The sequence below is a fragment of the Lactuca virosa genome, chromosome 6 (genome assembly GCF_052849685.1).
Source record: "Lactuca virosa cultivar CGN04683 chromosome 6, Lactuca_virosa_CGN04683_v6, whole genome shotgun sequence".
In the NCBI taxonomy this organism is placed as follows: Eukaryota; Viridiplantae; Streptophyta; class Magnoliopsida; order Asterales; family Asteraceae; genus Lactuca; species Lactuca virosa.
The window spans coordinates 199,226,862-199,298,950 of NC_136431.1; the positions used below are offsets into that span (position 1 = coordinate 199,226,862).

At 37.1% G+C, this 72,089-nt stretch overlaps 1 protein-coding gene across 1 annotated transcript; it reads left to right on the forward strand.

The window, feature by feature from the left end:
- The first annotated feature begins 14,052 nt into the window (after positions 1 to 14,052).
- Positions 14,053 to 40,140, forward strand: LOC145120688 (cation/H(+) antiporter 17-like). Its single transcript, XM_079056490.1, has 5 exons — positions 14,053 to 14,168; positions 35,630 to 35,882; positions 36,242 to 37,243; positions 37,889 to 38,466; positions 39,469 to 40,140. Exons 2-5 carry the CDS (start codon positions 35,685 to 35,687, stop codon positions 40,106 to 40,108), a joined length of 2,418 nt encoding a protein of 805 aa, XP_078912616.1. The 5' UTR covers positions 14,053 to 14,168; positions 35,630 to 35,684; the 3' UTR covers positions 40,109 to 40,140.
- The last annotated feature ends 31,949 nt before the right edge of the window (positions 40,141 to 72,089 follow it).

Sequence of the window (72,089 nt, forward strand, 5' to 3'; positions counted from 1 at the left end):
AGGGTCATATCTCTAATGGAGTAGCAAAAAGCAAGGTAGATAGGACTCTCTGGACCTCTTAAGGTCCAGATCTAAGAAGAACTCCACCTTGGGATTTGAATCCAAGCCAAAGAAGGCATAAGAAAACCCTAGATTCAAGTAGATCACCAAATACACGAGATTGAGCACAGATTAGTACCTCTAGCAGTCTCTTCTGATCAAATGGGTGATAGATCTGAGCTCCTCAATCTTCCTTGTTTGTCCTCCTTCCTTCTTTCTTTCAAAATCACACTTAGAATGATGAATTAGCCCTCCTCTTGCACTACAAGCTTCCTCTCTGTTCTCTAGGGTTTCTCAGGGGTGCATTGGCCGCAAATGGAGGCCATAAAGGCCTTTAAATAGGGCACAGGCCCCGAGAATTAGGGTTTCACTTAACATCGCGGACTCGTCGAGTCCACGCATCGACTCGTCGAGTCCTTCATTAAATCAGACAAGAAAAGCGCGCTCCTACTCGGCGAGTCTGAGCGTCTACTCGCCGAGTCCCTCCATAAAACTCAAGATAAATGAACTTTAGCATACCTGGAAATCCGGATGTTACAATTCTCCCCCACTTAAATTAGATTTCGCCCTCGAAATCGCTCCTCAACCACATAGATAGAAACCAAACACTCAAAAAGCACCACTGAGAGGTCCTCACACCAAAACGATATCTTTCTTCATGAATACCTGCATCCGACCAGGAACTCCAAATTTGGAACAGAACCGGCCCCTCTGTCGCTAAAATACCCCTTTCTGACCTTCCCAGAATCGGGAAACTCTAGTGGCCTGGCCTGCCGCCATACCCTCCACTCACGCTATCATCATGATATTCGCTCTTCGAACATCAAACCCTGATAACTCACTATTCCTCTGATTCTCACAAAACAAAATCCAACAATCGGCTAGCGATCGCTCATACCAACGTACCAAAACAGTCCGAATCATACCCCAAGGAACGAAAGGGTTTACATCCCACCAGGGCTCATCCACTGAACTACTAACAGAATCCATCCGAACAATAAACTTTCAACATCTTGTTCTCTGACACAAGAGAATCATGATCGCTCAGAAGTCCTCAGACATCTAAAATCATAAGCCTCGGCTGCATCCCTCGTTTTCCTTTTTAACACTGAGTACCAGATCTGATCTCGACCCAACAATTGAACCTCTAGGGTCATCCGTTGCATTATCCCAACCGTCTCCATGGTTTCCTTCTTACTACAACCACATCGGCCCATGGTGACACACGAATAACGAAGTTCGCTTAACCCTAAGCGAATGCTACCTCCCCAACTGGAGATCGACTCAACCCCGACCTCTGTCATCTGTTACTCATCGATCCATGCAACTTGCGGTACCTCCCGTACCCGAGTACTGACCCACACAGGTCTAAGACATCAGATGACAAGCAATACCCCTCAACATGGAACCCACCTCAGAGTCCAAAATCTCATCTCACCTATTCAACGCACCACCAGAGCCAACTCAACTCGAGGGTTTGGTCCGTCTCAGAGTTGGAACCACTCGTCCCAACGAAGCACTTAACTCAGAACTCATTTCCTGCAACTCATGCGTACCTCACTTATCCTATTCTTTCGGATTGCAATGACCACACCTTACTCAGAACATAATGATCCCCTAACATTGAGGAGACCCCAATCTCGCCCCTGGTCCGACCACCAGGTTTCAAAAAAAAAAATTCACCAATCAGGGCCGCCCCATGCCTAAAAATCTCTGCGCCATGCTCTGATCAAAAAGTACTTTACCATAGCAACTTCTCGTTAACTAGTTTGTACTACGTCTTCCCGTAGCACCACCTTGACCTCTCACTGACCGGTGAGTACTACGGCTTCCCGCAGTATCACCACAACCTCTAACTGACTGGTGAGTACTACGGCTTCCTGCAGTATCACCACAACCTCTGACTATTGAGTACTACGGCTTCCCGTAGCATCACAACAACCTCTGACTAGTGAGTACTACGGCTTCCCGTAGCATCACAACAACCTCCGACTAGTGAGTACTACGGCTTACCGTAGCATCAGAACAACCTCTGACTAGTGAGTACTACGGCTTCCCGTAGCATCACAACAACCTCTAAATAGTGAGTACTACGGCTTCCCGTAGCATCACAACAACCTCTGACTAGTGAGTACTACGGCTTCCCGTAGCATCACAACAACCTCTAACTAGTGAGTACTACGGCTTCCCGTAGCATCACAACAACCTCTGACTAGTGAGTACTACGGCTTCCCGTAGCATCACAACAACCTCTGACTAGTGAGTACTACGGCTTCCCGTAGCATCACAACAACCTCTGACTAGTGAGTACTACGGGTTCCCGTAGCATCACAACAACCTCTGACTAGTGAGTACTACGGCTTCCCGTAGCATCACAACAACCTCTGACTAGTGAGTACTACGGCTTCCCGTAGCATTACAACAACCTCTGGCTAGCTCACAATCTGCGGGTCAAACATAGATAGGTGCATACACTTACCCAAATTATGCATCACTATGTCTGGCGGCAATCGTCATAACAAAACACCCTACGAGCCAACCATCTCGAATTCACCATTATGACCTTGAAGAATTCCCGTTCGCCCCAAGGTCTCCGATCAACGGCCACTTGCCGTGGAGGCACTCATCCTTTTCAAACATAACACATGCATCATCTCACTCTGCACCTCGTCTCAATCGCCAACAACCCTAGGCTTATGAGTTCGCACTGCCGATCTCTCCGTATCCAGATGTCTAACCGTTCTCGATCGAATCTCTAATCCCTTCAATAAAATACCCGGTTCTCCCCCACTTAGGGTTCGAACCAACCCCAATCGGTGCACCAGCAATCTACCCCACAGACTGTTTCCACCGTTAACATCGCACCGACTCCTGGAAGGTGCTACACAACGCTCGATGATCTCCTGACAGAGATCGAGCAACTCCAATGCCCCGAAACTCAGATGAAATCCTCAGAACTTCCTACCATGACTGCCTTTAGTCATTCAGAATCTCACACCATTCCATCACCGGACCTCCCCAACCGTCTGGTATTAACCCTGACTCTTAGTCTGGAAGTAATGATCTACCGTACTCCTTATCATCGACTCCTCAACCAACGTTCCATCGCGTCACTTATCATAAGAGCAGAACCCATATTTCCACTCTTAATACCTATCAAAGACAATAAGGGCCACCGCCCTGATATACTCTTCTTGATCGTCCGACGCTGCAGCTAACACATGCCCTACTATACTCAATTAGGGTGTATCCTGGTCCTTGACCATCTCAGTCCCCACTGGCGACCTGTTCAAGCTATACCTTTACCTCGCGGCAGACCTACTGCCATATACTCTGGTTGGAGATCACCATCCGTGCAATCCCACAGAGCTCACCCGCAAACTCAAAAACCGAAATCTCATCACCTCTTACGTCTCCCACAGGAAACGGAAATAGCACCACTCGATTCACAGAAAGTGACCTCTCCACTATCGGCCGGTCGCCCAACCCAGACCGTATTCTCCCATAATGCACCATCCCTACTCATCCCTGAGTCTTGCGACTCCAACTGGCATATCACCCACAATCCCTCGGAGCTCACTCGATTTCCCTTTTCAAGGGATGCTCCACTAAAACTTGTTCATCAAGGCCTTCTGGCCCCATACTCATTCACCACTGATCTCAGTCTAGACAATCCCCACTGAATAACCGGTAAAAACCCGAAATACTAACCGCCACATGTCATGGTACTCAAACCGCGTGGCCACCTCTCGATCTGCTATGAATCATGGTACCTGCACCATGTTATCTCCTCTTAATCTTCTATGAATCATGGTACTCGAACCATGTTCCCTCTTCTCATTCCACCTCACATCATGGCACTCGAACCATGACATCACCTCTCGACTTGCTACAACTCATGGTACTCGAACCATGATGCCACTTCTCAATCCGTTACTTATCATGGTACTCGAACCATGACATCACTTCTCAATCCGCTACTTATCATGGTACTCGAACCATGACATCACTTCTCAATCCGCTACTTATCATGGTACTCGAACCATGTCATCACTTCTCAATCTGCTACTTATCATGGTACTCGAACCATGACATCACTTCTCAATCCGCTACTTGTCATCCTCCGGATTAGCCTTCCCGATCGCCGTGGTCATCTCGTCATGAATCATACGGAGAATCTCATCATCGCTAACACCGCTGCTCTCCGGTGTGTGTGGTGTACCAACCATGATGTCTCTGAAACACAACACAAAGATACCAGAGACTCGATCGAGTATCTTCGCACTCGATCACCCAACCCTACTTTTTCCTTGGTACCCTAAGGATTTTTACTTGGACTGCTCACTGATCCGGTGTTTTCAGTAGTACGGGCCCAAATACTACCTTCCACACCACATCAGCATTCATTCCAAGTCCTCCTCCTAGGATCCCAGATCACAAGTACTCTACATCTCGCTAAGCATAGGCTACCCTTCGGTAGACTTCTCATAAGCTCCTCACTGCTACCTAGTCCCTCTCGAAGCATCTCAAAGCAGCAGTAATCTCCTAGGCGCAGGCATCACAAATCATGCCACTCTAGTCCTAATATGAATATCTATCCTACTCTAGCATGCATAACATATCATATCATATCTCGTAACACATAATGTAAGAGTATTTTGGGAAATCACCGTTCGGGCGCTGGCTGATCGTACACACTGCTTCCTTCTGCCTTTCTCAAAATCTTTTACTTTCTTAGAAAAATTGTTTATCTTATGAAAAACTTTCTCAAATCCTCAGTTTGAGTTCAGATTCATCCGAAGATGCACCTGAATCCCTCAAACCAAGGCTCTGATACCAACTTGTAACAACGTAAATTTCCAAAACAATTTTTCATTTTTAAAACATACTTTTATTCATCAAAGCAATATCAAGCAAACTGTATCCACTGTCATAATAACAAACTAAACCCAGAATCTCAAAACATAATCTCTATGAGTGTGTACGGATCATGCCAGCGCCTTCCCGCGATCCTCGCTAGTACCTGAAACACATAACACAACAACTGTAAGCATAAATGCTTAGTGAGTTCCCCAAAATACCACATACCACACATACGTCTTTCCAGGCCATACTCTGTAGGATCTTCCGATCCATGTGTCTCAGGGGACTTCCGTCCTGAATCCCGGTAGACCTTCCGGTCCTACCCGTATCGACCTTCCGGTCCATAACCTCTTGACCTTTCGGTCCATGTCATCTTGACCTTCCGGTCCATATCATCTTGACCTTCCGGTCCATACCATACATAACATACATAGCACATACATACCACATAACCGCATATAGCACATACATCTCATAGCATACAAGACCTTCCGGTCACACATAGGTACCCTTCCAGGTACAGTAGTGAGAAGACTCACCTCAATGAAGTCGGATAACTCTCGTGCTCAACGTCCCGACCTAGCCTCCTCCTATTATTCAAATAACATTCCCGATAAATATTCTCTCATAGCCTCATCTCTACAGATTGGGTAGAAGGCCATTCTACCCCTCTCTGAACTCTCTTGAATCAGTCTTGACCAGAACCCTAAAGTCAACGAAAGTCAACGGTCAAACTTTGACCCGACTCGTCGAGTGCACAAGGGCGACTCGGTGAGTCCATGCGGGTTCTCTGAATACTTCTAGCCTCTCTTGGCTCGTCGAGTCATCGTCCCACTCGACGGGTTACACCTGTCACGAATCGCGGGGCAACCCCGACTCGACTTGTCGAGTCCCATTATGGACTCGGCAAGTTGCATCCATGGCAACACTGAAATGACCTTCTGAGGTCAAATCTACTTCTCTAACCTATAGATCTGGCCTTCCCAACCACTATAATCACGTAAAGGTCCGACCTTTACACTCATGCAATATCCAATAAGCTCCTTTGGGTGAAATAACCTCTAGAATGGCAACCTAGGGTCATATCTCTAATGGAGTAGCAAAAAGCAAGGTAGATAGGACTCTCTGGACCTCTTAAGGTCCAGATCTAAGAAGAACTCCACCTTGGGACCTCACATACTTTGAATCCAAGCCAAAGAAGGCATAAGAAAACCCTAGATTCAAGTAGATCACCAAATACACGAGATTGAGCACAGATTAGTACCTCTAGCAGTCTCTTCTGATCAAATGGGTGATAGATCTGAGCTCCTCAATCTTCCTTGTTTGTCCTCCTTCCTTCTTTCTTTCAAAATCACACTTAGAATGATGAATTAGCCCTCCTCTTGCACTACAAGCTTCCTCTCTTCTCTCTAGGGTTTCTCAGGGGTGCATTGGCCGCAAATGGAGGCCATAAAGGCCTTTAAATAGGGCACGAGCCCCGAGAATTAGGGTTTCACTTAACAGCGCGGACTCCCCGAGTCCACGCATCGACTCGTCGAGTCCTTCATTAAATCAGACAAGAAAAGCGCGCTCCTACTCGGCGAGTCTGAGCGTCTACTCGCTGAGTCCCTCCATAAAACTCAAGATAAATGAACTTTAGCATACCTGGAAATCCGGATGTTACATTGTTAAAAGATCCTTATGTGTTAATGACAATTATTTTTTGTTAATTATTAAGTATATCGAGTTGTATGACCATTTGCTTGATTGCTTGCCTCTTATGATTTTGATGACCATGAAGATTATATGCCTAGGAATAGCGAACGTGAAACTAGGGTTAACTAGGAAATAAGTAAGTTAATGTGTGAGCCTTGTGTGACGAACCATCAACAAGAGGTTAATTGAATTAGTAATTTGATTAACTATTATTACAAGTCTTGCTTGATACGAACTGAACATTAGGAAACATGTTAGTTTAATCAACTGATCACTGCTTGATTTGACTTGTTTGCTAAAGGATTAGTAATAGCGAACGTGAATATAATCATTTTAGAAATCGGTGAACATGAATAAATAAATCTGTGGGTGCAATTGTCTATGATTTTAAGGTGTAATTTGTCTAAACCAAAGTACCTAAAGAGATTTGTCTTCCTGTCAGTCTATCGAGATTTGCTATTTAGTTATTCGTTTGAGATTTAATAATACATTTCTTTAATCCTTTCGTGTGCTTTATAACCTATAATCAAATATTTTAAATTAATTCACTACCGTTTCCCTTGTGTTCGACACCCTTGCTTATCAAAGTTATACTATACTCGATCGGGTCCACTGCCTGTAAGGTGTGGTTTAGATGTGATAAATTAGGAATTATAAATAAAAAAACTAGTGCATTAAATATTCACATCAAGTTTTTGGCGCCGTTGCCGGGGAACGGTTCAAATAGTTAATTTTATTTGCTAATTGTTATCGATTTTATTTTATTGATTAATTTTTTATAGTTTAATTTTTATTTTTATTTATTATGTACTTTCCAAATCTCGATGCTCTTGATGCTTTTCTTGAGAAAGTAGTATAATAAATTGAGAAAAAAGATGAGGAGTATGACTCAGATGATGATTTGAAGAAATTTGGAAAATGGTTAGAAAACATCTTGTCTAACGAACAAGAACAATCTGGGTTACAAGAGCTAGAGTTAAAAGATGAAGAATTTAATCCAGAAAGAGATTTGGAGGAGCTGGAAAGGTTACTGGCAGAAGGGTCAGACGAAGAAGAAGAACAAGCTGAATTGCAGGAACCAAGCTGTGGTTTGACCATTACCACGACATGGTCCCCTGTATTTCCGGTTTGTGTCTCGAAGAATGGGGTGACGATTCCAACTTTGTAGAAAGTTCTGAAGCACGATCCATTTCTGATTAGTACCCGACCGGTTCCAACCCTTGTCAAGATTCTTGGGTTACATGAATTAAAGCTCGTTTGGCCAATTTTTGAAGCAAAGAGCCAAATTTTACAAATTGGTCCAAAGAAAATATTCAATGCAACGGATGGATTGACATTGAGTTTCTTGGAAGTTTATTAAGTTGAGAGTCCAACTTAAGACTCGCACAAAAAGAAGCGCTTGCGGGAGGCAACCCGTCATTAGAGTTTGCTATTCTTTTTTCTTTTTAAACTTCTAGCTTATTAGGGTAATGTAGGATTTTAATTTAATTATTGTTTTCCTTTTTATTATTTGGTTTTTGTTTTTGATCTTTGCAGAAGTGAGGCTTAGGATTACATGTGAGGGTATAGAGTCAAGGCTTAGGATTGCATGTGAGGGTATAGAGTCAAGGCTTAGGATTGCAAGAGGAATTAATATGGAATATTAGAGTTGGATAGGAATAAGGAAACTAATGGTGGCTTAGGGATTAAGCAAATAAAAATAAGGTAGGTGGTGTTTGGGGAATAAGTAACTTGGAGGGAATTTCCGTCCAACTTTTATGCTTCATCTTCAAGGCCGATTTTGGATAAGATAAATCCCGAATTAGCAAAAAGGTCCTCTCACACAAGTCGTAGGAAATTTCGTCTAGTTTTCAGAACATTTTGAATCTCGTAAATTCGACTTATGAGTCATCAGATATACCCGAAACACTGAAGAGGGGTCAATATGTCAGCAATATCCTTTTTGCATCTTTTCAGCTCTATTCTCTTCCTTTTGTATTCCAGTTCCCATTTTAAATGTAATTGAATATTTCAAAACATATTAAGTATCTTTTAGTTCTAAATAACATAAAAACATAGTATAAAATAATAAGAAAACATCATAAATATATGCATAAAATAGACGTTATCAAACTACCCCACACTAGCCTTTTGTTTGCCCTCAAGCAAAACTAATTTTATTATCTCACCAATATCGCATAAAATAATTCATTTCAAACCCAACCATTATCCCAAAACCGCAATGCATGTATTTGTATATACAATTCCTAAGAACTTCCCACTCCTAAATACTCACAATCTTTATGAACCTTCACCCCTTAGCTTATACGACATTCATTTTTGCAACCCTCCGAATCAATCCTCAGAAATCTTTCTTAACCTCAAGGTATTTTTGGTTAAACTACCAAGCATACATAAACTCTAGAAAGAATTACACTTTGATACCACAATGAAGCTCTTGGAATTCATCTCTTCTTTGATATTTGCTTTGATTTCTTTGAATTCACCACCTTTTTGTTTGATTTTTGGTATCTTCAACTTTTTGATTCTTCAGAATTTTGATCTTTGGATTTCATACTTGACTGCTCCAAAATTCTTTCAACTTTTTGGTAATTTCTCTCTCTTTTTTTTAGTATCTCACTTTTTTCGCTCATATCCTACATGCTTAAGCAAGGAGCTTAACTTCAACCTTTATTAGTTAAGGTATTAGTCTAAGTGCAATGACTACATAAGCTCTCCTGGATAGATTTCAGGTTTAGGCTGCAGAGCATATTATGTCATATAAACTACCAGATTACTTTTCATACCTCATGACTTTTCACTAGGAAATGGGAAGCCACAAATACACTATAACATGTGTTGGCTCAAGTAAACATTTGGGCTCTCATCGGATCATCCCACACAATATTAGCAAATTTTTTTTTAATTATTACTAGATTTTCCTAAATTAAACTATTATTTCAAGTTTTCAAAATTTTAAATTTTCCTAATCTTGCAATTTTTAATTTTCCAATTTAAATTCCTTTTTCGACCCCTACCCCACACTTATTTCATACAATTCCCTCATTGTATGCATAAAACTAATTAAGCATATAAAAACAGTAAAAAATAGAGAAAAAGGAACAGACTCCCCTGGGGTAGTAGTGGCGAGATCGACTGGGCTGCTAAAAGTTGCTTCATAAATGTGCTGGAAGATAGAAAACTGGAACTGCTGCTTCTGAATGTGCCAGAAAATAAAATCAAGAACACCGAATTCTGAAATGTGGTGCAAAAGATTGCAAACTAATGCAATGTATAGTAACCATGACATGGGAAAGTGTCGACCACGTCGTGTCGTCGAGTGAGGAAAAATTCATATCGTGAATAATTGCATGGCCACCACGTGGTAAGTGTTGGCCACGTCGTGGTATCTAGAATGGCAGCTTCCTTCTTGCGATGAAAAACTCCCCCACGACATAGGAAAGTGTCAACCATGTCGTGACAGCCGGGACAATAATTTTGCTTCGTGTCAAAATAAAACTTCATGCCATGGGAACAGCTCATCCATGTCATAGAAATCAATGTATAGTTAGAAACGCCACTCTTTGAAAATAATAATCTCTCAAGAAATCGACGAGCACCCCACACTTATTGAAATTCATGGCTATCGATTGTCAACTTCAAACTTTCTCACGACTTTTCGCGTGACAAATCAACATTAGACCCCAATTGTTGAAATTTCTAAAAGCATCCGAAGGGCAAAAATTCTGCAAAGATCTGAAACATCAAGAGCATCAACATGGAAAACATAATTTAAACAAACTAAAAATAAAATAAAAAGTCACTAAAATAACTAAAAAAAAAGCAAACCAAATAACTAAAAAGTATATCACGATAACTCGTCTTTGACGAAACCAAACTACAATTGTTGATTAAATCTCTTCCATGCAAGAGATGGTTTGTGAAAACAAAAACTTTCTTGACCTATCAGACTATTTCCTTTGTTTTCTTTGCACCATTAACTAAAAAGTAGAACAAGAGTTGACCCAACTAGTCAAAAGTAGCAAGTGTTTGGTCTTCCACTTAACCCCCTCAATACGCCTTACTATACTACGCCTCGAAGATTGAGTTCGACAAATCACCAAAGTAGTAGACTAAACAAGTCAAGAATTCCCTAGCTAATCGCTTGCAATCTCGAAACCCATGCAAAAAGTAAAACCAAGCAATGCATATGATCACGAATTCCTGCACATAACAACAAAAACCTTCCCGACAAGTGACATGATATCAACGAAAATAAAATAGAAATAAATTAAAACTAAAAATAAAATAAAAACAAATAACGAATAATCAAATAAACTAAAGTAATTGAAAACCGTTCCCCAGCAACGGCGCCAAAAACTTGATGTGTGTGGAATGCACTAGTTTTAATCCTACTAACTTAGACACAGAAACAAACAAACGAAAGGCAGTGTACCTATCGATTAGCAGCTTAGTTCAGGTAAGTAGGGTATCGAACACAGGGAACGGTAAACAATTAAGATTATTACTAATATTATCTAAATAAAACAAGTAAAAATAAGAGTTTTATCTAGTTTTGCAAGACTAGAAACTTAAACAATTAAACAAGAATCAAACTAAGCAACTAACAGCTAAAACAATTAAACAATCAACTAAATTCAATAATGGAGAAGACTTCTGTTTATGTTCGATTCATTTACTCCTATAGTTGCTTTTATGACAAGTGCAATGGATTAATTAACATTGGCTACCGATTAGTGTGACTAGGTTCACGTTCGCTATTACTAATCCTTAGAAAATAAATCAATTTAAGCAGTGATCAAGTGATTAAACTAATAAATTTCCTAGTTTATTGATTCGGGTTAAGTAAGACTTGTAACTAGCTAATCAAATTAACCTCTTGTTGATGGTTCGTCACACAAGGCTCACACATTAACTTAACTAGTCTTGCGTGAAAAATATAAAGTATACATGACAAAGTATATGATAAGACTTTATATAATATATGATAAAAAAAATAAGGATAAATTGCTAATTAATAAACTTTTGAAAAGGTTATCCGTAGAAAACGTTTATAACAATAAGCTTTTGTCAAAATAATAAGTTTTTTAGAGTTTAATCTTTTATGAAATATGCTTTAAGAAGAATCTAAAAATAAAGATATTGTAGTTTTGTTAGAAGATAAAACATACAGTAGTATTCTTTTTCTGTTATAAAACAAAAGAATTTAGAAGATAATATATAGAATATGATGTTTATTATAATAAAATAAAAAGTTTAACATAACGTATTAACAGAAATCATATTTAAATTTAAAGCGGTATCTTAAAATTAAAGATGAATTATAACTTAAAATTTACTTTATATTATATTTGTAAAAAGTAAATGATCTGGAAATTTGTATGTACGAATATCGTTATAGAACTTGTGTCATTTACATGATGCATTTGCCTTTTCTTTTTAGAACTATTGTTAACTTGTGATGGCCATCTTTGTGTACTATATATAATGGCTATTCTTCACTTCAAAGCACCCATGACCCACTCACTACTACTTATGGTTTCTCTCATCATCTACAGACCATTGTCTCTCTCTCTCTCTAGCCCAATCTTCAAGACCCTCATGTTGGTTGATAATCGTCAATTAAGTCCTGCAGATTGGACCAAGTTCATGTTTTTAACTCTTTTTATGCAAATCTCTAATTTCATTTGCTGCAAGACATCTATGTATAAATTACGTCATTTCAGTGTAAAACAGAGAAAAAGAAAGAGAGCTTTCTTCAGTCCACTCATGGGTACCATAAGATATCAATTAGCTGCCGACTCATTCATCCAAATACTAAGTCAAAGAACCCGTTGTGGTACTTAGTAAATGAGTGAATGATGCGGGAGACAAATTGAATCTTAAGTTTCCTGTACTTGGACTGAAGGGAGCTCCCTTTTGGTCCAGCTCATTATCATGATCTGTGTTTAAATTAGTTTTTTTTTTCTTTACAAAAGCTAAAATAGGGTTTATCAGTTTCAAATCAGGAGTATGCTAATACTAAATAAGTAAAGCCCTTTTTAATCCTTTTATTTCAGTTTTATATCAAAATTTATGTTGAAAATATTAAAGGTTCTACTTTTAACTGGTGGACGAAACTAGGGTTTGCTAAGTTTACTTCAAGATTTAGTGTCTATGTTTCTATCTTTTTACTTGTATTTTCTTTTTGTTTTTAGGTCAAGATTTATGCCAAGGTTATCAAAGATTACGCATTTTTAAGAGTTACATAAACTTATCTTTCATTGTTTCGAATTTTAAATTAAATTACCATATCACATTTTCAAAGAGATACATATAAACAAGTATAGGTAGGGTTTGTGTACTTTGTCTTATAAGGGTCGAACACGATACCCACATTCTTGTACTATGTGTAGTGTTTATGATGCCTCGAATATGTGCAGTTTGTAGGGTTTTTGAAGTTTGTTTATTTAAAGTCACACGTCCATATGATCATCTACCAAGTATGCAACCAGCTTAATTCTTTTTGTTAAATAGCAGCAGTATTTGACATATTAATGTTGAGATGATCGATTCTTGATGAAACACACCAAAACCATGTATTTTAAGCTTCAATACCATGTATGAACTATATACATTAGGTTTCTCTTGAACCCAATGACAAAATCCGGGTGTTGTACGTGGTGCAGTATGTGTAGTACCTTGAATCATTTGAGTTATATTTAGATAGGGTTAGCATGCAGCAGATGGATATGACAATGCTCTGCTGTCTTGGATTTTGCCCTAGCTATACTGCAACAAGTTCCGAGACGCTCATGTCTTCCAGTTGGGTGCAATTACCAAAATATCCTCCTTTTGTACAGCAGTAAAATCCGACAGTTTCTGAAGGGTTTTAGTAGCAAAATCGTGGAGAATTGTAAAGCCAATCTGACCCCAGTCGATTTCAAGATTTTGTTAATTTTTTTTTTTTGGTGAATTTTTTTATTATTTTTACATTTTAAATATAGTAGGTTTTCACCTTTCTAGTTTTGATTCTGTAAAAGTTTAACCTGTTTCTTTTAATGTTTTTTGTGAACGAGCCGGTAGATAAATGTATCTTCTTTAAATCTCTTATGATTTGTGTTTTTTATTTTCTTTATTTTGCATATTAGTATTTTTAGATAAAAGGAACATTTCTCGGTCAATTTATTCAAGTTTTAATTCTATAATTTTTTAAAGTAATTTTTTAGTTACTCTTGTCAAAATTTGACATGATTTAAGTTTGTGATGTGATGAATCTGTGGATTTACTTGTATCTGTTGGAAAATAATCCACTTATATTATCTTGGATCATTTATTTAATGAAATAAGTTTATATCTTAAGGTTTGTCTAATTGTAATAACAAAAACATAAGGGACCTAATTTAGATTTTCCCAAAAGATTGAATTTTTACATGTTTGTATGGAACGATGATTGTTCTTCATTTTCTCCATAATCCAACACCCAAATCATTCTAACAGGATTTCCTAATATTCCTCATCATAAGAGTGCATCGTTTTGGCAAATCAATTGGTCATATGGCAATGGATTAACATGGTTCTCCAATCAATCGGTAAGTTGTTGTCTTGTTTATCATTTTATTTGATTAAAATAGTATTGAATTGAATGAGAAATCAATCTAATTAGGGTTAGGTATCCTTTGAAAACGAAACTGCATATTTCTGTTGTTTTGTTGGAAACGATTCACTACTTCATAATTATATTGATATATTATTTGTTCTTGTATTCAAATTTCGATTTTCAACAAAAAAATGATTTGGGTGTTGTGTTATGAAGGGATAACTCGTAAATTACAAACCAAAATAATGTTTGTGTTAGTAAACGGATTAGCAATTTCGATTCTTGGTTTTCAGGACTGTTTTTCTTCTTTTTAAGACTATAATAATGCTATGGTATGTTGATGCCTCTTCACGCTGCCACAATGTAGTTTTTGGTAAGAATTGGATTTCAATTTTCTGCATTTTTTGGTGACTTCTTTTTCTCCAGTTAAAATGTCAAACGAATTGTGCTTTAAAATCTTACTGAAAATGCACTTGCTTATTAAATAATATTGATTAATTAAAAGCCAATGTGTGTTGCAACCAGAGATGGCGAACCCAGTTTCTTCAGAAAGTTTTTAATAGAATAACCCTTGGTTATCAAGTCCCACTTAAGAGAGAAATGAAAGGAAGTTGGATGGAACCAAGAAAAGGAAAAGAACATATATATGTTTCGGTCTTTTAATGTAAAAATTTGAAAAGAAAAAGAAAGGACGATGAATGATAATACATCACTCTTACGTCTAATCTTTTTTCTAAACAAAACAGTAAAACTGATCCTTACGTCTAATCTTTTTTCTAAATCTTTTTTCTAAACAAAACAGTAAAAATGATCCTTATGAAACGTATTTTTTTCGGGTTTTGGTCCAAATCCTAATTTTGTTGGAATGGTGGTCATTCTGAACTAGTTTCGTTGCATATATTAAAATTTATGTTTTTTTAATTCTCTACAAATAGAATATAATATTAATATATTATTTATATATATTTAAAATTAAATAAAAATATGGTAATATATAATATGACACCCATAGTTTTATAAGGTGATGAAAAAATGATATGACATTATAAAATACATATTTATGTCTTACATCAATTGGCGTTATAATGATAAAGACATAAAAGACTTAATTTGTATTTTCCGAGAAGATAACACACCACATATATGCCGATCAAATTGTATGGAACGATAATCGTTCATTGGTTCTTCATTCTCTCCATAGTCCAACACCCAAATCATTCTAATGGATCAGCTAATAGTCCCCATCCTAAGAGTGCATCCTTTTCGCGAACAAAATTTAAAAATAAGAGTGTCATCAACCGGTTCAAATGTTCAATGTTATAAGATTTTAAACCGTTGAAAGAAACTCAAATTACAAAATTGATTTGGTTGAAAAATCGAAGAAACAAACCAATAACATACTATGTTTGCTAGAAATACAACTAATCTTATATGCAATTTGTTACAACTGATAATGTATAATTATGTAATACAGAGACTTATTAAAAGATGGTATATTTAATTTCTGTAATAAGTTGTAAATAACATATATACATTAAAAATCATATATACTGGAACGTGATAAAAATTAAATAACATGGTTATAAAAAAGAATAAAAAATAAATAGAATCTCTAAAAGATGGGAACCATTTAGATTTCCCACCACACGAATTTTTAATAAAAATAATTAGTAGTAGATTAACATGCATAATCCATTATGCTAAATTAGGGTAGCAGCTTTTTATTAATACAGAAACTTATTAACTTTATCTTTTCTTTCTTTTCTTTGATTTGATCTGTGAAGTGGATCAGTTTCCAAATCTTTTTACTAATATAGGGCGTATTGTCTGAAAGAAATAGTTGATTGGTATTATTTTCATACATTCTCCTCTCATTGGTATAATATATAACAAATAATAGGTTATAAACGCTTATATTGTATGGTTGACAAATTATTTATTGGTATTATTTTCATACATTCTCCTCTCATTGGTATAATATATAACAAATAATAGGTTATAAACGCTTATATTGTATGGTTGACAAATGTAGAAAATATATTATATTCTTAATTTATTGTTAAATTTTGAATTCAAGTTAATTTTTAGATTTTATTATTCCTTAATTGAAATTTAAAAATTTAAACTTCTTAAAATATGAGATTTATATCAAATGAAATAAAAAATACTAAGAAAATGACATGTGACATCATTATACTTGAAAAGATGAGATGTGACATATTTAAGTTTCATTTATTAGGATATATTAATAGATATGGATAAGACCAAACATAAATACATGGGTAATATTGTTGTAAAGAAATGTTAAACACAACAATAAAACAAATAAATTTAAAAAATAATCTCTAATTGTAACACAAAAAATTGCTTAAAACTATGTTACAATAATTCCTTGCTAAAAGCTATCATATTTGATATCTTAAACTTGATATATATAGATAACAATGTACTTAAAGTCCTACTCGATCTCTAATTACCATATATAAGTATCCTTGCTTGATCCTTGAGCAACAGCTATTAACTTGACCTTAACCAACCTTCTAAGGATTTCTTCTTGGACAAGGATCGATCCTCCTACCCATCATCGTGTAAGGAGGGGTATTATCGGAAATTAGCCAACACGAATAATACAAATACAATACATAATTAATATTCTAGTCTAATAGCCCCCTGCAGTTGAAACGGGAGGGAACTGTCGAACATTCAAACAAGATCTAAATTCTAAGAAAAGTGATGATGGAAGGCCTTTTGGTGAAGATATTTGCATACTAAAACAAGGAAGGACATGCTAAACGTGAATCTAACCGAGAGCCACTTTGTTACGAACAAAATGAATATCGATTTCAATATGTTTCGTGCATTGGTGCTGAACTAGATTGTTGGACAAATATACGGCATCAATATTGTCACAATAAACTGTAGTGACTCAAGTAATGAGACAATGTAGTTCCAGTAATATATAACAAATCCATGAAATTTCTACCGCAACATTAGTAACGCCTCTATATTCAACCTTAGCACTCAAATGAGAAATAGTGCCTTGATGTTTACATGACCATGACAAAATATTTTGCTCCAGAAAGACACAGTAACCATAGGTGGAATGTCTCGTCTTAGGGTAACCAGCCTTATCATCATCATCAGAATATACAATGAGACCACAAGAGAGCATGGACTATAGCTGCAAGCCGTGATCAACAGTGCCTCGAACATACATCAAAATTCGTTTTAGCGTTGTAAAATGAGTTTTATATGGATCATGCATATACATGCATACCTACTGAACATCGTATGTATGACCTGGGCGTGTAAATGTAAGATACTATAGAGCTCCCACAAGACTACGATATATGGAAGAATCAAAAATTGGTTAGTCTGAGTCGTCCAGTTTTGCTAATATGTTGGAAGGAGTCTTAGTTGGACTGCAGTTGAGTACGTTTGCTCAAGATAAAATGTTGATAGCATACTTACGTTGAGATAAGAACATGCCTTTTTAATTCCGACCACAGACACACCCAAAAAATAGTTGAGATTCCCAAGGTCCGTCATAACAAACTCAACACCCAAAGTAACAATGATCTATTGTAAGAGCTTTATAGTCAAGGCAGTAAGAATGATATCATCCACATACAAAAGTAAATAAGCAATTTGAGATCCCTAACGAAAAACTGAACAAACTGCTGAAACCAAACACGCATAGCATATTAAGACCACACAGAGAGCACTACAAAAGATAAAGGTGTTCAAGAAAACTTGGGTCACGAAATCCCAGAGGCTGATGCATGTTTTGTAAATGCCTGTGTAAAAATCCTTTTTTTTACATCAAGTTGATGCATAGGACAATGCTGAGACATGACTAAGCTGAGAACGGTGCGAATGGTGGTTGGTTTGACCATGGGGCTGAAAGTCTTGTCACAGTTGATTACGATCGATGATTGCGGCCATTTGCTACAAGAATTGCTTTATACTGAGATAAGGAACCATTAACATTTTCCTTCTTTTTATGTAACCAAATGCAATTAATAAAATTTGTGTCAGTAGGTTTGAGAACCAATACTTACATTTTATTATAAATATGCTTAGTAAATTCATCTTTCATGGCATTGAACCAATTTAGATCATTAAACTCCTGTAAATAAGTTCAAGGAACAGGGGAAATTGATTTAATATAAAGATTTAGCTTAGACAATGGGTTTGTGGATACCAACACGAGCACGAGTAACCATTGGATGATTAGAAGTAACGGAAGGAGTGACAGTATTGGAGGAAAATGGAGATGATGAATCGGTAGAATAGGAATTATCGAATAAAGACGGGGCAACAAAAGAAAGAGGAGTTGTGCGTTACCGGAGGAGGTAAGCTTGACAATATTGGATCAATATAGGATATCACATCGAAAGATATGGGCGAGGATAACAGTTAAGAAGCAATAGGAGTATGTGAGTCAAAAGAGTCAAGAAGGGTGTATGATGGAGTGAAGTTTGGAGTGAAGGATCCATAAGGAAAAATGCATTTATCGAAGGAAACATGTTAGGAAATGACAATTGTGTTTATATGATGTCTAAGGCACCAATATCCTTTGTGTTGGGAGGGATAGCCAAGGAAATGTGAGGATAATAGAGACAACCGAAAACCCAAAGATGATTATATAAAGGCTGTTTATTGAACATTTTTTGATATAAACAAATATTTTAGAGGGTGGTAGATGGTGTTATGTTGATAAGATAGGTTTCCATGAAGAGAGCTTCCATCCTATATGTAAGATGAAGACAAGCTTGAAAAAGAAGGGTATGAATGATGTTATTAATGGAGCGTATCATTTGTTAAGACTTCTCATTTTGTTGAGAAGTATAAGGACAAGAAAAATGCATTTGAATGCCATTAGAATTGAAAAGAGTGTGAAACTGAGTATTATACTCACCACCATTACCACACTAAAAATATATTTAAAATAAGTGGTAACATAATTTCTAATATGAAAAAAATTTGTCAAACACTTTAGATTTCGTTTTAAGATGATAAACCTGTTAGAACAAAGTTCTATTAGGATCGATAGATTCTATGCAGGCAAACAATTAAGAACGTAATTATGAACACAAGAATGGCTTTAAAGATGTCGTATGATTAAAACTTTAACACCTCAGAAGATCTCGATTAAGAACTTCGACTGTAGAGGTGTTTAGGGTTACAAAACAATAATAATGATAATCAAGATCGTATCTAATGCATACATGCATGCACTAGTTATAGTTTAACCCTACTAGATAATCACGGATGGACAGGCCCAATCCGGATATACAAAACAAGCCCATGACGCAACACAATAAGACCCAACAATCTCCCCCTTTGCGTCAATGGAGCCGAAAGCTCACTTCGGTTGAGCTGCAGAAGACTTCTTGACAGTCTTGAACACCTTCGGTATGATGGCCAAAAGAGTATGACGAAACGTGATGTACCACCGAAGCATGTCCGTGAAGTTCTTCTTATCTGCATCAGAATTCTGCTTGCACCGATGAATGATACTGATAATGTGCTCTAAGCAGTCTGTTGAGAACAAATGTTTTTCAACAAGAGCGAACAAAAAACGATTGGCATGGCCTCTTGTAAACATTACAGTAAGATGTGTAGAATCGATTTGGCCCATCCTCATTTTGTTCACATCTCCTGGCTTCGCTGTTGGCTTTACAGTCGGTTTCTTATTCATCACTTTTGCTATCTCCTGATCCATAGCAGCAACCTCATGGATGTAAGAAGCCAACATCCTCTTCAAATGATCCAGGATCGGCTCATATTCTTTTGGATTGGTGAGCAGAATGTTAAACAATAGGATCCAGTCATGAGGATTCAAATTTGGAAGATCTGGCAGGGAAATAACCGACACCGAGTTTGCTGATCCTCGGGTGATTTTGAAATTAACATTTATGAATTTCCCGGCAGGCGAAGGTTTTAGTACCTTAACAGTAACTATCTTCTGTGCACTCCATGTCAAGTACTAGGGTTGACCGAACTTTAAATAAAAATCAATTAGTTCGCGATCAACTTTCGGATGAGGGAAAGGAACTTCAACAGTCGAATCAAAACAATGAAATGTAAACGCCTTTCGTGTTATAGGCATATCGAACTGGGAGTCTTTTGAATTTTCACAATCAAAAGAAGCGACAAGTTCCAGCCAGTAGACGCTTGGAAACTCTATTGCCTCTTTGATGAGTATTTCCCTTGTCCAGAGAGGAAACAAGGCCTTTTTGCAGTCTAAGGCATCTTGTTCTTCCTTGTTCCTCCTTTCCCTTTCCTCAGCCTCCTTCGCAACCCTTAAGGTTTCATCCAATTCTCTATCCCTCTTCTTTCTTTTAAGGGCCTCAACAATAGTCTCTTCTTCTTCGTCATCACTGTCATCATCAATCCCCTTCTTCTTAGCTTGAGAACCAGAACCCGAAGCTTCATTACCCTTCGGTTCGGTTTTAACTGTGACATTCGGTTGAGAAGTTTTAGTTTCAGGTTTCATAGTTGCCTTCGGTTGAGCACCTTCCCCCCTTGTTTTGGAGTATGATTCTCTCTGAAACACCCTTCATCTCATGTAAGGGCAGGAAGAAGTTTTGTAGTCAGATGATTTCGTATAGTGAGAGTAAGGATAGGATCATGAGCACCAAGTAGGTTGGTAAGCATATCCTTGACATCGCCAGCACAACTTCTGAATACTGCACGCTTAGTTTTCAATAATGAGATCTCCTTTTCAGCCTGAGCCAACTGCACCTTCTGAACTTCAATTGTTGAGGCTTGGCGGGCAAGATCTTCCTTTAGAGCACTCTCCTTTGCTAAATCAGTTTGGAGAGATTCAAGCCGAGAATTCACAGAACTGATAAGTGAAGTGTTCTCTGCTTGCATTGAAGAACGAACAGCCTCAAACTTAGTTTGCTCCTCTTGAAGGGACTTGGATAAGGAATCCACGGAGGTGGTCACTTTGGCTGCATTGGAATCCGCATGCCCTTTGAGTGATTCGAGAAAGATCTGAGTACTGTGAACAATTTCTATAACATCAGCAGTAGCCTTCTTGCAAGAAGAAGTATAATCGTTAACAGCCTTCGTTGATTTGTCAATAGCCTCAGTATATTGCTCAAGAGCAGTATCCATAAAAGCTTTGAGCACAACATCATTGTATGACTTGTTGGTATCAAGCAATTTATCAAGTTTCTCATCAATGCTCTGCAGTTGTTGGCGTGTGACTGGAGCTTCATCATCATCATCAGGAGGAAGCCGATAGGGACTGTAGTAGGTTGAATCAAACTCATCATTAGCACCACCGAGAGTGGCACCGGAATCGGTTGAAGGTGAGGGTGAAAGAGGTTTAGAAGTAACTGGAGGTTCGGTTTTAGTAGTCGCCCCCGTATCAGATACGTTGACTCTTACTGTCGGTTCTGGGATAGTGGTGGAAGTTGATTGTGAAATAATAGGAGGTGGTAAAGGAGTTGTAGAAATAGGAATGGTACTAACTGGTGGTGGTGGTGGTGGTGTAATGGAAGTTGTTGTTTGAGATGTGATAGGTGGAGGAATAGGAGCAACCGAAATTGGAACAGTCTGTTTCGGTGATGGAGGTGGTGTTGGAATATTGTCATGAAGAGGTTCGTTTGGAGTAGGTGATCGAGGAGGTGTGTTACCTCTCGGTGATTCATGCTAAATTTCCTCTTCTTCATCCTCCTCATCGTTGTCTGAGCTCGAAGGGGAAGGACTCTTGGGTTTCTTCGCCATTTTCTTAATCTTCTTTGGCTTAGAAGATTCACCCTTTGCAGACTTTCGCTTCCTAGACTTGGTAGGCTTAGACAAATCATCTTCGATCATTCCTTTTTTGGTAGTAGCCCTCTTGCCTCGGTTTGCAGGCTTCTCCACAACCTCCAAAGCAGCTTGCTGTTCAGGAGATAGTACTCTCGGTTCCTTGGGAGGAAGCTTGCGATAATCAACCATCACCTTACTTTCGGCTGAGACACACCTGTACATCGTCTCAGGTATGGAGCCATTGTGAGGGAACTTTGTAGGATCAGAAATGATAATTTTCTTTGTGTGAAACGTAGCCACAGACGCGACTAGAGCATCCTTCATTACTGGAATCTGCAAAGTATCAATCACCCTTCGTGTAATGAGAGTCCAGAATCGACCACACGAAATTTCAGAGTGCCTCGTTGAAGTGTTGAGGCTTTGCACCACTTGTGACCAGATAATCGACCCATAGTCGAGATTTATACCATTGTAAAGACCGTATAGAAGGGTCAGAAAACCCTTGCTGGTACCATCAGACCCACCAATCCTCTCCGCCAAACTCTTGATGAGAAGAGTAAGCAACCCATTCCATTGGGGCGGTAAGCATGAATTCTTAACCTTCGTAACTGTGGTAAGCACATCAGTGTAGCCCATCTCGTAGAGCATTGAGAACAGTTGAGTAGTGGTGATGAAGTCCGGTGAGATCACAGACGAATCCACAGCAAGTTGTAACAGTGAACAAAATCTCCCTTTTGAAATCGAAGCCTTGTGAGAGAAGATTTGGAAGTAGATCCTCTCCTTGTTCTTATCATATGAAGCGGTAGTGTAGACTTGCGATAGGAGTGACATAGGGACGGATTCCACCTGTGTTAGGGCTAGGACTAGAGGAGAATACTTCAAGCATTCAACCACTTGTAACATGTATGAATCGTACAGAAAAGGGTTGAGATGAATGATCATGTTCTGGTTTGGCTTGATCGAGAGCAATGAGGACGAAGCAGTCTGATCTTGAGCAGAGGAAGAAGTCGCCATTGTTGAGTTAAGGAAGAAGATGAACAGTTGCAAATCGCCTTGTATATTGAGAGAGTTTTGTTGCTGGTAAAAGAGACAAACGTAATTAGAAACCCTTTATATACCGTTGCCAGGAGAGAGAAAAAATCATCATGATAATGACGCGGTCACTGAAACGTCACCTGAAAAAGCGCGATGTGACAGGTTGGTTTCTCCCAGGTATACGTCAGCACTCGTGGGTATCGGAACCGTTTAAATTCACGCGCCCAAAAGCTTATCCTCAATTCGTCGTTTGAAATTCAGCTTCGCTCCAAAAATTAGGATAAACCCCTGTTGCTCCAAAAGTTAAACGAACCAACAACAACCAGAATGTTGGAAAATCACAAAGAATTTTCGTGAAATGGTGTGACAAAAGATAAAGAAATAAAGCAAAATGTGTATAGGATGTGAGTGATGTCTATTAGAAGACATAAAGCAAATGATTCTGAGCAAGAATCGCTTCCTTCAAAGTCAAGAGAGACTTGAAGTGCTTGCTTGGTTTCCCGTGAAAATACGATCGAATGCTTGTTAAGAAACACCGAAAGGCTTCTTTTAATTAATAGGCTAAAGGTGGCTTATCTTCAACCGAACGTCGATTCTTAACATAAGACCGAACGTTGGAAGAAGTACTTGTGAGACCAATGTTGTCTGTTGAACAAGTAGGTTGGAGATGATTTGTTGTGACTAAAGATGGTATATAAATCTCAAAAACAAAAACAAAATGGATCTTTTTGGGAAGAAACGCCTTGGTGTTAGACAATTTCATAAATGACCACGCAAAAATAAAATGAGATTACATTAGGTAATAAGTAAGATCTTGAATACAATGATTCACCGTCAATTCTTTGTTGGTGTTGGATTGTGGGTTTCACTCAGCACGTGGTGTACGTATCTAAGATCACAAACACAAACATTATGCAACCATAAACCTCAGTGGTAAAGACCGAGAGTCTCAAGGGTTTCAGTGGTGAACCGAAAGTTGATGGAGAATGTAAGAAGGGTGGTTAAAGAACCGAAAGTACCTCTGCTATATAAACGTGACAAAGCAGAAAACTCTTAACTTATTTGAGAAGAGTGAGGTACCTCTTGACTTGAGTTGATTGGAACAGCCTGATTGGGAAGAGCCGATAGGTGTAGATCGAGTCATTAAGGCCTTTCTCTGAGTCGTAAAGGCTTTGGTCGACATGCAGCAGCATGCTTCTAGGGACGCTTAACTAGTTCATGTGATAAGAATCATACCTATCTTAGCTCCAAATTTAGTTGCCTTGATATACTTGAGACCTGATCAAAATAACAAGCAAACAAACACACCACAAAAGAAACAAAAACGTATATAAAAATATTTTTGGAGTTTTGAGAAGTTTTCTGAAAAATAATAAAAACAGAAAAAGAAAATATTTTTTGGATTTTTTTTTTGAAATTTTCTGAAAAATAATAAAAACAGAAAAATAAATTAACACAAAACACTCTTTAAAAAAAATAAAATAGAGTTAGAAAATAGACTTAAAAGAATAAACAAAATGTACAACTGAAACCAAATCATAAAAGAATGAAGCGAAATAAGCCGACCGTTCGGTTCATTTCGGTTCCTTAAAATTCCGGAGCCGAAATAGACCGAGCGTTCGGTTCATTTCGGTTCCCGAAAATTATGGAGCCGAAATAGACCGAGCGTTCGGTTCATTTCGGTTCCCGAAAAATCTGGAACCGAAATAGACCGAGCGTTCGCTCTATTTCACTTGTCTAATTTTTAGAGAGAGATTTGAGGATTCGGTACCGACTCTGCTTCCATCATTCCCAAGCCTTGTAAAATTTTATTGAAGCTTGCTTCAGGTAAGGCTTTAGTGAATATGTCAGCCAGTTGATCAGAGGACCGAACGAAATGTACTTCCACGTTCCCATCTTCAACATGGTCCTTGATGAAATGATATCTAAGTGCAATATGCTTTGTCTTTGAGTGTTGCACTGGATTGTGACATATTCTTATCGCACTTTCTGAGTCACAATAGAGAGGAATCTTCTTCATACTTAGCTCATAGTCTCTTAGTTGGCTTTGTATCCATATTACTTGAGAGGTACAGGATGCTGCAGCTGTGTACTCAGCTTCGGCTGTTGAAAGTGACACACAGGTTTGCTTCTTGGACTGCCAGCTAACAAGTTTACCATCAAGGAATTGGCATCCACCAGTAGTGCTCTTTCGGTCCAGACCACATCCTCCAAGATCAGCATCATAAAAAGCTTGAATAAAGAATCTAGATCTAGCAGGGTACCAGAGACCGAGAGACGAGGTTCGCTTCAGGTAACGGAAAATATTTTTCACTGCCACCATGTGAGGTTCTCTTGGATTAGCTTGAAACCTGGCACAATAACAAACAGAAAACATAATATTCGGTCTACTAGCTGTTAGATACATAAGGGACCTTATCATTTGACGATATAGTGTTATGTCAACAACAGGTTTTTCCAGAGATGGTGTTAACTTAGTGCCAAATGCCATATGAACCTTCACTTTCGAATCTCCCGTCATACCGAATTTTACCAGCAAGTTCTTTGTGTAGGCCTCCTGATTGATAAATATACCTTCTGGTCCCTGTCTAATATTCAAACCAAGGAAAAAATTAATCGGACCCATTGCGCTCATTTCAAATTTAGTCTCCATCAACTTCTTGAATTCAACTGTTAAGCTAGGATTCGTGGAGCCGAAGATGATATCATCGACATAAATCTGAACTATCATTAGATGTTCGCCTTCTTTCTTTCGGAAGAAGGTTGGGTCAACCGAACCTTGCTTAAATTTCGACATTTTCAGAAAGCGAGTTAAAGTTTCATACCAGGCCCTCGGTGCTTGCTTCAAACCATATACAGCTTTATCCAGCACATAGCAATGATCAGGGAATTTCTCGTTCACGAACCCAGGTGGTTGCTCAACATACACCGTTTCTTCTAGTTCTCCATTCAAGAAAGCGCATTTTACATCCATTTGGAAAACTTCGAAGTTTTTATGTGCAACATATGTCAGAAAAATTCTAACTGATTCCAACCTTGCTACAGGAGCGAGGTTTCCTCATAATCTATCCCTTCCTCTTGGCAATATCCTTTCACCACCAACCGAGCCTTGTTTCGAATAACGTTCCCCTCTTTGTCCAATTTATTCCTGAAGACCCATTTCAAGCCAACCACTGAAGCATCCTTTGGTGTGGGAATCAGCCTCGAAACTCGATTTCGGTCGAACTCATGGAGCTCATCTTGCATTGCTTGAACCCAATCAGAATGATCAAGAGTAGCATTAACTGTTTTCGGTTCGACTTTGGAGACAAACGAATTAAACATACAGAATTCAACATTAGAGAATAATGCAGTTTGTTTCGCTTTCAATTGAGAACGTGTTATAACTTTCTCAGATGATTCACCAATTATTTGTGTTTTTGGATGGTCCTTAGTCCATTTCGTTAAAGGAGGATAATTAGGATCATAAGCTGGATCCAACTCTGCGTTTACTTCTTCTTCAAGCTCTGATTGATCACCTTCGTCAGTTGTGTTCTCTTTCTCCCCCTCAAATGGCGAAGTGTATCCCTTGTCAGGTTCAGAGTTTTCCTCTTCTGTGGGAGTTGGATTCTCCCCCTCGATTGGACTATCATTGGGTGGTGTTGGAGTTGGATTCTCCCCCTCGGCTGGACCTTTACGAGTTGGGGATGGTGTTGGCTTCTCCCCCTCGAAAGACATTTCAGTTGTATTTGGTGCAGATGAACTCTCCCCCTTGAACATTGAGCTGTTGTTTGGAGAGTCGGTTGAGGGTTGACCACCAGTCGGTTTAGGAGGTTCATTTGCCATCTATTTTGCAGCTTCATCTATGATCTTTTTGAGATTGTCGATTTTGTTGTCTGCTGCTTTCGCCTCTGAGTGTGCAGCTTTCTCTGGTTCATCAAATATCCGAATGTACTCTTCAAACAAGTTGGATATAGGAACCGAGACTTGTCCTGATTCAGGAAATATTTCCCCCAAGGCACTTTCGCTCCTTTGAACTTTCTTCATGTAATTATCGTCAAAGGTTACATAATATGTTTCTTCAATTCGTTTGGAGCGTTTGTTCAAAACTCTGTATGCCTTTGAAGTGAGTGAATAACCAAGAAAAATTCCCTCATCTGCTTTAACGTCAAACTTGTTTCGGTTCTCTTTTGAATTAAAGAGGAAACACCTTGAACCGAACACGTGGAAAAATTTAACGTTGGGCTTTCGATTGTTCAGAATCTCATATGGAGTGATTGAGAATCTTTTGTTGAGCAAGGATCGGTTCTGAGTGTAGCACGCTGTTGCAACTGCATTAGCCCAGAAGTATAGCGGTAGAGAAGCGAAGCTTAGCATGGTTCTGGCTGCCTCACATAAAGAACGGTTTCGTCTTTCAACAATCCCATTCTGTTGTGGTGTATAAGGGGCCGAAAAGTTGTGAGATATCCCCTTGTCAGCCAGAAAATCCTCAAATTCTTTATTCTTGAATTCCAGCCCGTTGTCGCTTCTAATGTTTCTCACCAGCTTTCGCAGCTGCACTTCCACTTGCTTGATGAACATCTTCAACTTGGGAGTTGCGTCTGATTTCTGTTTAAGAAAGAAAACCCAGGTGAAGCGTGAAAAATCATCTACTATGACAAGAATGAACTTACTACCACCGAAGCTTTCGATAGCCGAAGGTCCACATAAGTCAATGTGCAGAAGTTCAAGAGCTTCAACAATCTTTGTATTGATTCGTGTAGGGTGGCTCTTTCTGATTTGTTTCCCATTTCACACGCTGCACACAAATGTTCTTTATCAAACTTGAGAAGAGGAAGGCCTCGAACGTGATCACCAAGCACCAGCTTATTAATGTCTTTGAAGTTCAGGTGCGATAGCCGTCGATGCCATAACTAGCTTTCATCAGTGTTCGCCTTTGACAGCAGGCATGTTGCTGGTTTTCCTCGAATTGGATTGAGATTTAAAGGATACATCTCTCCCTTGCGTTCAGACTTCAACAGAACCTTTTTGGATTGCTTCTCAATAATTTCTGATCCCTCATCATCGAATGAAACCTTCAAACCTGTTCCCACAACTAATTGTGATACGCTGATGAGGTTATGCTGCAACCCTTCCACATAAGCTACTTTTCGATTCGAGAAGTCTCCGTTGGTTATCATACCATATCCTTTGATTGTGCCATACGAGTTATTGCCATACTTTACACATCCACCATCCTTTAGGGACCGAAATTCCCTCAGCTCTTCCTTCCTTCCTGTCATGTGACGCGAGCAGCCACTGTCTATATACCATTCATCATCGAACTGCTCGTCACTTATCACCTGCAAATTCAAGCAGATTTAGGAACCCAAAGTTTCTTGGGTCCTGGTGAGTCTTTCACAGAAAAAGGAATTGCAGTAGAAATATCAACCAAATAAGTTCTTTTTATTAGAGTGGTTTGATCTTTTCTTTTGATGGTGTACACCTTGATTTTAGTTTTATCTTGTTTAATTTTTGGTGTATATGATGGTGTGTTCTTAGATGGTTTTGGTGTTTTCTTTTGAATCGTAGGGTTAGCTGACTTTTTCTTATTATTGAAATCAAAATCAGAATCAAGCTTTCCCTTTCCTTTGATGTCCTTCATTGAATTTGATTTTCTTTGGGAGTTGAAAGGACCGAAACTTGACTTGGGACTGAAACTTGACTTGGGACCGAAACTTGACTTTCGGTTCTGAGCGCCGGTGTCGGAACCGAAAGTAGACGTTCGGTTCTGAGCTTTGGAATAGTAGGAATTTGGACTGAAATTTTCTTTTCCTTTTAGCTTTTCCTTTCCTTTGTCAATTGATTCTTTCTTAGGAGGTACGTAGTTGGGATTTTGAGATTGCCAATTACGTTTTCGCTCATTCAGATTTTTTCATGTATCTTTGATTTCTTTGGCGTTTCTGTTCAGCTAACTCCTTATGAGATTTGTGGATATTGAAGCTAGCCTTTGGTTTTTCCTTTTGAGGTTCGGTTGTCTTAGTAGGAACAATCAGTGTTCTCTTTGGTTCTTCAGGGATCTCTTTTGTTCCACTTGTGCTTGGTTTGTCGAAGCTCGAGGGTTTGTTGATAGGTTCAGCAACATATCTTCCTTTTACCCTCGAGGAGGTTTGCTCAGATAAGCCGATGGTTTCGTCTGCGTGATCAATAGGGGCTGACCAGAAGTAATCATCGCACCCTTCAGCATTGTCTTTGTCAACCAAGATTTTCAATTATGTTGTTTGTTTTGCAGTGACCCCTGTAACAGCATATACCTGATTCGGCACAGTTTGAACCTTATGATAGACCATCGCTTTCTCTTTGAGTTTTTGTGGCTTGTCCTTTGACATCCGAGCGTATTCAACCGAATTTTCAGATATGAGGGGTTTCTCATTCTCGGTTTCGCTCTTCATAAACTCTGAGCAATCAACCACGTCTTCTACTGAGATTTCGCTCATCTCACTTTCCTCATCAAATTCAGATGAATTTTCTATGTTCATTTTATTTTCTGAAATTAATTTGGCGTTAGACGAATCAAACGATTGAATAGTTTCAGACTTAATTTTTAACCTATCATTTTCATCTAAAAGATCTTTGAGCATACATTTATGTTCCTTAGAGTCGATGAAGGTTTCTATTTTGTCCAGTCCGATTTTGTAATGGATGGATGTCTCTTCTGAGGACACAATTGATTCACATTCAGCTATGACTTCATCCTCCTTAAATTCAAGGAAGGGTAAAATCATTTTATGAATCTTTTTCCCTATTTCACAATTTAAATGCAATTGTGTAATATTAGTATATAAGCGCTTTGCAATTAAACAAAAAACATTCCTTTGTTTCAAAAATTTTAAATTGTCTCGTTGCAAATAAACACTTTCATCCCTAGCCCTATTTAACTCCGACTCCTTCAGCTCAATCCACATCCTTCTCTCCTCACTCTTTGAAGACACCCTGCTGAGTTGGTCAGTTAGGTTAGAATTCGCTAAGCGAGTTTGCATGAGACTTCCACTTAAGTTAGAAAATTTTAATTTTAATTCGTTTAATTCTTCTTCATAATTTGTTACTAGAACTTTAAGTGATTCAAGGATGGATTGTACCTTTTTGATCAGCCGATCACAGTCGACGATCTTCTCGCTCACGGGCTTGGCTGCAAAGCACTTGTCCTCAGTTAGGTTCGGCTCCTTACTTGCACTTTCGGTTGATCCACCAGCTGTGACCATCAAACATCTTCCAGCCGAACCTGCTTCCTTTGCGACATAAGCTCTTCCATGAGTGGGCTTTCTCACCTCTTCATCCTCAGAGTCGGTTGACCAGACTTCAACGCCACCGAATTCATCTACATCTGCATTTTTCCTGCACAATCAAGGCATTCATAGAACTGTTAGATGCCTTCTTTTTCTTGATCTCTTCCAACTTTCGCATGTAGTACGCCTCATCGTCTTCACCATCTCTTTTCTCAGCCAACTTCCTCAGCATGCAATCCTTGGCAAAGTGGTTCTTGCCGTGACAGTAATTGCAGTCGAATCCAGAGTCTCCTGCAAGCTTGCTCTCCTTCTTGTCGTCATCCTTTTGTGAAGTAATTTTCGCTTCATCTTTCACCTTCTCAGAACTGTAACTTCCCTGCCAGTTTCGGTTCTTATTGACAGGAAATTTCCTTCTGGCAAACTTCTTTGGATTGGTGACCATCATAGCGTATTCTTCGCTTGTAAGGTCACATTCAGACAAATCTGACTCCTCTTCTTCTTCTGCAACACTTTTTCCTTTTGAAACAAGGGCCAACGATCCCAGACCCGAAACAACTTTTGCCTCCTTGGTTATCACACTTTCATGGGACTTAAGTATTCCCACAAGTTTTGCTAGTGAGTAAGATTTAAACTGTTCATGAGCTTTCACTGTTGAAACCACTGCCATCCATTATAGTCTCAGACCATTCATGAAGGTTACCTTTTGCTCGATCAACTTTCTTTCTATTCCATGCTTGATCATCTTACTTACGAGATGATTGAACCGATCGAAAGTTTGTATCAGTTTTTCTTCAGGTTTCTGTTCGAAAACTCCAAATTCTGAGAGCAGCAAGGTTTGAATAGAGTGTTCTAGATCTTCATCGGTTGAGTAAAGTTCTTTCAACCTATCCCAGATTTCTTTGGCCGTCATGCATGAACCAACTAGCCGAAAAGTGTCAGATTGCAAGGCGAATCTGATCATTCTCATGGCCTTCACATTACACAACAACTTGTCCTTCTCATCCTGAGGCATCTTGTCTACGTCCGCTACCAGCTTGTTATATTCTTTTTGGGTCTTAACAGTCGTGTTCGTTCCAGAATGAACAAACGGCCCAAGCGTGATGGCTTCCCAGATGAGATAACCATTATCTTCAGATCCGACCACATAGTCTTCAAAGTGATGCGCCCATACTTCATAGTCTTGAGTGTAAAGAATGGGAATCCTGGTAGTGGATCCAATGCTGTTAGAGATGTTGATGGGATTTGTTTGAGAATCTTCGTGAGACATGGTGAGCCGTTAGAATCAGACCTGTAAACTTGAGATTAGGGTTTTATCAGAAACAAGAGTTACCGTCGACAGGAAGAAGACGACTTCTTTATATTCGATAAAAGCGGAAACCCTAAAGAATTCTTAACACAGAAGGAATGTGTATTTATCACACAGTCTCCTGCTCTGATACCAATTGTTAGAACAAAGTTCTATTAGGATCGATAGATTCTATGCAGGAAAACAATTAAGAACGTAATTATGAACACAAGAATGGCTTTAAAGATGTCGTATGATTAAAACTTTAACACCTCAGAAGAGCTCGATTAAGAACTTCGACTGTAGAGGTGTTTAGGGTTACAAAACAGTAATAATGATAATCAAGATCGTATCTAATGCATACATGCATGCACTATTTATAGTTTAACCCTACTAGATAATCACGGATGGACAGGCCCAATCCGGATATACAAAACAAGCCCATGACGCAACACAATAAGACCCAACAAAACCCATACATGATGAGAAAATTGATCTAGAAACAAGACATAATATTTAAAACTAGAATTATTAAGAATAAGAGAAATCTAAACAACATAATGTACTATTTCAAAAGCAACAAATGTAATGGAAGTTGATAATTGATAATTGAAACGAAAAACAAACATGCTTGCCTAACTAACATAAGTGACATAAACCACTACTTTTGTTGTCTTTAGATGGAATTAAATTGTGAGAAAATAAATTATTTAAAGCGTTTTGACCGGGATGACCAAGACGTTGATGCCAAATGGTAGAGTTGACTGAGACAAAATCCAGTGGTGTAAAAAATGTGATAGGGTACAAACCACTAGTGCCATCACATCGGGGGAATATTTTATTGGTTTGAATATCCTTCACAGAAAACCCATAAGCATCAAATTTAATAGAACATTGGTTACCATGAGTAAACTTACAAACATAAATCATTTTTTTATAATTTTGGGTGTGATAAGAACAGTTTTGAGGATAAGAAGGTGATATGGGTATAGATTAGATAAAAATGTGTGTCCTTAATTACTTAAAAGAATTTTAGTTGCATTACCAACCAAAACCAAAGGAATACTAGAGATTTTATTGCTAACAAAATGAAGTGTACATATGTTGGAATGAATATGTGATGAGGCACCGACGTCCATTACCGAACCGTCTTGACATGGATCATTAAGAGACATGACATTGAACATTTCTAGAAGAGCTATAGGTTGAGGTGCACTCGAATTTACTGAAGTCTTGAACTAACCCCTATGGAGTTGGAGTACCGCTAAGCCGATGAGCAGAATAAGCCTGATGATCATGTTGGGCCGATGTAACATCCCCCTCTTGTACGTATCATAATATTGTCCGCTTTAGGATCTTGCCGTGAAAACTTCCCCGGGGTCACCCATCCCTGAATTGTTCTCACCCGAGCACACTTAACTGAAGAGTTTTTATGGGATCTGCTGCCCTCAGGGCTGTAAAACGCATTGTGACAGGGAAGGTAGCCATACCCCTTTAAGGAATGTTTCGTTCTCCTTCCCAGACGATGTAGGATCAGGTGCAAACCACCTTCACCTCCCATTATAGGGTTCGACGTCCCGTTGAACACATCAACTCGTGCCCCAACTCTAATACCAGAAGGGGATATTACAACTGACCACCTTTGTTAGGTCTATGGGCGAAGCTTATGCTGGGACGATGCAACCCACTATTTGTAACGTCCCAAAAATTATAAAGAGATTCTTCATTTGTAAACAGATTAATTGATTAAATCCTAGAACTTAAAAAGACAATAAGTGACATTCATTTGTTTGAAACCATAATGTTATCAGAGATGAATTACACAACAATGGAAATCATTATCTTCGATGCGTGTGTATAGTCTCATCGAGCTCTTCTCACAACCAACCTGCAAATTTTTTTTATCTACAGTTGTAAGCATAAAGCTTAGTGAATTCCCCAATATACCACATACCAAGTTCCCCAGTGTACCACATATTCCATCATATATACAATTCATCCACACAAAATCCTAGGGTCTAAAGCTGACCTACCTTCTCTCCTTATCACAAGCGTGCATCATACATAATGGGCCCAAACCAAACATATATAACGGGCCCAACCCAAAGAGTATAACATGCCTAACCCTAACTTATATAACAGGCCCTGCCCACATACATAACAGCCCTTCCCAAAGAGTATAATAGGCCCAACCCTAACTCATATAATGGGCCCATCCCAACGTACATAACAAGTCAATGTCAGGGGTCAGATCATGGTAAAATAAAGTCATATGTGGTCAGAGATCAGATAGACAGTCAAACTGGTGGTCCATCCGAAAGCAATAAATCAAACAAGAACCATACAATAAGGCTTTAGACCAAAATTTCTCAGGCCATCCAACTTAACCACCTACAACCGTTATAAACATTAACCTAACCAACCATGACACCTAACAATATCATATAGTCCACATGCAAGACCCTACCGTTCTAGCACACGATGACACTGAATGTCCTACACTTCTCAAACCAACAATATCATATAATCAACAGGTAAGACCCTACCGGTATAATATACCATGACACCAAGTGTCCGAAACTGCACATGCATAAGAAGGAGTTATCATTTTCAAATAGCATACTCGTACCCTAACAATACCTCTATCATATCATGCAAAGGATATTCAATGTCATATGTGGCATAATAAGAAACTATCCTGAATCGCAGAACCGGGGAAGCACAACAACATTCTCACTCATTGAACTTATCAATCCCGTGAACCGACTATCACCAAATAAGGATCTTTCCTCAATCAACAACCCAAATCCTTAAAGTTCGACCCAAGGTCAAACTGGTCAAAAGTCAACGATCGCCACGTTGTGGGCATGTCATGACAAAACAGTCGACATGCAAGATACCACCACGTTCTGGGCCTTCCTTGGCCACGTCGTGGTTTCAGGAAAATTGGTCTTTTATTTATTAAGGGCTTAATCCCTACAGATCTAATCCCAAAATTTCAGATCTGGTCCTATTCAATGACTTAATAGATAAAGTTTCCAATTTTATCCATTAGAAACTCATCCCATAGAAAGATCTACAACCCTAACTCCATTAAGCCCTCAAAATGACAATAACTAGTGCATGGTTCAAAAGGAACCTCAATGTAACACTTTTTCCACCAAGCCAAGCCTATATATGGTCACCAAGCAAGTCTAAGGTTCTGAAGTTGCCCAAAACTCCAAGAACATCCCTCCAAAGGACTTTAAAGCATGAAATGAGAAACAAGAATGATAAATATGGATGCTTTATGCATTCCAAAGCTGCACAAGAGGCAGGAGATGCAATATCTGAAGTAGATATACCCTTTCAACCAACAAGCACACTACCTTCTTTTCCAAAGATGTACTTCAAGGCCTCAAACATCAAAAAAATCACATGAACATCAAGAACAGTCACTTAGGGGCTAGAGTTTCTTTGTTAGGAGAGTGGAGGCTAAAGAGAATGACCTAAACCATGAATTAGTGCCTTTAAATATGGAGAAAACCCTAAACTTCATGGGCTTGGACCACAACATCCTCCACATCGTGGCCTCCCCCTTTCCACATCGTGGCCTCTCCCTTTATACATACATCTTCCTGATCTGTTGCATATCATATTGCTTACTACTCATAAAATATACTTGGAAACTATTTTTCTCAAATATGTATTGTGGTTTTGAAATCAAGTAGATATTTTGGTTAAATGATATAATGATCGAGTGTTGATTTTGGGAATTTGAAGAGGGTATTTATATAATGTGGTGGTGGGACTGTACTAATCCATCAAGAATGACATGAATTTTTTTTCTTAAAAAAATAGTTCTTTTCCTTTACAATTGTGGCACTTAGAGTTGAAAATTAGGGTGGGTTTGTAGAAAAACCGATTTCAAAACATTGTCATTACTTTTGCCACTTTCTCTTTCCTTCATGCTTTATTCTTGAATTTAAAAGAAAAAAAATATCCTTATCAATCGGTCCTAAGAATGGTGATGTCATGACTTAAACTTGAAGTTAAGAGCTTACTAATGGATTTTCAACTCCTTCAAATTTGAAGCTTGAAATCTAACTAAAAGGTTTTTTTTGTTGTTTTTATTTTGTTCAGGGTCAGGTCGCCAATATCATATATTCCTCATGTATTGGGGTTGTTTTGGTGCAAAATGGCCTCAAATGACACAACACTTAACAATGCACCTCCTATGAAAGCTACATCACATGGGGTATTTCAAGGCGAAAATCCTCTTAACGCTGCACTCCCTCTTGTCATTTTACAAATATGCCTCGTCCTCACACTCACTCGAGTCCTTGCTTACCTTCTTAAGCCATTAAGACAGCCTCGAGTCGTGGCAGAAATTGTTGTAAGTTACTTAATCCCCTTATTTTCATTTTCATCCATTAGAAATTTTAATATATACATAAAGAATTAGTTTCAAGCCAATACACTAGCAATTTTGATTCCAGTTTAGTATTGGGCTACTTGTAGGCATTGGGCCTCATGTCAGCCACCTAATAAGTCATTGTTGTCTTGCATTATACGACATAAGCCATCTCGAGGGCTATTGAAATAGCAACCCTTTTGTAGAAAAGTTTAATAATAATATTTTATAGCCACCTAAGAGGCTCTTATGTACTTGTACTAGTACAATGTGTACTAAGTATAGTGAGGACATTTTGAAATAATAACTCTTTTGCATAAAAGTTTATTATATTATTACAGGGGGGAGTTTTACTCGGACCTTCGGGTCTAGGCCATAACAAAGCATATCTTCATACAATGTTTCCTCAAAGGAGTCTTACAGTATTGGACACGCTTGCAAATCTTGGACTTTGTTTCTTCCTCTTCCTTGTTGGCCTAGAGCTTGATTTAAACTCCTTACGTAAAACTGGTAAAAAAGCATTATGCATAGCCATCGGTGGAATAGGCCTTCCGTTCATTTTAGGTACTGGAGTTTCATTCATTCTCCAAGAAAACGTCTCTGGGGGTGTTCACGAAGGCCCATTTATCGTCTTCATGGGTGTAGCCATGTCAATTACAGCTTTCCCTGTACTTGCACGTATTTTAGCTGAACTCAAGCTCTTAACTACCGAAGTCGGTAAAATGGCCATGTCAGCAGCCGCAGTTAATGACATAGTGGCATGGATTCTTCTTGCACTTGCGGTTGCCCTTTCGGGTTCAGGGCGTTCCCCACTTATAGCTCTATGGGTTTTCTTGTGTGCATCAGGTTTTGTTGTTTTGTGTTCTTTTTTGGTGCCCCCGATTTTCAAATGGATGTCCCAAAGATGCCCTGATGGTGAACCCGTTGATGAGTTGTACGTTTGTGTGACTTTAGGTGGTGTTTTAGCTGCGAGTTTTGTGACAGATGCTATTGGGATTCATGCACTTTTTGGGGCTTTTGTGGTTGGGGTTTTAATACCAAAAGAAGGTGCATTTGCCGTCGCATTAGTGGAAAAGGTTGAGGATCTCGTGTCGGGGTTGTTTTTACCGCTATATTTCGCTTCGAGTGGTCTGAAGACGAATATGGGGTCAATTAAAGGGGCAAGGTCTTGGGGATTACTTGTTTTGGTTATTTTTACAGCGTGTTTTGGTAAGATTGCGGGTTCGGTTGGGGTTTCTCTTCTTTGTAGGATTCCGTGGATGGACGCTCTTGCAATCGGACTTTTAATGAATACAAAAGGTTTGGTTGAAATTATTGTGCTCAACATTGGGAAAGATAGAGGGGTATGTTTTTCTTAGATCATGTTTTTTCAAGTCTTTCGAATAATAATTAAAAAGTCTTCTGAATAATAAGTAAAAAATATTTAAGAAAATGATGGTATGTTTGAAAAAAATCAAAAGAGAGCAGTACAAGCCCAATCATCAAAATGCCCAATCGTGGAAGGTTCTAAAACAAATCGGTTTATCACCTAATACACATTATTTCATGAAATATTTTTTGTAAAGTTGCTTTTGTGACTGTCCCCACTAAATAATATTATTTAAAAACTATTTTAAATAATATTTATTTTACGAATTGACATCATTTTTTATAAAATAATGATGTTCAGTGAAAAAAAGAAAAAAATTAAAAATATTTTTCAAATAAGGACCATTGAAAAATCTATTTTGCTAAATATACAGTTATTTTGTCATAAATGTTTAAAGGTTGATTATTTTACGATGTGATCATTTCATTGTTGTTCATTTTTGTGATTAGCTCAAAGCTAAATTAAATAAATTTGTAAAAAGTTAAGACTAAGTTGGGAATTTTGTATATTTTTCTTTATTAAGTTGTTTTTTCTACATTGTATCAAAACAAATCGCTCATTATTCTTTGTACGTATGTATCTTATATCTGTATCTAAACTCATTCTTTGATAATTTCAGGTTTTGAACGATGAAACATTCGCGATATTAGTTCTAATGGCACTATTAACAACATTTATCACAACCCCTTTAGTTGTTGCCTTTTATAGACCTGCTAAAACACAACCAACCACCGAATACAAACATCGAACTTTACACCGCAGAGGTTCTTCCACTTCTCCATTCCGTATGTTATTTTGCTTCCATAGTGTACGAAACATACCAACAATGGTAAATTTAATCGAAGCTTTACGTGGGACCGGCAAAAAAGAGGTTCTTTTGGTCCATGCAATGCACCTCATGGAGCTATCAGAGAGGTCTTCGGCTATACTTATGGTTCATAAAGCGAGAAAAAACGGGCTCCCATTTTGGAAAAAGGATCAGAATACTGGATCAGATCAAGTTGTGGTGGCATTCGAGGCTTTTCAACATTTGAGTAAGGTGGCAATTTGGCCCACGACTGCTATATCGGCGGTTTTGAGTATGCATGAGGATGTTATTAGTGGGGCCGAAAGGAATCGGGCAGCTATGATTATTTTACCGTTTCATAAGCATATTAGGGTCGATGGGCAACTTGAAACCACTCGAGTTGAATATAGGTAATCACTATCTTCAATTATCATCCTCATGTTTCATAAACACTTTGACCCAAAAACCTAATCCAAGATATATTTTATAAGTGCAAGTAGTGGTGCTCACAAGCCGAGACATAAAAGTATTGGTCTAGATCAGATCCGTTAATTTGCTCTTTTTTGGTTTGATCCAAATTCTTTTAAACAAATATTATTAAATTATAAACATTATATGTTACATACTTTATCAATTATTATTAAAAACGGATAAAATGCAGTGATTACATTATTAAGTTATAAATATTGTATAAATTATTAAATTTTACAAAATGCAAAAGTTATGTTATAAATTTATAAATGTTCCAAATTACAAAAGTTACAAAAACACATCTATATTTACTATTAGAAACTTACAAAAAAAAACTTCGATAAAAATAAAAATAAGAAAAACGAAACATATACAATATTATAAGTTTACAAATATAATAATAAATAATTCAAAATTTTCCAAACAAAACATTCTATATCTAACGAGTCCGAAAAGCTCTGGCTCAACACTCAACACCCAATAGGTCTAAAACCAGTCCACATTGCTCAATTCCGGAACAAAGAGCCGCTTTGAGAGCTTCTCTGACCCGGGCCCAAATTATGGCCCGGTCCGATATGATTTGATTTCTTTTAATACACATTACTAATTTATAGTTTTATACCCATTATAGTCTATAAATAATAAGTTCTAACATTATTTATAAGCTATTATAAAAGAAATAATAAGTTCTAAACATTATATATAAACTATTATTATAAAAGAATGGATAAACTCTAAAACTTACATTATAAATCTATAAAACATTATAACCTACAAAAAATTATACGCATCATTTGTATTTATCATTATAACTTTACAAACGGATCCTTATATACTCAGAAAACTTAAATGAAAAACAAAGAACTATATAAATTTATAACAAGTAAAATTTATTAAATTTACCCTTACTATCTAACAATCTGGTTCATTTGTGATTTCAGACATGTTAACCGCAAGGTTTTAGAGTACGCTCCATGTTCAGTCGGCATCTTAGTAGACCGTGGTTTCGGTGGGACCTCCCACATTGCCGCCAGCAGTGTCAACTCAGTAGTAACAGTTTTATTCTTCGGTGGCAATGACGACCACGAAGCATTAGCCTACGGGGGTCGTATGGCAGAACACCCCGGAATCAACCTCAATGTAGTCCGATTCCTCCTCAATCCCGCCGGAACCACCACTCCGGGATCCATCACCATCGACATTAAAGAATCTGAGACTTCGGAATCCAATTCCATTGATGATGAAGTGATGGCGGAATTCAAACAGAAGTTTGTCTTGAAATACAACACGATGAAATATGATGAGAGAGCGGTGGCGGATGCCGCCGAGACGGCGGAGGTGATTCGGGAATATGGTCGGAGCAATTTGTTTCTGGTGGGGCGGATGCCGGAGGGGGAGGTGGTGGGGTTGTTGAAGAAGGAAAGTGAGTGCCCGGAGATGGGACCCGTCGGAAATTTGTTGATTTCTCCGGCTTTGACTATGGCGGCATCGGTGTTGGTGGTGCAGCAATATCATAGTCAATTGTCGTTACATTCTTTGGCTTCTTTGAAGGAAGATGAAATGAGTGATGATGGTGGATGATTGGTATCAAGTTTTTAAATGATATCTCGTATTTCTCCCTTTGATTTTTGATGTTCAAATGTATAGAATTTTTTATGTATAATAGCAAAATATGATCATCAAGGAATCGAATCAATGTAAAATTGTACAAAATTGTACAGGATGAATACAAATATGAATACGAATGTGAATTCCAAACGGGGTTTTTGAAACCCGAAATTTTGTTAACTTTGTTAGCATGATAAGTTTTAGACTGCATAAAAAAAACGAGTTTTAAACATATATTTATTTGTTTTGGCAAAATGTTTTTTTCAGTAATTCTTGAACGGGTTAGCCCACACCACGTTTCTTCATATGCTTCTTTCAGGCTGCCATGCTTCTTCTAGGGCCGTATAAGTGGGGTGGGTTAATTTCTAGGCCTATTTTCTATATATCTATTTATATTATTGTAACAAAAAAAATGTTTGGTATTAAGTCGTCATAGGCAACAACAAAAAAGCAAAAACGATGTTGGAGCCAAAATTGGTATAGAAAGACAAGAAATTTCAACGAATTCTTCAAGAATCTAAGCAATTAATTAATTTTTACTTAAAAAAATTAATCTTAAGGGTCTTATTTATTTATTTATTTATTTTTGCTCGGGACCTCAAATCGGTTTGAATTGCCCAGGCTTCTCCCACCGTGACATATAGATTTGGTACATAATAGAAGATGTTATATGTCTTATATGAGAGTCTTGTTACCCGCAAAAACCAATCCACATTGAATGGAAACTTTCATGCTAAAACTCCTTGACCCTTGAACCGTTAATCATTTATGCAAACGTGCTCCCTAGGACCCTATAGTTCAATGAAATTTTGAGTTTCAGTCCAAGTTTTCTTTTTCTTGCCTATCCGGCCAAGTTTCAACACACACACAATATATATATATATATATATATATATATATATATATATATATATATATATCACACACACACACACACACACACACACACACACACACACACACGAAATAGCGACCATTAATGGTGACACGTTGCCCTAAAGGGTCGCTGCTTCTGGTCCATCAGATATCGCCACTATTGCTCATGTCACCACTAATAATCCCGTCGCCACTAATAATGTTTTTTTGTTCTTTTGAAACTGCACCTTCCAGATAAAGAAAAAACTGCTACAAAAATATAAAACTGTTACTGAATATTAATTGTAGAAAAATAGATCCAACATTAAAAATTTAATAACACGACATCCCAAAAAATTAATTAAAAAATTAAGTGCAAAATATGTTATAATTCTAAAAAAAATATACATATACATAAATCCTAAAACTAGCTAGACATGTCATCATCGCTCCTCTCGTTCCCTCTTGTATCATTACGTGTTGGCGACGATCAAAACTATGATTCAAGTGGCGTAGTCACATCAGGTGGGCAATCATTGCTAGAAGATTATTCAACTACAAAATAAACAACATAAACTTATAAGTTAAACCAACAAATTACCAAAATCTAAGCAAAGTACAAATTATATTACCAACATCTCAAACTACAAAACTAATAATTACCAAACTATAAATTATCAACATATAACCAAACCAAAAATTACCAACATATCAAACTATAACCAAACTACAAATTACCAACATATCAAACTATAATCAAACTATCAATTACCAACATATCAAAATATTTCCAAACTAACAATTACCAAACTACAAATTACCAATATATCAAACTATAACTAAACTAACAATTACCCACATATCAAACTATAACCAAAGTAAAAATTATCAACTTATAAAACTATTACCAAACTAACAATTGCCAACATATCAAACTATACTAAACTAACTATTACCAATATACAACCAACTAACAATTACCAAAATACAACCAAACTACAAATTACCAACATATCAAGTTATAACCAAACTACATATATATATATATATATATATATATATATATATATATATATATATATATATATATATATATATATATATATATATATATATATATATATAACATCCCAAAAATCACTATAAAATTTTCATTTTTCAATTTAAGTAAAAATCATTGTTTCAATCAAAACCCAACTCATAAAAACCAAATATCCAAATACAAATATCCCAAAACCAGAGTATCATGAAATCTCCAAAACATATCACTAAAAGATGTGTACGATCATGCATTCACCTTGCCCCGATCCTCTGAAGTACCTGAAACATAACACTTAAACTATAAGCCACAACTTACTAAGAGCCCCTAAAATACACCATACAATAAAACATATACAAACATGCATGTTGGGTCCACATTCATCAGACTGGATTACCCTCTGGTCCATAGTCATCGGGTTGGATTACCCTCGGCCCACAATCATTAGACTGGATTGCCCCGGCCTAATCAATCATCGGACTGGAATGCTCCGGCCTGTTGGCTTACGCACATAGCAGTAAAGCATCAACCCATACTACACTTGTCGACATATGCAACATAAAAATCATGTAACGTCAACAAATAATCATACAGATCTAACAGATCACTACAGTATAATAACTGTTGGATTAATATCTAAGTCCATAACTATAATTGGTAAGACTTGACCCGACCCGACATGGTCCATTTGGGTTGCATGGCATCATGCATTTGGATAGACTATAATGAGAGAAATAACACTTAAGGTTGGTTAATATATTATAAGTTCTAATATATTAATAAGGTTATTTAATTAGTATTGATCAAGAATTAATTTGGAATTAATTAAGTGATCAAAAGGAGACTAATTAAATATATGGGTTGATTGTGTAAATCATTCATTCTTATATATGTGGGCTTGTGATCCAAGATTCCTTATGTTGGACTAAGTCCATGGGGTGACCCATGGATACTCCATGGAGGTTAAAATCCATGGAGCATAAGGAATGGGTAAAGTTATGAGTTACATGGTGTAACCCTAGTAGCCACCATATAAAAGAATTCCATGGCTCAAGAAATCGTGCACTAATGTGTGAGTGTGAGGGCTAGACGATTTCAAGGAGTGTTCAAGTTTCTCTCAAGTTATTCCAAGTGTATTTGGTGTTGTGTGAACCATTTGAGGTGTCACACTTGGGGCACTAGGCACTCAAGCTTTATGAAGACATTCTACATCAAAGAGGTATGTATTCTATCTTGTTATATTTATTATTTTGTATGCTAGATTAGGATAATACCTTGGATGTTCATAATTGTATGTATAATAGAGAAAACATAGATCCAAGGTATTTAGGGTTGCATGTACACTTAGGAGTGTTAGAATGCTCAAAACCCAACACTGGTATCAGAGCCTAGGCTTGTTTTCTTGTTATACTTGCAAAAGTAGCTGAAAAATCGAGTTGGATGCATATATTCGATTGTTTTGGCTGGAATTGGACTAGGAACATTACCCTAAGATGTTTTTGGACTTATAAACTTGTTTTTGATGTGGTAATGTTCATGCTAATCCAATTTCTAAGATAATTGTCATAATTTCAAGATTTGTATTAGTTTGTATGTTCATGCTAATTTCTTGAAGATTGATGATTTGAATTATCTTGTTCTTATGAGGTTCTTAGATTAATAGAAAAGTTGTGTGAAATAGTTGTTTTCAATCCATTTTAATCTAAGAGTTGATTCCAAAGTGTGTTTTTCTAACTTGTCCTCAAGTTATATGAAAAGTCACATTTAAGAATCATAAAACTCATAAAAGTTGGCAAAGGTTACAAAATGAAGAGTCTAGTTCTAATTAAATGGTTTTATGACTCCATAACTTGTCCTCAAGTTATGGAGGTTCAAGAGTCTCTTCATTAAATTAAAAAAAAAAGTGTAACCTTAATTAGTTCCATAAGTTACAATAAAAAAAAGTTATTTTTTTTTATTAATTAGTTTAAAGTCTTCCATAACTTGTCCTCAAGTTATGGAACTTGAAGAGTTTTTTTTTTTTTAATTAAAACTACTTTAAACTCATAAGTTATGGAATTAATTAGTTTTGAATAGTTTCAAAACTTGCCCTCAAGTTTTGGAATTTGAAAAGTTTTCACTTATGAATACTTTAATTCCAAGTTAGCCCTTAGAATTTTAAAAGTTAAAATTCAACCCTTATACTTTATAATATTATAAGTTAATAATATTTATATATATGTATAAGAGTAAAGTCAGTCTTACCGTTAGTAGGCCTCATTCACGAAGCCGGTCTATAAGGGGGGTATAAGGTTACTGCCTATAAAATGGCAGTTTAATGGGTGTCCACTCTCACCCACCGCTTCCTTGACTGGTGGAGGGTCGTTAGCCGAACGGGTAGGACAAGGACTATAATTCTCCTTTCATTAAAAGTATTAATGATAAATACTAAGTAACTAAACTCTTATTAATACCCAATCTTAGTTACTTAGGAAAATGTGAATTTGGTGCTAACCCATGAAATTACACTTTGCACTTTGCTTAAGTCGTTAGTGGAGCGTGTGTGGTTAATCGGCACACTAACCTGGACTTAACAAGGTAGGAAAAGGGTAACTTAATATTTATCATAGTATCGGTGGAGCGTGTGTGGTTAACCGAAACACTGATTAAGGGGTAAATATTAAGGGTACCAAGTATATTTGCATGGTTATTCACACCTTGTTTTGTGATCCTCGGCATCCCAGTCACAAAACCTGAAGGGCACACTCGAGATTGAAACATGCCTTTGAACAGTTCAATGAATCTCAAAGATCTAGGACTTTCAAATCCAATTAAAACCTAATAAATTATTTCGTTTTTCATGGTGGAAATTGGTGAATCGTCATTCACCTACCTTCAAATATTTTATAGCTTGGATTACGGCATCCCTCTTCTAAGTTATAAAATAGTTTGTTGGGTCCTAGCCTTAATATTTCATATTGGGTGTCATATTAAGGACTTTAAATCAACTATCTTGAATATCTCCCAAAAAGATGTATGGTCTAGACATTTATGATCTTCCCAAATCTCTTGAAACAAGCTTTCCTAAATGAAGATGATGTCCCATGGATATCATACTTCTTTCACCTCCTCCAATTATTCTCCCTAACCCACAAGTTCCTAAAAAGTTTAAGGTCACTCAAGCCCTATTGGCAAGGCAATGTCTAGGTGTGATCACATCTTGGAGATGTAGTCACATATTGACAAGCCGGGAGAGTTGGGTGTCAAAGTCTTGAGAAAGTTGGTGGCTCAACTACTTTCTAAGTCACATAGTGAGTTCTTTTGGGAATCCTATGAAACAGACTAAGACAAGACCCTTAATGATCTTATCTATTTGCTAAGATCAACTTCCTAAAACGCTATGGACATTGATAATGATGACATTGGATATCCAGTAAAGCTCTCTCTTCCCAATGGAAAGGGATCGGCCATAGTCAACTCGGTTGACCCAATGGTAAAGAGAGAGGCAAAGTCTGAGATAGTCCCATTATCAAGGGTCCATAGGTAACTATTGCCAAAGGAAGGGGCATTGGTTACGAAGCTGCCAAATTTACCTAAGGATGTTAAAGTCAATAAGTTTGGCTCTACTTCAGGTAAAGTCCATTGTCTAACTCTATTAAGTGCATGCTGATTCTGATCGCGAAGATGGATTTCAATCGCATGGTTTGGTGATCAGAATTTTGGGCTATTACTTAAGAGTTATGATATTTATATTGCTTAGGAATAGATAACAACAAGGTTTTCATATAGATTATAAGGATAAGTTTTTCCGCAAAGTTTTAAAATAAAAGAAAAAGGTTTTGATTTTATTTATTTTAAGTATCCTTACAATGGCATTTGTGAAAAGTTGTTGCTTATAAGATTCCATTGATAGCAATATTGGAAAAATGGATTTGATTCTTTCGGTTGTGGTAGTGTCTAATATTACCAAATAAGGAAAGATTCTCATCACCCAAGGTTCAATTGGACCGAAACTTGGAATCATGCAAGTTGTATAGTATGATGAATGAGAACTTTCAGCTTGGAAAATTAAGACTAATTCCTTATGTGAATAAGGAAAGGACTAAGGGATCGAGTACACATTCTTATGCACTGGTCAAGTCCACCACAAAAGATCAAGAAGACTATTCGTCATGATTTACTTAAGTTCAGTAAATATGGTTATACTTATAAGTTTAAGTATAAGTCTGTAGCATTGGAGAAGTTTCAATGTGAGACAGAACGAATAAGAAGAATCAAAGTATGGCAGAAAGATAAAAGTTTCTCAAATCTGAAAAGATGGGAGAGTACTTTAGTATCATGTTTATGATCATCTTAATGGTTAAGATACCATATCACAATTGGTCCTCTAAAGTCATCTTAGTGCATTCTTATGACTAAGAAGAGGAGTCATGAATTGTTGAAATGGTTAAATCAAAAAAGATGAGTCATACTTCGTTCCAAAACAATTCTTAGAGTCATACTCCAAGATTGTAACTTGAGTGACATATCTTAAAGAGGGTTTGTTAACACTAGTCAAATGTAAGAGTAAAAGGTTATCTACTCTTGTACATTTGAAATTGGTAAGTTGTGATGTTTTGGATAAAACAGAGACCAACTTAGGCCAATTGTGTAAAGTGTTAGTCTTGATAAAGAATCCGCACTATCTCTTGAATATTTGACAAGGGAGTCTTATATGTCAAGAGGACAGTGGGAGTCTTAAAGCTCTTGAAAGTTTCAAGACTTAATCAAGAATAAAACCTAAAGTCCTTCACTAGCACACGACTTGAGGTTTATAACCTATCGTGTTGAAATTTTTGTGCCTATTCAAGTTGGCTTTGCATAGGAGTTCTGAGAGTTCTCAATTGGTTGTACAACTACTTGGAAGCAATGGCAGGCACCTGAGCTGCGAAATGGCAAGAATTTAAGATTGCACAAGTTTAATCAATATGAGTTTGGATTTGTCATTATCCTTGTCTTGTGACTATGGTTTTGACGATTTACATGGATAAGAACACATACACCATAAAATCTAAGGGTCATAAGGTTTCTCTCCGATTCATGAAAATGATGGTGAGGAAACACTTCCACCAAGTAGATTTGAAGCAGATGGCAAAAGGTCTAAACAATTGAGACTATGATTACGACATCCCTTTTCATAGTTCTGAAATTGTTTAGACACACATGCATGCTACCTAAGGAAAGGTGTATGATTTTGATAGAGTTTTATCAAAGCATCTCGTATCAGAAATCTGAACTTTGGTAAGAAAGTCAATAAAGTATTGATTTCTAGAAGTCCAGTTGATTTCTGAGTACATGTCAAAGCTAGTGGGAGCATAAGTGTTATGCTAATAATCATCATGTTAGTGGGAGCATGATAATTATTGTTAGTGTTGCAAGTTAGCAATGTTAATTATAGAAAACAAAAGTTTCAATTCGTGAGGCTGCAGGAATTGAAAAAGTTGTTTTGCTATAATTAAGGGAGAGGATATACTTCATTTCAGTTCTAAAGGCTTAGATTGAGACCTTAATCATCTTTAGTCAAGAATATATATATGAATTTCATGTTGGATTGGTTCAACTTAAGGAAATTCTATATATTGCGTTCTCAAAATTCGAGTATGATTACGGCATCCCTCTTCATAGTCAAATTTTGAAAACATGGCAAATAAAAATATTGTAGCAAAAGACTGGTCTAGAATCATGTCTTTATGTGAGACATCATGAATCGTATACCATTTGCTTTGGGTACAGGATCGATTGCATGTGCTATAATATTTGTCATTTCTAAATTTTTCCAAATGCCCAAAGGCATTAAGAAGGGAAAAGGTCTAGAATTGAATATGACTAAAATGATTAAGCAATTGTCGAGGACAATCTGAGATTTACCAAAGATTGGTTGCTCAGGGACAGTTGGAAGTATAGTGCTAATTTTGGAAGGACCATATTGACATATTCTGAAAAGAGGCATCTCTTATTCAGAAGTGATAGTCAAAATGAGAATATGGAGTTGTCTCCATAGGTGGAAGTTATCTATGTAAGATTAGAAAACTTAATGCAAGAAGCATGTCCAAAGCAATGTACTTTGAATATGAGACTTAGTTTCCATGGAGTTGATCTCCATTGGAATACCTTATAATGACTGTTGACAAGTCTTTGTGACTTTGTACATATTCATTACAGGAGGGTCAGTGCATATAAGTTTAAATCTAAACAGATTTCGATAAATGATAGGAATTTGAAATTCTCACATTTTTCGATAAGGATTTGGGAGTGTGAAATTAGAATCATTGAAATCATGTTCAATTGGTTTATTTCAAAAAGTAAGGATCATAGACAAACATAGAGTGCATACTTGGTGTATGGTAAAGTTATTGTTTAAGAAAAACATAGTGTACATGCTTGGAGCAAGGGACAACTAGTGTTTTTAATTCAAGTATAAAGTTGATAAAACCGAAACAATGAATAATGAGTAATCAGTATAGTGATAAATAAAAGTGTTTATTTATATTCATAGGGTTTGATACCATATTTGATTCATTTATTCTTGTGTTTCACTTTGCATGTTTTGACTTCCAGAATAACTAAGTCGCTCTTCCTGAATGATTAAGTTATTCAAACCATCCACAGTCGGTCATATGTTGGAAGTAGATATGAATCAAGACTGTCATGGGTTGGTTTGTAGAGGTCCAAGTTGGTGGACAAAGTGGTGCTACAACACTCATGAGTGCTCATAAGTTCTGAGTATTGGATTCAACCCACGCTCATTTGAATCACTTCATGGATTTTATCACGAGTGATCATGAGACGATAATATCTTATATTCTTAAAACCTAGAGATATGAGTTGTTACTATGAGTTGGTTATACATTGATTGCACGAAAACGCATTGGTAACTCGATGTTATAAAACGTGCCTTTGTGTATGATTCAACAAGTAGTAGAACAAGCCATATGAGTCGAAGTTTATCCATTCCTTTTACCTTTGGGATAAAAGCGATATCTATGGGCCCCTCGATGATTTAAAGATGATACATGTGAGTGCTTGGCCAAGCCAGGACTGATTTGATTTGTTCAATCAGTCAGTCATCATGAATCGGAAATCGGGAAACAACAAATGGACAGAGAGAATGATTGATAATCCATGTCTCAGTCCATATGATATCTAGAATGGAGGAATATATGATCCCTTATCTAATGGACAAGTCATTGACAAAGGTCAGAGTTCATCGACAAGGTCAGAGTTCGACAGAAGCTTTTGAGAGCTACGATTGCTGATCGGTTCCTGAAGTCATACGCAATAATAGTTTTAGACTTATCCAAGTGGGAGACTGTTGGATTAATGTCTAAGTCCATAACTATAATTGGTAAGACTTGACCCGACCCGGCATGGTCCATTTGGGTTGCATGGCATCATGCATTTGGATAGACTATAATGAGAGAAATAACACTTAAGGTTGGTTAATATATTATAAGTTCTAATATATTAATAAGGTTATTTAATTAGTATTGATCAAGAATTAATTTGGAATTAATTAAGTGATCAAAAGGAGACTAATTAAATATATGGGTTGATTGTGCAAATCATTCATTCTTATATATGTGGGCTTGTGATCCAAGATTCCTTATGTTGGACTAAGTCCATGGGGTGACCCATGGATACTCCATGGAGGTTAAAATCAATGGATCATAAGGAATGGGTAAAGTTATGAGTTACATGGTGTAACCCTAATAGCCATCATATAAAAGAATTCCATGGCTCAAGAAATCGTGCACTAATGTGTGAGTGTGAGGGCTAGACGATTTCAAGGAGTGTTCAAGTTTCTCTCAAGTTATTCCAAGTGTATTTGGTGTTGTGTGAACCATTTGAGGTGTCACACTTGGGGCACTAGGCACTCAAGCTTTATGAAGACATTCTACATCAAAGAGGTATGTATTCTATCTTGTTATATTTATTATTTTGTATGCTAGATTAGGATAATACCTTGGATGTTCATAAATGTATGTATAATAGAGAAAACATAGATCCAAGGTATTTAGGGTTGCATGTACACTTAGGAGTGTTAGAATGCTCAAAACCCAACATTAACATCCTATATACTAGGATACATAACCTAGTAGGCCGGAATTTATGTCTTCGACCCACGAGTATAGTAAGGAAAACTCACCTCATAGTCTGAAATGTAGCTGAACAGATCACTGCTCTAAATGCTGACTCTACCGGTCACCTATATAATAAACAATACCCTAAACTCAAACTACTACATAAATGACCCAAAACGCCCTATGTCAACCTTGGTCACAATCCTGGTCAAGGTCAAAGTCAAAAAGTTAAAGAATCAACACAGACTGAGTAAGCCCAGCATACTTAGTCACTACACTCAGTGTAGTCGCGATCTCTCCAAACTATGAAACCTTTGCCCAGTATGCAAACATTCCAGTCACTACACTCAGTCAAAGTCAAAAAGTTAAAGAATCAACACAGACTGAGTAAGCCCAGCGTACTCAGTCACTACACTCAGTGTAGTCGCGATCTCTCCAAACTATGAAACCTTTGCCCAGTATGCAAACATTCCACCTGGTACGCCCAACGTACTCAGCCTAAATCCATTTTTCCTCATTAAGTGCTTAATCCATTAAGATCTCACGTCGAAAGCTCAGATCTAGTCCCAAATAAGTCATAAAGTTTCCAACTTTATGACTTTCCATGGCTAGAAGGAGTCCAAAAACCAAAACCCTAACTTAATACATAAACCAAAGCATCATAACTCTTCCATGGAGGGAAGAAAGGGACCAAGATCACATTTTTATGGTTCCTAGCACTAAAAAATGTCTGAAAGGACAACTCTTATGGTTTAGAGTAAGCCATACTCATGAATACCAAGATTATGGGACAAAATGCATAAAAACTTAAGAACTAGCAATATCCAAGGAAAATATTCATCAAGTTCCATGCTTTATACCCAATAATTCTTCTATTAAAGAGGTTAATGATTCACTGTATTAGCCATACATAGATAAAACTTCGACACTATATACTGATGGGTACATTTCATAACGAAATGTATTACATGCATCATCCCATTCTCGCCCTTTATTCTTCTAATAAAAGAAGCTGATGATTCAGCGTATGAAAGCATATACTGATGAAACTTTGCAATACTATGTCTATGAATGATAGTATAAACCCATGCTATCAGGAGACATCACAAACTCACTTGATTACCAGTTGCAACTCTAATACGTTGATTGGATAGCCTTAATACATAGATTGCTTCCACTGATGATTATTGTCGCTGATGTTATGTCTCGCTAATACATAATTCCTTCATCTCAACAGTAACTTTTGGATGACGATTGAAAGATGTAACAATCTCTTGGAATACGAGATTTTTACGGTGCTACTTTCTCCAATCATGATTACGTAAATGGGAAGAAACTTTACGGATAAATTTGGAAAATTCTCTTTCCTAACTCACGTTCACAACTCATTCTAGCAGTTGATTTTATCTCTCGAAAAGGCTTTCTCAATCATCATCTTCCTCAAGTTCTCATCATCTTGAAGGTTCTTTATGTTTTTTCTCCTAACGCTAATGTGATAAAAGGCCCTCATGCTCCTGATTCTCCCATTGTCATTTAAGCGAACCACATGGCATTCTCTGATGTTATCCCAAATCAGTTCAAGAACTCAGGGATTGAAGACTTCGTCAACTACATCAAAAATTTCCCTCTTCAATATGGTTTTTGTGACTTCCCATAGCCATTCTACCCTAAGCAAGTATGTGAGTTCTATTATTCATGCTCTGATAATTCTAATGCTCAAACCATTACCGGAACCATTGGAGATGGTTAATATAGGGTTACTATCAATTCAAAATCTTTTCAAACTGCTCTTCGTCTCCCCCAATCAAAAAACTATTCTGAAACCCCTTCTGAAGAAAAATACATGTCTATTCGTTTGGGTAGCCACGACGTGGTGGAGCCTCAGCACTGCATGGCGATATTTTATGGACCGTAGGATTTAAGGACCCGCCACGACTTGGAACTGATTTTAATGAAACCCAAATTTCCAGGCTACGCACCCTATATAAAGGAATGAGGAGGCTAGGGTTCGCTCATCCTCAGCTTCCTAAAGCTCTAAAGAAACCCTAACCTCTTTCCTCCATTGTTGAAGCTCTTTTTGGTGTTCTTGGAAGTTCTTGAAGGAAGAAGGAAGGGGATGTGAGCTTAGATTTAGTAAGCAAGTGTCCATTCTTCACCCTAGCACTCTTCTGAACCCTTGTAAGTGTCCAAGATTCGATCTTTATCATGTTAGGTTTCTAGATCTTGAACTTTATCCCATTAAATTATTGTTCTTGTTAGTTGGAGTGGTAAGATCTAATAATGCTTGTAACTTTGTGAATCTCTGGAACATTTGGTGTGATTGTTGGTTTGGATCTGAATTATAGTTGAGTTTTTGTGTCATGCATGAGATTTTTTTTAGAAAAAAACCCTTATTTTGTCTCATTATGGCTTCAAGACATGCATGTCTATAAATCACTAACTTTTATGCTAGTTTTGGTGTTAGAAACCCTTTTGGAGTTAATGGGCTAAGGACTCTTGGAATAAGTGCTTAATAGATGAATCCATGTCTTGTTTAGCCTTTTTGGAACCTAGGTTTGGGATTTTGACCCTTTTGGGTGGTCTTAATGGATAAAGTTGAAAACTTTATCCTTCTAGACCATGTTTCAGACTAGATCTGAGCTTTGAAGCTCTTGGGGTTGAAGGAAACAGCTTAATCTATTAATCTGTTTGGAACCTAGTTCCCACAACGTGGAATTAGTTCACCATGCCATGACGACTGGGGATGGATCAACCGTTGTCGTGATTCGGTGCCATGACGTGGCCAAAGATGGCCACGACTTGCGGATTCGATGAAGGGAGAAGTTTGACTGTTGAACTTGGCCTTTGACCATTGACTTTTTCCTTGAGTTGACTTTTTGACAAACTCCTAGTTTTGGAAGAAGAGCTAAGGGCTTACTTGGTATAACTATATAGGTGGTGCATAGTATCAATGTTTCTGGCAGTAAGAGTTGTAATAGTTGTCTATCGACTGAGAGGCGAGTCTCCTCACTGTACTCGTAAGTCAAAGGCACCAATGCTGGCCCACTGGATTATGTTTTTAGGATGATAGTTGTCTTGGTGACACTTACCGATATGCCTATATGTTCTTCTTGTCTTTGTGACTCTTGCTGATATGATTGTATGTTTAGATGTTGGGGTGAAATAGACCCGTACCGGTTGAGAGATACCGAAGGAGTTGAAATAGAATCGACGATAAAATAGACCCGTACCAGTTGAAAGATACCGAAGGAGTTGAAATAGATTCGGTGGTGAAATAGACTTGTGTCGGTTGAAAGATACCAGAGGTGTTAAAATAGAATCGGGGGTGAAATAGAACTGGTTTAGCTTCGAGATGTTACGTATGTTTAATATGGGGTATTTTGGGGAAACTCACTAAGCTTCGTGCTTACAGTTTTATGTTTATGGTTTCAGGTACTTCGTGTTCGAAAGGGAAGGGCCTGACATGATCGCACTGCATCCACTAGTGTTCCATATTCTATGATTTTTTTTGTACTCTGATGATTATATGACATGTTATATACTAGAATGGTATTTTCTTAATGAATGAATGGTTGTTTGACTAATTGAAAGAAAAAATTTCACTTATAATTTTTGGGACGTTACAACAACTAGCATATAATTCAATTTTGACTTTCTCTAACAACTATACAAAATCATCATGGACATCTCTACCCCCTTTGTTCAAGTTCACTTTGTCGAGGTTGGGATCATTTTCCCTTGACCCCTACATAAAATCATCGATAACGTCAGCCATCTCCTTACTTGGCGCTACGACATCTACAATAAGAGGAATTAAACGTTCACCATGCTAGGTCCACATTTGGTATGACTGACAGAAACCATTTATACGCATGGCGTCTAATTGTTGACATATTTTAATAAAGTAATTGTTATCACATTTCTCACACAGACATCTGATTTGACAATTACTATCAACGTGTGAATTAGATCTCTCGATAAAAGAGTTGGGTCCTAACTGGAACTCGGGAAATTAACGACGTGCATTAGTAGTCCCGTTTTTATCAATATATATGATGCGACTAAAACATAGTTTAATGTTTAGGGTTTACTTTACGAGAAATAAAAATAAGATAAAGTATTCATGAAGAAGATGATTCAAAATGTATCCCCAAAATGGAAACGAATAATTTATTTACAAGGGTAGGCATCTAAACCCACTCTTTGAATACATTATCTCATATGTGAACGGGTATTGCATGATTGTTTGTTCAAGAAAAATTTGACAACATTTACCCTTACTTCCCAAGTGTGTGTGTCTGTGTGTGTGTCTATATATATATATATATATATATATATATATATATATATATATATATATATATATATATATATATATATATATATATATATATATCAGTGTTGCAGAAATAAGCCTTGGTAGTCGATTAATCGCTTGACAGCCTTGAACCAATTACGATTAGAGTGCTTGGCGGAAATTGGTCAAACTCGGGCTTGGCGATCATCAATGGTTATAGACAGGAAATATTCAAAAAATTCAAATTTTTTAATTTTCAAATACTACACCAAAATTTTAAAATTTCAAAATTTTAAGTTTTCAAATTTTAAAATATTATACTAAAATTTTCGAAATTTTAAACTTTAAAATTTTTAAATTTTCAAATATTTTTTTTAGAATATATGAATTTTTTTTTAAATGATTTTAATAATAATTTAAGGTCCCCGACTAATCCCCAGTTACTCCCCGTCTAGTCCGATTAATCGCTTAACGTCAGTCGACCGCCGAACGATTTTCACAACCTTGATATATATATATATATATATATATATATATATATATATATATATATATATATATATATATATATATATATATATATATATATATATATATATATATATATAGAGAGAGAGAGAGAGAGAGAGAGAGAGAGAGAGAGAGAGATATGTAGGTTCAAATATGTATGCACATCTATTGTGTGGATGTAGGAACCAATCAGAATTTAAGAAATATTAAATTATTATTAAATAACATAAATGGTATAATAGTAACTAAACTATATTTAATTATGGTAAATAAAATAAAATCAATAAATATCCCGTTATATTAGGAATCGGTTTCACATATTTGTATAACATCACCACCGATTACTCGCTTTCTTTAAGAAAATCGTCCACCACACACTTCAATGTCGCCAAAAAATCCAGCAGCCCTCTTCACCGCCGGTCTTCCACCTGCCTTCCTTCCTATCTTCGCCGCCTACTTCTTTCCCCCGGTTGAAGATGCCAACACTAAACCCAAGCTTCTATCGAGGTTTAAGTTCTTAATTTCTCAGATGAAAGGGAAGGAAACCCTAAATCCAAAGATCATGATAAGGAAACTCATCTATAGCTGTTAAACAAAAATGACGCTTCCAAAATCAATTCATCAACGATAAATCCAATTTTCGTAATCCTATTTGCATCAGCATCATTCGTTCACTTCCGAATGGTACTCTACTGTTATATCTTTCTTTCTTTCTCTCTATCTCTCTCTCTCTCTAATATTTTCTGAATGCTCTGTAATTTTGATTATTATTATTTTAGGTATTGATTCCTGCTGATATATCTTGATTTTTTATATCGGGTTGAGTTCGTAAAATTCACATAGAATCTACTTGTGGAACTATAAGTATTTACCATTGTGTTGTAGCTAATGTTGAATTGTTACAACAGGGTTCGAAAGACTCGATTTTGAGCATTCTAACACTCCTATGGTGTACATGCAACCCTATAAACCTTGGATCTATGTTTTCTCTATTATACATGCAAATATTAAATATTCCAAGATTTCATCCTAACTAGCATATTATGAAGCACCTATACTACAAAGTTCTAGTTAGATGACATACCTTTTGATGTAGCTTGATGTCTTCAAGCTTTAAGAGCTTAGCCCCAATAGTGTGGAAGCCTCAAGTGGAATCACAAATCACCAAAACACCTTGGAAAACCTTTAGAGAATATGGATACTTGGCTCACACTATGAAATCGGTTATTGCCCTCTTTAGTGTATCCACACTAGCCACTAGCATAATTTCATGAACCATAAGACCCTTTATATAGTGTGGAGGATTAGGGTTAAACCCTAATACCCATGACCTTTCATTTCCTAGGATCCATGGGTTAAAGCTCCATGGACTATCCATGAAGACTTAGCCCAACCTAAATGAACTTGGCCCACTACACATATATATATATATCTAAGAGTCCATATTTAATTAGTTCCTTTTGATCACTTAATTAATTATAAATTAATTCTTGATCAATACTAATTAAATAATATGGTTATATATTAATATATTAGAACTTATAATATATTAATATAAATCATAAATATACTATTCTCAAAAGACTATCCATATAAATTATGTCGGTGAAGTGCAACCCAAATGGACCGTGCCGGGTCGGGTCAAGTACATACCAAATATAGTTATGGACTTAGACATTAATCCAACAAGAGTATGGTACTCAACCTTATTGTGAATGTTGTCAGTTGACCGAGCTACATTGTTTAAAGAATAAAGGTATTCTTCGAATTTGATAATTGCTCCTGGTTTTATTGTGTCGTAGATAAAGGTGGCAGTTATGACCGCTTTCCCTACAACATGCTCTTCACAGGTTGAAGCCTTCACCTATTTCTGGCTGTGGTTCATAATGTTAGATATGCCTTTCCCTTCTTCTTTTTTGCTTCTATCCTTACAGGTTCGTTGTGGTTCGTGTTGTTTCCACTCTATCTATTAGAGTTCTCTTGATTCCCCATTGTGGTAACTTAGTTATTGGCCTATTCTTTACTCTAGTTTCTTTGGAACCTTTGGACTTTTACGTCTTACTTGTACCATATATCTCACTCAAGATTTTCATGGTCTTGCGACATTGTCGTGACCTTCTCTTCCATGTTTTGTTTCCTTCTGTAGGTGAAGTTCCCTTGCTCCCTCCCACCGTTGTCTGGCTATCCTCGGTCATGTTGGGATTGACATGATTAAATATTGCTTCGACTCTTATTTCCGCCACTTCGCCTTGCTCTCCATTTGCTCACTGTCTTAGTTCTTGGGCAGTTGTCGGTATAATGCTTATTGTCCATTTAAATTTTTTTTAACAATCACTGACGTACTACCTTTGGTGATATGCCACGATGCTCTATCCACCAGTAGTTGTAATTATTGCCTTAGGTATTCGTTTGCTGTAGAGCGATCATCACTAGATGCTTGCTCTTTGGTAGGTGTGTGTCGGTTGGTGCTCTTGTTCTCTTTCCTTGTTGCTGCCATATTCTCTTCGAGGGCTTCAATGTTGCTAAGGTTATTTCTTGACATTATGTGCATTTTGACTTTGTTCTATATTCCCCAGTCTCCTCTTGGTTTGTATTGTACCTATGACTGACACTGTGTGAAACTTAACTACCCCATGAATTGTTGATGCTATAGATTTGAACTTGCGTATTGTCGTCCTTCTAAAGATGATTTCATATAGTGAAGATGCATTTATTACAATGAAGCGCACCAACCCGATGTTATTCCTCCCGTTGTTATAGTTAATAAGGGTGAGCTGTAATATAATTGTACCTTCTGACCACACGTTATGGCCTGCGAAACTTATCAAATGATTCTCAGGCGACTCTTCTTTTTCCTAGACATATCCTGGTAACTGTTTGAAAAAATGCTTGTACATGATGTCTGTGGAGCTTCCACTGTCGATATAGATGTCATTGATGTAGTTCTTTCCCATCAATCCTCCAATTATGATTGGTTCATCCCCTCTATGGCTATCATGGTTGTAATATAATTCATCAAATGTTCTCGTCTAGTTTCCCACTCACCAATTGTCTCATGTTGGTTGGCGTGTTGCATCATGAATATTTTGTTTTTTCTTGCATTTGTTACCTTTGGTTATATGGGTGCTATGCTTTCCAAGTGTTTAGATAGAAGACTCTTGATCAGGTCGGTCAGTTGTTCTGATTTCATTTTATTTTCTATTTCACGGCGTAACATGGTACATTCATTGGTGTCATGCCATGTGGATTCATGGAACTCACAGTATCTTCCTTGATTCTTGTTTCCTATCTTCTATCCACTTTTCCCCTATGTTCTTCTTGTTTTCACTTATCGTGGCTACCTCATTCGGGACACCATGTCTAGCTGTTGATGGGTTGCGATTCGGATGTAGAAACGATTTGAGTGGGTTTGTTTTGTACTTTGGTATCTTGTATTTTCCAATGCGTGGCCTCTAGCGTTGAGTTCCCAGTTCGAGTTTTCTCTTTGGTCGGTTTTGAACTTCTCGGATGTTGCATCTTCTTGTTTCATATACTGATGAGCCCTCTCCATCACCTGTTTTCTTGACGGCAGTTGTTTACCAACTAATTTTTTAAACAGATTTCTAGAGCGCAATCCATATGTGAATGCAACAATCACCATGTTATCTGCTTTCTATGGGATGTTAAGTGTAGCTTTGTTGAATCTTCGCATGATGACACTTAAAGGTTCGCCTTCTCGTTGTCTAGACCCCAAGACAGCTTGTGCATCTTCTGTGCACCTCCTTTGTTGGATGAAATGTCCCAAAAAAAATTCATTGAGTTGATTGTGTATGCTTTCTTTTGGTAAAATTTTGTATAATAATCGTGTTGCACCGGATAGAGTCGTCGGGAAGAAAATGCACCAATATTTTAGTCCAGATAATAAGAATCCATTGTCCATCTATAGTTTTCGATATGGTCATTCGGGTCTCCCATCCCATCGTACTTTGTGATTTATGGTATATTCGCTCCAACTGGTAGTAAGTACTCACGTATACTTCTTACTAAGGGCGAGTTGTCTGACCTTAAGACCCATCTGCTGCTTGCATCTCCATTTGTATTATTTTGTCTATTGTTATTCGCCAAATGTGTGGTTTGTTGCAGATGCAACATTGATTGTCCTCCTAGTGGGGTCTTTAAAGCATACATTGGTTGGTTGTAAGGTGTTGTTGTAACAACGGTGGTAATGTTTAAACAACCAGGTCGTTGTTTCTAGGGGTTGGTCTTATAGGTCTCCCATATATATTTCTCTTTGCCGTGCTCGAACTACTAGTTGTTTCCATTATGACTGAAATTGCTTACCTAGCCTTCTTAGGGGCTGTTTGATTTGGTGCTGACCCAGTCCGGTCGGAGGAAAACATCTGACTCGGTCCGGTCAGGATGTTTGATATGTGAATATCAGGCGTCTGACCCAGCCCATTTAACTGACTCGGTCGATAATTGTTGCCGCTTCAGTCCGCCAAAAAAAATAGCTGACCGAGGGAAAAGACACTCAACGTACTCCATAGCAAACCATCTATCATCGTCCTTGTCCTCCATCTCCGCCGGTAAGGTCCGCAACCGATTTCTAATCCGTTGTCTCTCTGATCCTCGTAATATTTAAAACCTCTTCAATTGCAATCGATTTCTAGAAGGTCTGTAATTGGTTTCTTCAATCGATTTCCCATTATGCCCTAATCTTCGCTCCATAGAAACGGACTTCGATTTGATAATTTTGAATTCCATAATCTGAAAATTGGAAGATATGTTCGATTGTGGTGTTGAATATTTGATCAAGAATTTTTTGAAGATGGTTAGTTTGGATGTTACCAATGTTTCTGGTCAATAATGAAGATGTATTGGGTTCCGATGATCGTCTGATTGAAGCCTTAAAGTTCTGATCTTGAAGTCCAAAAGTCAAATATAAAGTCAAAATTGACATGCCGAAGTTGATTATGTGATTAGGAAATCAATGCATATGCTTTGTATTGGATATGGTAAAATTCATGTTGCAATTGATTTAAAATTAACATTGCTTCAAATGTGAATCTGGATGAAGGTTGAAGTTGGTGTTTCATTTCAAGTATATGATTCGAATTTGCAAAGAAAGAGTGGTCACAGTGAAGATTTACTTTGTGACTAATGCATCGAAAGTGAAAATGTCAAAAAAAAATTGGTGATATACAAAGCTTTAATAGTGTATTGTTTCAATGATCAAAGATGTTTTCAAAAAGTCAAAGTTGGAAGAAGCTTGATTTTTATTGTAATTTATTTTTATTCTTAAGTGGAATATAATCAATTTGTATCCGATACAGGAAACAATATAAGGGTATTATGGTCATTTTTTATTATTTACTACAGTCAGTCATAAATATAATCAAACAATATGGTTTCAGTCAGATGTGGACCCAATCAGAAATTCTAGCTCAGTCAGTACTAACTCAGTCAACACTTACTCAGTCAACAACGATCAAACAACCCCTTAGTTTTTCCTGCTGCTTGGTTGTTTATCTCTTCCTCATGCTGCACATCTAGATGGGTAGTGGGTGGTGTGGGTTATTGAGATGAGGATGCTATGAAGGGTTCGGTGGTTGGAGTTGTTGTACTGGCTGGTGTAAAGGCGGGAATTAGGTTGATTGGGCTAGAAGGTGTATCAGAAGGGTTCAATGGTTGGAGTTGTCTTGCATGATTATAGACTTATAGCGCTAATGTTTCCATGTGAAATCCTGGTGTATTGCTCGCCACCATGGTGTAGGATTCCTCCAATGAGCACTCTAGATATCATGCTGCACATAATTGACAAATCTAGGCCATAAAGTCTTATCGGGGAGTGGACTCTAGTACTGCTCTCCGATGCCTAAGTTAGATGTCATATTTTGGGCCTGAATTTTTGAGTGGAATTGCTAAATATTTCTTACCTATTCTGGAGAGATCGAGCTTCGTCCTATAGTTCAAATTTTAACAATTCCATGATCTTTTCTTTCAGGCGTTGTTTTAGTCCTAAGGTTACAAGGGTAAAACCCTTTTAATAAAATAAGCTTACATATTCCATGTTTCCTGGGATATTGCTTTATAGGTTATGTATAGAGGGTATGATGATTCTTGGTGTACGTGGTTGGCATATCTTGGTGGGCTGAATAGCGACCTACACTTATTTATGAGTTATGGATTTTCATCGAATCGGGTTTTTTGGTCGGCCTGTCTTTACGTGGCCTGGCGCGCATACCCCATTAGTAGTGTTCTTAGACGAGAGGGCTAGGGGAGGGAGATATAAAGAAGATGATTGTAAGCCTTGAGTATGATTCATAGGATTCCAGTCTGATGGAATTCTGGTCTTGCAAGTTTAACGTTAGGTTGAATAATGGTTGTGGTGTAGAATTCCCGGTTGTGGGGGTTTTCACATGGAAATTGAGTGAATCGTTAGTGGTGAGGGAGGAGATGGTTGCAAATTGTGTAAGTTATGTTGCATGGGTTTTAATTAACAATGTTGCCTAGGTTCCGAGAGGTCTCGTGTACCCTTATGTGGGGGTATCAAGTCAGTGAGTGGGTTGAATAATATATAACGATTTACGTGTAACGCCTTATTTCAAATTGTTCCCATTTTGGGGATGGTGACCAGGGATTGGGTATTAGCAGGCTTTGGATCCTTGAGGAATTGAGTTTTGGACTCAGCTGGATTTGGATAATGTAATTTGGATGCTCGGGTATTCAGTTTGAGTTTTGGAGCCAACGGGCATTTCGGTAATTTTTCAGCTTGGGCTTTTATGGATAGTGGATGTTCTTTCGGGATATCTTATGGAAACTATGAGTTGTTAATAGTGTGGTGCTTCTTGATACCTTTTCATGGATATATAGATGGCCGAAATCATAGTTGTATCGAGAAAGTTATGGTATTCGGAAGAATTAGGGTTTGGGAAAAACCCTAGTACGCGGGGTGTACCATGGTCGTACGCGGGGCGTACTGATGTGAAGCCAGGTACACAAAGCGTAGTGAAGAGTATGCGTAGCATAGTGCGAAGATGGGTCAGGATGCGAGACCTTGTACGTTGGGCGTATGAGGAAGTATGCTGAGCGTACGAGGTACGGATGGAAACCCTAACTTGTAGTGATGTACCCTATATAAGCTTAATGTTAGGCTCTTTCCTTCATTCCTAAATCAACCCCCACCCTCTAAAAACCCTAAATCGACCTTGTAACCTCTTGGAGGTGCTCTTGAGCTATTGGGAGGCTTTGATGCTTATTTTTTCCCTTGGGAAGGAAATATGAGAAGTTGGAAGTGTTGGATTAGGTGTGTAAGCCCATATAACTATTATTGGTATGTACTTGACCCGAGAGTAGCATGGTCCATTTGGGTTGCATGGCACCGGAACAATCTGAAGGATGGATAATTGAGAAGAGGTTATTTATGGTTATTAATATATTATAAGTTCTAATATATTAATATGAAATCATATTATTTAATTAGTATTGATCAAGAATTAATTTGGAATTAATTTTGTGATCAAGAAAGACTAATTAAATATAAGGGGTTGATTTGGTAAATCATTCATTCTTATAAAGTGGGCTTATGATCCATAGTTCTTCATGTTGGTCTAAACCCATGTGGTAACCCATGGATACTCCATGGAGGTTTTAACCCATGGAGCATGAGGGATATGAAAAGTCATTAGGGTTTATATGGTGTAGCCCTAGTTTGCCACACTATATAAGAACCCCTCTAGCTCATGAAATTGGCACTAGTGGTTACCTAGACCTAAGAGAGTGGAAACACAAGAGGGCAAGATGATTTTATGAGTGCAAGTAACCTCCTCTCAAGTTCCTCCATTGTTGGTGGTGTTGTGTGATTCCATTTGAGGTGCAACACTTGGGGCACTAAGTTCTTAAAGGTCCAAGGTTTGAACTACACTAAAAGGTATGTCATATAACTTGTGTTTCATGTTGTTTATACTCCATTGTATGCTAGTTAGGATGATGCTTTGGAAAATTGAATGTATGCATGTATAATAGAGAAAACATATATCCAAAGCATCTAGGGTTGCATGTACACCATAGGAGTGTTAGAATGCTCAAAACCCAACAGGAAGTTGTTTGGCTTGGTGGGAAATATTTGGATCCAGAATCATCACTTTATGGGGAAGCTTTTTGAGGTAACAAGTTTGCATCTTGGATTATGTGTGATTAGATCTCTTCATGGCTAGCTTACTATGATTTTAGTCGTCTTTTTGAGATTATGGATGAGTTAGGTTGTTTAAGGGTTCATCCTTTTAGATCTGAGTTTGTTTTGGTATCCTTGAGCATAAAGGTAAAATATTTATAGGTATTATGGAGTCATGCATGCATTAATTCAACCAATAAGTCCCTTTTTAAGCTTAAGAGCTTCTTCTAGTCATGTATGAACATAAAGTTGGCAACTTTATGTGGTATTCCAGCTCAAGGATGTCAGATTTGTGGTTTGGAGTGCTTTGTCTAAATGGAATAAGTGAAAATAATTTTAAGGCTGAATAAGGTTAGTACGCTGGGCGTACAAGCAGGTACGCACAATGTACAAGCCTCCAAGCGAATACGCTGCTCGTACGTGCCTGTACACCCTGCGTAATCGGTCTGAGTGAGTTTTGTGTATTTGGGCTATCTTTTGGGCTTGGCTGCCTGGGGCTTTGTTGGGCCATCTGAGAATGTGTGTTTTGGATTAGGGATAAGTAGTAGGCTTTAGGGTAAGGCCCAAGTAAGGGTTTTGGCCCAATTTGGAAAATTAGGCCATAAGTAGGCTTTGGATGACTATTGGTTTTTGGGCATTTATGATTGAGAGTTTGGGATTTAGTCTTGGTCCAAACTAGGTGAGGGGTAAAATGGTTTTTTTACCCCATATAAGGATCATTGGATTCGGTTTGGAACTCAATTGTTAATTAGGTGTTAATTGTTTGATAGTGCGGGAATTTTTAGTGGATTACGTGTTATGTGATATGCTAGTTGTCTTTGTGATACTTGCATGGAAGACCCCGGGGGTAGCTCGTGACGCTTAGATATTAGACCATGAGGGGAGCCCATGGCATTCCAGATTAAGACCATTGGTGGGGGGGGGGGGGGGGAGCCCATGGCAACTATATGTATGTTTCATGATAATCCGTGGTTGCTTTTTTGTATGGTATTTTAGGGAACTCACTAAGCTTTGTGCTTACTGTTTTCAGTTTATGTTTCAGGTACTCCGGTTTCCAAATGGAAGGACTCGGGATGATTGCAGAGAAAACACTACATGTTTCCGCTTTCTGTGAATTACTCTGATTTTTCGGATTTTTGCTAAAACTTAGTTACTCTGGTTTTATGGGAAAGATATGTATTGACAACTAATTAATCAAAAAACCAAAATTTTTATGTCATGATTTTCGGGAAGGAACAAGTTGGTATCAGAGCCTTGGTTTGAGGGATTTGGACATACTCTCGGGTGTGTCTGAACTCAAACTGAGGGTTTGGTGAAGTTTTCAAAAGAAAAGGATATTTTTTTAAGAATGGAAATTCCTAAGATAAGAAAAGGGTGTGGTGCATGAAATCAGCCACGCTCAAGTATGTTTCTCTCAAAATACCTATACATGTTATCTGATATGATTTGATTTATGAATATGTGAACCGCATGCTAGTTAAGGCTAAGAATATGCTCAATTTTTGCATAATAGAATGCTAGGAGAGATACCTTTGTATGTATATTGTATAAGCTGGTAGACTTGCATGCTAGAGCTGTTTAGTCTGGGATAGATTGGCCTGATTTGTGTGATGCTTTGTAGTCTTGGGAGTATTGGATGCTATGTTGTAATGTTAATATATATTGGTATCAGTATATGTTAAGTGTATGCTTTAAAAATTGTATACAGTTAGGATCTTATATCCCTAGAATAATTGATTTGGCCTTATTTCTTGTTCCTTGTCTGGTTGTGGTCCTAGGGTAGAGTCTATTATTCGACAATCTATTGGATCCTATTCTGTGTATAATTTGCATGCATAAGGTAGCCGGAAGTGAGGGTGGAAATTTTTAGCATGAGTTATGGTTAGTGGGTTGAATGCCCTATGATCGTTCTATGGATTGGAGTGTTACTGCACGAATGCTGCTTGCTTTGTGCTTTGTGGAACTCCAAGGTAATGGGAGTTAGCTACTAAGTGAACATGAAAGTATTCATTAGATGGGTGACTGGCATTATGGGGAGTTTTTCAACAGCTGATGGCAGGGTGAGGTCGGGAACCTAGGAAAGCCTAGGGAGTGCTTCAGTGGGTATTGTAGCGTTGTTTAGTGAATTTTTGGTGCATCAATTTGAGTAGGTGACTTAGAGGATTCAGGATGATTCTTGAGGAAAGTATGGATAGGTGTGGAAGGTAGTATTGTGTCCGTACTACTGAAAGTACAAGATCCATACTCGAATCAGGAGAGTATTGGAGAATCTAAGAAATCTGTGGGATGAGGATTTTTGGGTGGGTTCTGATCATTGGCATGTTGTATTTCAGTTTGGCGATGAGCACTCAATGAGGAGGTTCAGGTTTTCGTTCCGGCTCATATGCATGTACTGAGCCGATTAGCGAGTAGATGCCTGAATTCATCTCGTCGGAGATTACCCGTGACATTCTGGAGCAGAATCCTGTGATATTTGGTTCAGTTAAGGAGGAGATTCTGGACATCTTGGATGAGCGGTTGGGAACGATCCGCGCCGAGGTTATGGCTATCGTTGGAGCTTTCACTCTATATTTTTGTGAGCGGGAGATCGATGTGGAGCATCTGGGGAAGAGGGAGCCAGATCAGGTGTAGGCAGGGGAGGGTCCCAGGAAGAGACCCAAAACTTCAGATCAGCGATTGATGGGCCGGAAGGGCCGGGGTCAGTGCAGCACGTGCGGGAAACTGCACGATGGAGTTTGTCGTTCCATGTCACACCCCCAAACCGGAACGGCGGAAACGTTCGGGGGCGGATGACGTCATGTACAGTATCACAACAATTGCATAATAGTAATCAAAGTACAACAACCATTACATTGATAAAGTATAGTGTTACATTCGTGTTCAAATCAATGTATACTTGAGACCAAAATGTATAACAAAAGTTAAAAGACATGAGTCTATGAAGCTCTGTCTTCTCAAAACCTGTGGATACCTGTTTACTGATTTCCTGAGAATACAAGTAGTTTTGAAAAGAATGTCAACATTTAAGTTGGTGAGTTCATAAGCATGTTTGTAATTGAAATCTGTTATTTGTTCCTTGAAAATGTAAATATGTTTTCCCAGAAATCCTATATTTTCTGTTGTAATTATGTGGTAGTCTTAATACCCTAAGACCAAAACGTGTAAATGTTATTGAACTCTAAGATAGTATAATGTAGTTTTAATTCACATAAAACCATGAAAAGTATGTTTTCTCTGTACTGGAATAGTATTCTGTATATGTACTTGTATAAAAACTGTGTAATTGTAAGTGCCTGGATTCACCAGCCGTACTGGTAAAATACTATGTTATAGTTTTATTATTTAATAAAACTATGTGAAGTTGTTTACTTACTCATACACTAATCGTATTGTTCAATACCAAATTGTGAGTTATCATAACCATGCTTGATGACCTAAGATGGCCCGAACACGACGTTCTTCAGGCGTCGCAATCGGTACGACATTTGTCACCCCAGGCCTGCCGACCTAACTGTAGCGAACAGTTAAGGTGCGGGATTGTCAATCCCGTATAGATCTATACACAAGTGTCACGCTCTCCCTCCAAGAGACTCTGGTTATAATTTCAGGACTTGGTTGATACTTAGATAAGTACGTGAAGTGTGTCTCACAAATGCTATATTTAAGGTTACGTGTAGAATAATGAAAAGTTACTTTGAAATGGATAAACTGTAAGTATATCTCATAGACTATATTTATTATAGTTTATATGTTTGTTTTCCATAATGTATTATGAATATGTAAAGTAGTTCATATGATCCATAAACTATACCTATTATAGTTTATATGATTGTTTTCCTTTTTCTATCTCAACTGTGTTAAATGATATGTAAGTTCCATAAACCATACATATTATAGTTTATATGTTTGTTTTACTGAAACAAAAACCTTTGTATTGTTAATGATTCGACAAGTTTAAATCGTAAAATCCGTAATTATGTTGTTTCGTGAAATTTAACATTTGTGTCCAAATGGTACTAAAATAGATTTGCAAAAATAATATTTTCTTAAACAATTTTTAAATGATTTTAAACTTATATAAATATAATATTTGTATAATAATGATTAAATAAGCAGTCGAATAAATAATTTTACCCGAAGCCCACAACCAAACAAGGAACAGAAAATGGAGTAAAATTATCAATTCTAATGCTGTTGAACCTTAATTTTATATATATATATATATATATATATATATATATATATATATATATATATATATATATATATATATATATATGCTTTTAAGAATGATAACAGTTGACAAAATATTAAAATCATTTAGATATTAACACAAATTTTCTTGTGTTACACTTGTATTCCCCCCCCCCCCCCTAAAATAGTGAAAAATCGTGAAAACGTAGGGGTATGAACTCACCTCGGGTGCGTGTTCTTGGTTGGTTATGATGTGGTTGTGATGATTCCCGGGTTAAAACACGTTTTAACAAACGTATCCTAATAATATTATACACACGATATTGTATTTGATATTAGTGAAATGAATGATTAATAAAGTGTTATATTAACACTAAATAATATATGATACTTACCAAAACTTGTAATTATTTGGAAGAAGATGATCTTTTGGAGTTGTTTAACCTTTAATCTTGGAAAGAACTTCAAAATTTAAAGAGAATTGAGGATGTTTTTTGTTTACTAGATGTATAAAATGAGGTATGATTTTAATGTAGTGTCTGAAGTAGGAAGTAAAATATGAGGCAGTTACACCTAGATTAGTGTGCCAAAGAGATAAAAATGAGGGTTTTCGCCATAATGTGACCCAAAACAAAGAGATTCCGGTGCATGTTCTCGGTCTCACAATGGGATCTCGGTCTGAGGGTTTGCGGTTAGCTGTTCGCGGTCATGACCGAAATCCTGATTTCGGTCCGAGGAGTGTGGAGCCAGCGAAGGTTTTCGGTGGAGATTTTGGTCCTCGCATAGAATCACCAAAAAGAATGATTTCGGTCTAAGTGTGTTAGATTCCAAAATTTTAAAACAAAAATATAACAAAGTTATTTCCATTTATTAAATCAATATTTAAGCTTTATAAATTTAATAATTTGACTTTTATTTAGTATGTTTGACTTTTGACTTTTGTTGACTCATAACATCTTATATAAACATATATTTGCATGGTTTTCAATATATAAGTATTTATAACTTATATTAGTATGATTATCAAGGTATGCAAATAAAATAACTTATATAAACATGCCCGTAAGGCATTTAAGTTCTTATTGTATTAATGCTAGGACATGGATTTACTTGTATACGATTGTAGTTTAGACTTACATTGACCGGAAATAACGGGTTGTTACATTATCCCCTCGTTAGAGGGAATTTCGTTCCGAAATTGTTTTTAAAGTGGTACTCATGAACTAGGGAAAAGATGTGGGTAGTTTTGTTTCATTTGATCTTCCCGTTCCCAAGTGAATTCAGGTCCCTGCTTGGCATTCCAACGAACCTTCACTATTGCTATACGACTTTGTTTTGTTCTCTTTATTTTCCTATCCATGATTTCCACTGGTTCTTCTACGAAATGTAGACTCTCGTTTAACTCAATTCCGTCGAGTGAGATTACAAGAGTCTCGTCAGACAGACATTTCTTTAGATTAGATACGTGAAAAGTGGGATGAATGTGTTGGATTAATGTCTAAGTCGATAACTATAATTGGTAAGACTTGACCTGACCCGGCATGGTCCATTTGGGTTGCATGGTATCATGCATTTGGATAGACTATAATGAGAGAAATAACACTTAAGGTTGGTTAATATATTATAAGTTCTAATATATTAATAAGGTTATTTAATTAGTATTGATCAAGAATTAATTTGGAATTAATTAAGTGATCAAAAGGAGACTAATTAAATATATGGGTTGATTGTGTAAATCATTCATTCTTATATATGTGGGCTTGTGATCCAAGATTCCTTATGTTGGACTAAGTCCATGGGGTGACCCATGGATACTCCATGGAGGTTAAAATCCATGGAGCATAAGGAATGGGTAAAGTTATGAGTTACATGGTGTAACCCTAATAGCCACCATATAAAAGAATCCCATGGCTCAAGAAATCGTGCATTAATGTGTGAGTGTGAGGGCTAGACGATTTCAAGGAGTGTTCAAGTTTCTCTCAAGTTATTCCAAGTGTATTTGGTGTTGTGTGAACCATTTGAGGTGTCACACTTGGGGCACTAGGCACTCAAGCTTCATGAAGACATTCTACATCAAAGAGGTATGTATTCTATCTTGTTATATTTATTATTTTGTATGCTAGATTAGGATAATACCTTGGATGTTCATAATTGTATGTATAATAGAGAAAACATAGATCCAAGGTATTTATGCTGATTCTGATCGCGAAGATGGATTTCAATCGCATGGTTCGGTGATCAGAATTTTGGGCTATTACTTAAGAGTTATGGTATTTATATTGCTTAGGAATAGATAACAACAAGGTTTTCATATGGATTGTAAGGATAAGTTTTTCCGCAAAGTTTTAAAATAAAAGAAAAAGGTTTTGATTTTATTTATTTTAAGTATCCTTACAATGGCATTTGTGAAAAGTTGTTGCTTATAAGATTCCATTGATAGCAATATTGGAAAAATGGATTTGATTCTTTCGGTTGTGGTAGTGTCTAATATTACCAAATAAGGAAAGATTCTCATCACCCAAGGTTCAATTGGACCGAAACTTGGAATCATGCAAGTTGTATAGTATGATGAATGAGAACTTTCAGCTTGGAAAATTAAGACTAATTCCTTATGTGAATAAGGAAAGGACTAAGGGATCGAGTACACATTCTTGTGCACTGGTCAAGTCCACCACAAAAGATCAAGAAGACTATTCGTCATAATTTACTTAAGTTCAGTAAATATGGTTATACTTATAAGTTTAAGTATAAGTCTGTAGCATTGGAGAAGTTTCAATGTGAGACAGAACGAATAAGAAGAATCAAAGTATGGCAGAAAGATAAAAGTTTCTCAAATCTGAAAAGATGGGAGAGTACTTTAGTATCATGTTTATGATCATCTTAATGATTAAGATACCATATCACAATTGGTCCTCTAAAGTCAAGAAGAGGAGTCATGAATTGTTGAAATGGTTAAATCAAAAAGATGAGTCATACTTCGTTCCAAAACAATTCTTAGAGTCATACTCCAAGATTGTAACTTGAGTGATATATCTTAAAGAGGGTTTGTTAACACTAGTCAAATGTAAGAGTAAAAGGTTATCTACTCTTGTACATTTGAAATTGGTAAGTTGTGATGTTTTGGATAAAACAGAGACCAACTTAGGCCAATTGTGTAAAGTGTTAGTCTTGATAAAGAATCCGCACTATCTCTTGAATATTTGACAAGGGAGTCTTATATGTCAAGAGGACAGTGGGAGTCTTAAAGCTCTTGAAAGTTTCAAGACTTAATCAAGAATAAAACCTAAAGTCCTTCACTAGCACACGACTTGAGGTTTATAACCTATCGTGTTGAAATTTTTGTGCCTATTCAAGTTGGCTTTGCATAGGAGTTCCGAGAGTTCTCAATTGGTTGCACAACTACTTGGAAGCAATGGCAGGCACCTGAGCTGCCAAATGGCAAGAATTTAAGATTGCACAAGTTTAATCAATATGAGTTTGGATTTGTCACTAACCTTGTCTTGTGATTATGGTTTTGACAAATTCACATGGATAAGAACACATACACTATTAAATCTAAGTGTCATAAGGTTTCTCTCCGATTCATGAAAATGATGGTGAGGAAACACTTTCACTAAGTAGATTTTAGCTAGATAGCAATTGTGATATTTGCATTCTCAAAGTCGTTAGTGGAGCGTGTGTGGTTTACCGGCACACTAACATGGACTTGTGAGAAGTGGAAAAGGTCTAAACAATTGAGACTATGATTACGGCATCCCTTTTCATAGTTCTAAAATTGTTTAGACACACATGTGAGCTATCTAAGAGAGGTGTATGATTTTGATAAAGTTTTATCAAAACAATCTAGTATCAGAAATCTGAACTTTGGTAAGAAAGTCAGCTGATTTCTGAGTACATGTCAAAGCTAGTGGGAGCATAAGTGTTATGATAATAATCATCATGTTAGTGGGAGCATGATAATTATGACAAAGGTTGCAAGTTAGCAATGTTAATTATAGAAAACAAAAGTTTCAATTCGTGAGGTTGCAGGGGTTGAAAAAGTTGTTTTGCTATAATTAAGGGAGAGGAAATTATACTTCATTTCAATTCTAAAAAGCTTAGATTGATATTTTAATCGTATTTAATCAAGGATATATATATGAATTTCATGTTGGAATGGCTCAACATAAGGAAATTCTATATATGGGTCCATTATTTGCGTTCTAAAATTCGATTATGATTACGGCATCCCTTTTCATAATCTGAATTTTGAGAACTTGGCAAATTGAAATGGAAATATTATAGCAAAAGACTGGTTTAGTCTTTATGTGAGACATCATGAATTGTGTCCCATATGCTTCGGATATAGGATCGATTACATGTGCTATATTCATCCTTTCTAAAATTTTCCAAATGCCTGGGGCATTATGAAGGGAAAAGGTCTAGAATTGGATATGACTAAAATGATTAAGCAATTATCGAGGACAATGTAAGGTTTACCAAAGATTGGTTGCTCAAGGACAGTTGGAAGTATAATGTTAATTCTGGAAGGTCCATATTGACATAATCTGTAAGGAGGCAACTCTTGTTCAGAAGTGATAGTCAAAATGGAATATGGAAATATTTCAAAGTTAGAAATTATTCAATCTGTGTAAGATTAGGAAACTTAATGAAAGAAGGATGTTTCCAAGGAGCTGATCTCATTTGGAATGCTCTGTAATGATTGTTGTCAAGTCTTTCTGACTTTGTGCATAATCATTAAGAGGATCAATGCATATAAGTTTAGAATCTAACAGATTTCAGTAAATGGCATGAATTTGGAATTCTTG

What these genes read in the sequence shown, in the direction of transcription:
- LOC145120688 (XM_079056490.1), top strand. Translation starts at nt 35,685, where the DNA reads ATGGCCTCAAATGACACAACACTTAACAATGCACCTCCTATGAAAGCT. An exon ending in GAGTCGTGGCAGAAATTGTT is followed by an intron (nt 35,883 to 36,241) that starts GTAAGTTACTTA and finishes ATATTATTACAG; the next exon opens with GGGGGAGTTTTACTCGGACC. An exon ending in ACCACTCGAGTTGAATATAG is followed by an intron (nt 38,467 to 39,468) that starts GTAATCACTATC and finishes TTGTGATTTCAG; the next exon opens with ACATGTTAACCGCAAGGTTT.